A 72,089-nucleotide genomic window follows, 5' to 3' on the forward strand; every position below is an offset into this window, starting at 1 on the left:
CTCACTTTTATTCTCTTATCTTTAGCTCCTCGGAAGAAGCACTGTTGGTGAGAGAATAGAAAGCGTTTGGTATCAATTTGCCCAGTGTCTGGGCCTCCATTCCACAGTTTTTGAGTACTGTCTGCAAATTGAAAGCATGAATAAACATCACCTCCTCAAGAGTTTCATTTGCACCTGGAATAGCAACATGTGAAGTTGTGTATTGGTACTGCTGTGTTTTGTCTACAAAGTCTGACACCAAATCACATTCCAACCAGTGTCTTTAATGCAATAAAAGTTGAATATTGAATCTTCATATTTGTCCCAGTTGCCTTTTCCGTTGCCTTACATAAAAACAGATTAGTGGTCCCATTACCATCATTATCAGCATCATTCAGCATAACAGCAGCTATAAAGTCATGCCGTGTTGTTCTGCCACTCGCCATTTAGAACCAAATTGTGGGTTGTAAAACGGACTGGTCTTACAGCATGTTAAATTGACCATGTAATGATCCCATTAGATGACCAATGCAACCTGCCTATGTGCACTATAACTAGAAAGAAGACGGAGGAGAAACATGTTTTTGATGTTCAGAATTATTACTCTGGATTCTATTGAGTATCGTAGGTATAGCCTTCTACCATTCAGATATATCTTTGTTTAGCGTCACCATCTAAATACAAATAATGTACCTATTCCCTCGAATTATTATAGCCCAACTCCTTTGTTTTGATGTCTGGCACTGATAAAGAGACTTATTTAGAGGCGAGGGGCAGGCAGGCATACAGGCTACAAACAAACGGTTTACAGGTTATAGGCTATAGCAGTGGTTCTCAAACCTTTTCATGCCAAGGACCCCCACATTTGTATGTGGCCGCGGACCCCAACCTGAAAATATGTTGTGCCAGGGAGCCCCAGAAGCAAAGATTTGTGTTAAAAAATGTCACCTAAAAAAAATCCCACATATTTTCAAGATTTTTTTTAAAATAGCAGATCTACAAGCTCATAGTGCAGCACTCTGTGCCTAGCAATTTGCTGGGGACCCCCTGGTATCCCCCAAAGGACCCCTGGGGGTCCCCGGACCCCACTTTGAGAACCAATGGGCGCGCCGGTGTTTCGCGCACCGGTGCAGCGCAACCAGGGCACACTGCTGCCGTGTGGAACGCAATTAGCGCGCAGAAGACAAATAGGGCTGTTTTGGGAACCGTGTTGTTTACTTTGACACATCTGAGAGTCGGAGAATATTATTGTGATTCATTCCCCCCACCACCATGGTGGTGGGGGGAATGAATGCACTGTCTGCAATAATGACAGACTTGACAGTGCATGGTGTAAAGTAACTAAGTACATTTACTCAAGTACTGTACTTAAGTGTTGAGGTATTTTTGCTTGACTGGAATTTTTCCAATCTTCACTGCCTACTTTTACTCCATCTACAATTATTTGAAAACTTTAGTTACTAGTTACTTTCCAGATTTGTATACATCATAGCCTGCAGTAGTAACCACTTCAGCCGGCCCTATACATTTCGGCCATTTGAAAATAGCCGATCTACAAGCTCACAATGCATAACACTGCCAGGCATTGTGAGCTTGTAGATCTGCTATTTTCAAAATATGTTTTTTGAAAACTTGTGAAATGGGACATTCTGCACAATGAGTAGCCTACTTTTACTTTTTGGTAGCCTACTTTCTACATTTTGATGGCAATAATTGTAGCCTATACTTTTATTCAAGTAGCCTACATTTTGAATTCCGGACTTTTACTTGTAAACAGAGTATTTCTAAATTGCATTGCAAGTAAAAACTGCAAGTAGGCTACTTTTTCCACCACTGATTAATGAGCGAGTCGTTGTCCTGAAATAGCTCTGCATGCAGAAAAGCAACCACCGAGTCCAATTAGCCACCATGTGAAGCCACGATAACGCGCCTGTCATGCTTATCCAACTTTCCCAGTTTTTTTTTCTCCGACAATACCAGATCTCCCTCTCATAAAATAACACATTCCTTTGAGATTTGTTGCTCAGGTCTTTATTTTGTTTACAAGAGTTAAATGACTTCAACGCTTATTTTGTTTGATCTCAGAGGAGTCAAACTGACCACAGTTTCACTCACTTTTCTTGCGGTGAATACCTCGACCATTAACCATCACCATAGTCACCCCGATTAGAGTAAAGAAATCCTTTGACTCATAGATACACAGTAAAATGATCATAGGCAATGGAAAAATGATTCGAATACACAAGACGACAATGGAAACAAGCCATAGTGCTTTCTTGGGTTTAATCCTTTTGTGTAAAACTGTACTTTATGTGCTTTTTTCCCCAAACTGTTAATAAAGTATTCAATCAATCAATCAATCAATCAATCAATCAATCAATCAATCAATCAATCAATCAATCAATCAATCAGTCAATCAATCCATCAATCAATCAATTCCTATGAGTTGCTCATCTTCTCTCCAAAGTGATGAAAAGTGCCATGCATGCAGCTATGTGACTGATTATTATTATTAATATTTGTATTATTATTTTACATTGAGATTTACAGTTTGGGTGGTCTGTGTGGCTTGGAATTGTACCTTTCAAAGAGGGCAAAACAGTGACGAACATGAAAAGACAGGATGGTACTTAGAGGGGAGTACTGTAATAAATTGCTTAACAATAGTTTATGGTCAGATAGACAAATAATTCAAGTGAAATACAGTTCAGTGGCTCTTGAAGAGTGGGGGGTTCCTTTTCACAGTAAATAGCCGGAAAAAAAGAATAATTCTGCCAATTAGCAGGCTACATGAATACAAAGAGCGTTCACACGATTCACCCTGTATACTGAAATCTAGGCCTAAGCACTACATCATACTGAGCCACTTGAGCCAGTGTATATAGTGTATAGGGGTCTGTTGGCATGAAAAGCGCTGAGAGCTTCTGTCCTCTTGCGTTTCTTCTTCACCAGCTCATCACCTGCTGTCTTTAATGCACGCATGCTGTTTTCCCTTTCTGTCCCCTTTCTCTGCCTCTCCCCCGTGCCCTCTTTTGAAGTACCCGGGGCTCCTGTGGTTTTCAAAGGGTCGGTAAAGGGCAGCCTACTGTCCTATCGAAGGCATGCCGGGGGATAAGCATACGTCACCACCTGTCCCCACGTCTCTCTGTCAACAGACACTGCTGGGTGTCACTGTACTCACGCCTCCAACATCTCGCCCCCCGCTGCTTATACTGCGCTCTCTCACATTCGAGACAAAGATTACATGAGCGAGCGAGCGAACACACACACACACACACACACACACACACACACACACACACACACACACACACACACACACACACACACACACACACACACACACACACACACACACACACACACACACACACACACACACACAGACCCTTACTGTCCGCTGACTGCCCCACTGGAGTCAAATCAAGGACCCCCAATGGTGAAAGTCCTCCCCCCTATCCCTCCACCCCCACTCCTAACTTCCCCATAACAAAGTGATCTGGCTGGCCCGCTGCCAACCCTCTGGGAGTTGTAAGGCTGAGAGAGAAAGTCCTCTGTCCTGGGGAGAGAGAGTCAATTATTACAGGGCCGAGGTCACGCAGAGAGCGAGTGATTGAGCCAAACTTCTTCAATGTGAGAAATTAGCCTTTCAAACGGTCATCCAGAGACCAAAACGCCTCACGGGAGTTGTGAACACGGGTGCGTTTGTCTCTGTTCGTTCTCATTGCAGAGAAAATCCCACGCCTTTCAGAAGCTACGTGGACCCATCTGATCTCCAATTCATTCATCCGTACCCTCCATCCCGCCTGTCTTGTCCAACGTACAGCACCCCCCCCAAAGACACAGGGCTGTGACCTGTGCCATGGTCCGGAAGGGAGGCCAGCGACGATCCAAGATTAGACACCAGGCCCGAGTCTGAATCGGACACAGCCAGCTCCTCGAACTTCTGTATGACTGTCCTCACAGAGCGGAAGGGGACATCCCTACGCCATCTTCCCCTGCCAGCCCCACAGGGGCCCCGGTAGGCCGACGTCCTACTGATGAAGACGTGCGGAGGAGGGGGTAGGCCGCAACGCAGTCTCAACCTCCCCTGACCAAGACACAGAGCGGGGAGCACGCCGGCGGGGCTGAAGCGGGTCGGCAGAGTGACAAGGTGCTCCTGGCTGAGCGGGTTGGAGAAGCTAAGCACCCCACCTCCCATGTTGAGGAAGACACCCAATGTTTTGACCTGAGGAGGCACAGCGCGAAGCACCTCCCGGCTGCCATCGTACACCGCCCAGAAGGACAAGTCCCGCCTCTCCAGCCACCAGCCACCAGAACCGTCCAATGACATCACACCTGAGGTGGGAAACAGTTACAGTATTCTGTATTGCTATAATGATGCACTTAAGGATAAACTATCCTTTTTAAAGTCCATTTGATTTTCAACATAACTGGGGTCACAGTCATTGTTGATATAGATCAAAGGTGGAACACCACTTCTTTTTGATCAACCAGGTGATCAGATTGGGCTTGATCAATTGGGTTGATCAAAAACAACCATTAACCATTCATTGCTTGATGTGCATAAGACTTTTGTCATTCAAGATCAAGGCACATCTTGGTGCTGAGACAAACTGTAAGGACAGTTTTACTGCTCCAAACTTTATTTGCAACATTTTGAGGCTCATGGATCTTCTTCAGGTTAAAAGAAAAAACGGTTTTATTATTAACTTATTGTCCTATTCTATACTATAATAAGTCATAAAAGCAATGGTGGTTTTCACTGTCTGATAAAGGTTGCCCACCCTAAACAATCCATTGCAGCTTCATTTAAAACAGTTTATTTTTAAACAAATCTGCCAGGTTGGTCCCATTAGAAATACATAGACCTTTGTTTTTATCCTAAGGGAAATTCAGTTGCCAAGCAGTAAGGATGAAACATATGTGCAGGTAAGGGTAGAGAATAAGAAGAGAATAAGTGATAACACTAATTAAAATAGGATAATAATATACCAAACTATAAGAACTTGTTGTTGGTGCACTGGGGGGTCTAGGGTGGACATCTAATAGGTTATATGTATCAGACACCATGATGGCAGGTTATCACATACTGTAGGTGTTGGTCTTTTATGATAAAGCGTCACAGTGTCTTAACCTTCCTACTTTTTTATGCCCTATTTTATGTTTGTGTTGCACAAGAGTAGTGAAAATAGCTCACAACACGTCGCATCATGATGTGTTGTGAGCTTGTAGATCTGTTATTTTAGCTTTAAAAAAAATAATTACACTATTGGCCTATAATGACTAAGCCAAAATAGGGACACCAGGTTGAAAGTGATTAATAAGACATCTCAGAGCTACAGACGGCTCTGGCAGAGGTCCGTCCTTGGCCAGTAAGCGATGCATGTCATTCCACACCATCTCCAGGGTACAAAGTGGCACATTTTTTACTTTGACACGAATGAACAAATTGTTTATGACTGGGACACATGCACTCATACAGACTGCAGATGTTAGGTCGGTTTAGCCAAGGCTATTAATTTAATAAGTCGTGGACCAGCCAAGAGTTGAAATCAATTTTCCAAATGCCAGTGAAAGGCATGGGCTGTGCTGGAGAGCATCAATCAATTATAGTTCTGAATGTCTAATAATAAAGCTGCAATGCCGAACTGAATAAAACCAATCTGTATAGTAGAGTATGTCAATACAATATATCTTGCACATCTGCAGTGGTTGGAGGTGTTCTCCCTACTCTTCCATTAAAAATGTAGAGCCTGGTGTTGGGTAGGACACCTACTGGTTGACAAACAGCACTGCCTGAAGCTAAGAAGGCCATTATCTCCCTGGGCCACGCATTAATTCCCTGTTGGATGGCCGGTAGATGTTTGGTTTCCCACACAGGAGAATCCTGTTAAGGGCCGTTCACACTGAGTACTATAACTATAACTATTAAAATATAGCTTTAAAAAATCGGTCTATGTCAAGTGGATGGCAGAGTTCACACCAGCTATAAAAAAGATACAATGGTGAACAATAGTTATAGTTATCGTTATAGTTATAGTGCTCAGTGTGAACGGCCATTTACAGTTGCAATGACCTCCTTCCATCGGGAAAGGACATAACATTTACAGATTGCAGCTTTAATTGGTATATACTCAGTGATATCTAAAAAACAATAACAAATGCTATATAACAGAACAGCGCGCACATGTGTGTGTGTGTGTGTGTGTGTGCGTGCGTGCGTGCGTGCGTGCGTGCGTGCGTGCGTGCCTGCGAGCGTGTGTGCGTGTGTGTGTCACATTGTGTGGGTGTCTGGGTGACAGCAAGAGTGTAGGTTAGCAGCGTGCATGTGGGGGATTTTGTGCATCTGCATGTGGATGTCATGTACACTCTCATCCTTGTGTTATTGCATGAGACAAGCCTTGTGGGCAGTTGCTTTTTTCCCCTGCAAATCCGCTGCAAATCAGTTCTGAAAACCCCCTCAAAACCCAACTGTGACAACAGCTGAAGAAATAACAAGGACAGTGGGCATGGAAGCCACTATATCAACAAACAAAGCCTCACCAATTTTGTAGAGATTGCTGTTGCAGACATCCACCTCCCAGTAGTACTGTCCCCGGGTGATGACAACATTAGCACTCGCATGAGGGAGCGTGGACGTGACCCACGGGTCAGAGGCGCTCGGTGACCTCCTGACCTCGCGGCCGCCATGATGACTAGTGGGTGGCGTTGGTGGAGTCCGTCCTTGGAAGGCGACAGTCAGGAAAGAGTTGGACAGATGGAGCGACGCAGGGAGACTGGAGGGCTCCAAAGCAAAAGACAGCCCTAAAAGACCCAGCAGAAGGGAGTAGAAGAGGAAAGGGGAAAGCTTGTTTTAATGAATTAAAACGTTTTTATAAGGTAGCTGCAACAGATAAGGGACAACTTCAGATATTTACATCTAGTCTACTATCTAGACAACTATCAGTTGCTTAAAAAAAAGAAAGAAAATACTTTTAATGAGAGAGGTTTTTCTTAAGTGCTGAAAAAGCAGCTGTCTGGGTATGATCATGACATCACTAGTGAAGGAAGTTACTAGTTATTGAATGTACTTCGTATAATATTGGCCTATAAACATACATTGTAAATGTCTAGCACTCAAAAGCAGCTATACTTGCAATGCTCTGGAAGCCTCTGTTAAGGGTGAAATTAGATCTTTATTGATGATTATAAGTATCCTTGTATTTCTTTATATGGAGCTTGGGTGAGTTTACTGGGGTGGACTTCTTCCACTCCTGACTTCACACAACCTTATTTAATGGATCATGTCTGAATGTTGGGGCGTTGCAGATTTTGCTGTTCAAACACCCGTTTTCCAGAATGTGTTTTCCAAACATATTTGTTGTTAATGAGAATGCCACAGATTATTTGAATTTCCAGTGCTTAAATGTATTTATTGCCCTATCTTTAACAGAAGGCATTTTCAATGAGGCTATCCAAAGTTTTAATAGGTAGCCTACATCTGCAATGCTGTAAATTGCTTTCATCGTAAACAAAGTATCACTGCATTATATAGATATAAATGACATATTACATAATATGTAAGTATGATTTCAGACCTAGTACAGAGCGCTCCATCTCGTCCTCTTGCAGGTCTATTCCGCCCTCTACTGGTGCTGTTAAGGAAGTGGTTTGATTGGATCCTGGGTGAAACATGGAGACTCAAAGTGGCCTCAATCCTGGTTATGCCATTATATATCCCTATCCTGGTTATGTAATATATAATCCAAATCTACAAAGTCATAATGCGTCACATCACAACGTATTCCGAGCTTGTAGATCAGCTATTTTATATAGGAGTATATATATGCGAATTTTCTGAAGCTACCTTCGCATCACCACACTCACCATGCAGAGAGCACATGACTCCCCCTGTTCTGCTGCAGCTTGAGTTCTTCTAAACACAGAGGGGAGTAGGGAGGGTGTCAGTGTGAAATTGCATTTCTTGTCCAAGAATCAGCTGGCATTAAAATAAAATAAAATAAAATAAAATAAAATAAAATAAAATAAAATAAAATAAAATAAAATAAAATAAAATAAAATAAAATAAAATAAAATAAAATAAAATAAAACAAAACAAAACAAAACAAAACAAAACAAAACAAAACAAAACAAAATAGTGTCTCTCACTTGCAAAGGTAAGAGGGCAGTTTCGGACACTCCCTCGACGTTGATGTTCCCCTCTTGGGCGCTGCTGCTCCCAGGTGTCAGGGTGGGGTCAAGGGGTAGACAGCTGATGGCAGATGCCCACCCCGAGCATGGCAGCTCCACCTGGTGGCGACAGCCAGGGCACAGCACGGAGCACACGGGAGGGAGGCTGGTGGTGGTGGCACGATGGCGCTGCAGGCCGGCAGGGGCACTGACATGAAAATGTCCTAGCACCGCGTGGACCTCTCCACGCGATACACAGCGACCACACAAGGTGTGGGAACACGGCAGGAGCAGGGCGACATCGTACTCACCACCGCAAGACGGACAGAGAGAGGATGGCCTCAAGTCTCTATTTTCCCTTTCCTCTTCATCCTCCTCCTCTTCTCTCCCAGGCTTTTGCCCTTCAGCGCCCTCGTCTGGTGTTGTATTTAGCTCCCTCTGTGTTCTCTGGGTACAAAGGGGGTTTGTTGACATTATTGTCAAAGTGTTAAAAAAAATCCTTTAAAACATGTTGTCACTGCTTCTTGTTTTCCTTTTTATTATCTGTGTCGGTGTCAAAAATGCCACCTGTTTCTCGGGACATCCATAATCCGCTCTTTCTTGACCTGTCCAAATCAGCATCTCCCAAAAAAAACAGCCATGTCAAACAGAAAACAGATAATAACAGATTGAATGCAACAGGTCTATTATTGCACCCTGCTACACTCGTCGTCATCACAGAACCTGGCTATACTCCATGAAGAGCAACCATATCTTCATTCCATTCCAGGGGGAAAGTGCATTAGCAGATGCAGATGGAATAGCTTGACGGATCACATATGGAGAAATATTCCTGTCGTTGCCTTGTCAGTGAAACTCTCCTGTCCCCTCAGCGGAATGATGTCTGTGTGATGCAAGGTGGGATGGACAGAGGAAAGATAAAAGAGTGTTAATGGCACAATAGAGAGAGAGAGAGAGAGAGAGAGAGAGAGAGAGAGAGAGAGAGAGAGAGAGAGAGGGAGGGCGGGGGAGAGAGAGTGAGACACACACACACAAGACAATCCTTTTATTAGGCGCCCATTGCTTGGCGTTGCCATGGTAATAGGTCCTCCCAGAAAGATGCTTGAGAGAAGGCCAACCCACTGCAAGAGAGCCACGCACGCACGCACGCACACTGTCACACACACAGTGTTCAGCGGTGTGTCCCAGCGGTGGATTAGGCTACTATTTCATTGCTCCATGATGTGAATGAGAAAGACCCCCGTCGTCACCATGGTTACACTTCCTGGTGTCCCCCTCAGCTGATGCAGGGTCATTGTCCTCTTTCTTGTCTTGTTCAGCAGGCTGAGGGCAGCTGGGGTCAGCAGGACTAGGGCTGTATGGTAGATCTATGTGTAAGGTAATCCTCTACAACCAGGAGAGGGTTGAGCCGATCAGACAGGGGTGAGGGTTGAGCTGTTCACAGATGTGTTAATGGCTTCTTAAATATACTCGTTGATTCTGAATAAATGCCATTCAGAAGACTCACTGTAATGTATCTGGATCTTTGGGAATCATCTCAAATGAAGGATTCCCCATTGTAAAGGGGATGCTGAATTCCAATTGAAAAAATAAAAATAAAAATAATAATACAAAAACAAATGTATAAAATATCGATATTTTCTTCAGCTGATCGATACCGGACGATTACAGACTCAGTAATCGAACTATCGATACTGAGTAACGATCTGCACATCACTACTCTGCACATGCTCATCTACCCATCCGGTTTAGAATGGATACGAAAACGCTGGCCCCTTGGTGTCTGCATTCTGTTTACCGGATACAGTAAGCCTAGGCCTGATCTGAGCACGGAGCAGTAAATAGATACCAGGCTTTCTTACAGTTAATGCTCAACTTTAATGCTAAAAAAAACAATGTTATGCAACATTTCAGGTAGTCTTTTTTTCTTTTTTTTTACACCTGAATATTTAGTGTAGATAATTAGTGCAGATAAGTGTCATTCCAGTTTTATTTATTCAGGAGGGTAACAGGACAGGTGGGCACCAAACCATCTGGGCACTAGGGACATGTGGGCACACACACACACACACACACACACACACACACACACACACACACACACACACACACACACACACACACACACACACACACACACACACACACACACACACACACACACACACACACACACAGTGTGTGTGTGTGCGTGCGTGCGTGCGTGCGTCAAACACACACACACACACACACACACACACACACACACACTGTGTGCGTGCGTGCGTGCGTGCGTGCGTGCGTCAAATCTGACCTCTGGGGGAAGGCTCAGCTCAACAATGTTATAACAAAAAGAACCTCTAGTCCAGGGGTACACAACCTTTTTCAACAATGAATGACACATAAGGATTGATCCATGCTTGTCACTCACAACCAGCTCTAGTCCATAGCGTAAGAAGGAGAACTCCTTCTAACGCTATAGACCAGAGTTAACTCACAACCAACCCCCATGTTGTATTTATTTTTGTTTGACTGCTGACAGTCAAGTTTTTAATAATTAAAAGCTAAAGAAAGAGGAAAGTAAAATTAGTCAAACAAAAACATAGCAAACATAATTTCTAGTGGTATTGTTTTCCAAGGCTTCAATGGGACGTAGTAAAGGACAAAAACGAGACTTTGTACATAAAAGTGTCACATTTATTTGCAAAAGGCTTTAGATGTTGTGGACAAACAAAATTGCTGATGAAAAGATCTTCATGCAATCTTTTTTTGTAACGTTTTTACAAGGCACATCAAAGCCTGCTCTTAAAAGTACACAAGTAAGACGCGCGAACGCGGGAAGCGAACGCAGCTCGAAAATATTGTGTATTTACAGACTTGTAATCCGTGTTATTTCACCGTGATGGGGAGAGAACATTGACTGTGTGTGTGTGTGTGTGTGTGTGTGTGTGTGTGTGTGTGTGTGTGTGTGTGTGTGTGTGTGTGTGTTGTGCATTGTAATCAGAGCATTGTCTAAATTCCTGCACTCTGGCGCACTCGGGTGGCTGCTTACAGGCAGTGCACGCATGTGAGTCACATGGGTGCATGCAGCCAATGAGAGCGTTGAACACACACGGACAGAGACACACACAAGCCGAGCACGGTTTCATAGTAAGCTCCACTTGCGCGGAGGGGCGCCTTCGGCGCGCCTCCTTCCGCTGCGTTCGCAATAAACAAATGAATGTAACACATATCAATAAACAAGAGATGATGAGCAAATTCGTTTTAAAAACGTAGAAAATATATAATACAGTATAAAAGTCTTCAACTCAAACAATCTTTTCATAGTTTTACATTGCCATTCTGTGCTGTATCTGATGCACGACCCAATAGATATTTCCCACGACCCAGGTTAAATACTTATCTTTAGTTACATACTGACTGATCATTTTTATAGACTGACCACATAGTATTCACAAATAATATTTATTAGTGTTTGATCCATATTGTGACGCATCTTTATCAAAGCATCAAAAATACTCCATTTGCCCAAACTGATAACGGCCTTATAATGGCTACATAAATTAATTTCTAATGAAGCATTGAAGGCTATTATGTTTTTTATATTCTTTAAAAAAACAAAACAGTTGAGGGCATTTGTTATAATTATTTATGGCACCACTGTTGTTGACCTTTTAATGCACTCTTGAATTAAATAAATAAATATTCAGAAGAAAACAGAACTGCTTGTTAATGTGTCATAATTAAATTAATAAGGACAGATATAATCGTGGCAGCAAACATGTTGACCGTGCTACATATTTTCTAGAATTTTAGGATTTGAGTATTTTAATTTTCTTCATGAAAGTGTTTATTGCGTTTACCAGTTATACAAATTAAGTATGTTACGTGCTTTTTAGGTGGGAAAGGGCAGAAAAGGATTCAGTAGGCAAACGTTAACTACTTGAACCCATGGGAGAAGCATTAGGTAAGTTGAAGTTATATCTATAGCTCTAGCAACAAAGACTGAACAGGGGGCCCAGGGGCGTCAATTGGGTATATGGCAAGGTATGGCAGGTGCCATACCGTGGCCTTTTCTTTTCTTTTTTTTATAAAAAAAAAGAATATTAGCCTTATGCAAGTGTAAGACCATTGTGCTTGTATTGTGTTATAGGTATAATGCATTGTTTTCTATGCATTTCGGGGGTTTTGGTTTAACCCCCCAAAAAATCTTTCGACCTATCCTGGGCGCACGGCGAACTGGGAGTTGGCAACCCTAACCTTGCCATACCTTAGCTTTTTCTGAACTGACGCCACTGAGGGGGCCTGAAACACAAGTGGTCAGTGGTCAGACCACACAGACAGTCTGAAGCAACCAAGAGAGCAGCCACTAGTTTTAAAGAAAGAACAGTTTTGGTACAAATTATATAAATCCATCTAATAACTAATGAGATATTAAGTAAATTGTTTACCGTAATCTGGTCATTCCTAAGGACATGCTGTAACACGCAAAAGCACCAAATAGTCAATTATATAATTCTTTCACCACAGTTTCACTAAATGTTCTCCGCAGTTATTTTGTTGATGTAGTTTTCCATATTGACCACTAGATGCCACCGGTTATACATTGATTGATTGATTGAAGACTTTATTAGCAGTTTGCAAAAAAAAGAGCATAGGAAAGTACAGTTCAATACAAGGTCTGCTAAGAGGATTTTAAACCCAAGAAAGCATATGGCTTGTTTCCATTGAGGTCCTTTGTACTGAATTCATATAAGAAATACACAAATGTATATTTTGTTGAACAGCTGAAAATAATTGACCTAATGCAGAATAAGTGCACTTTTGTGTGAAGGGTCATTGTTTAATTTGATTATTGATGAATAAGTGTAAATCACACACAGGTTAGTGCATAACGTATACATTAAGATTCTAAAAGAAAGAGCTACTGTACATGTTTCAGTAAACACAAGATATCTTGAACTACCCTGCACTAGCCTCGGGAACCCATGCGTTTTTCCAACAACCAAGCTTCTGACTGGAAACATAGATCTGTCAATAAAACACTGTAAGTGGGGTCAAGTTATAGTAATTATATTATTAACTGCTGCAAAGAACCTTTAGTTGAAAGTTAAAATCCCTTAAGTAGTTGGGAAAGAACATCTGACAAGCGGAGGGATATATAGCGATATTCTAGGAAGAGGTTCCGGATATTTCTACGGCTTCAACTGCAGCTCCGTGTGGTCGAATTATGTAAACAGGTCATGTCACACATTCATGGTCCACATGTACCAAGAAGACAATGAACGTTTTATGTCTTCTCCACAAGCATGCAGAGGTCACAATTGAATGGGGTGCACCGTTTAAAAAACATATAAGACAACAAGAGTCATCTATCAACATATTTATTAAGTCCACAGATAGCCAAGGAGAAAATACAAGTATAGAAATGTTGGAAACTGGTACATTTTGTAGAACTAGGTGAAATCTCTTAAGTGTTCAATTGATCCCACTCAAGCTGCACCCTGATAAGAGTTGCAAGTGTATTCTGAGCAGCTATTTAAGTACAATCGGAGCAACTTGATGTAGATGTATGAATGGTTATGAATGACGGAAACTGTCTTGTCATTTTGTCAGCTCTTTGTTATACTGAATTTCTCTTTTAATATCTTCAGCCAACACTGGCGTAGTATTCAAAGTTTGGGAATGGTAAAAACAAATGAGAAGATAAAAGTATTCAACAAAAGCATATCGATTCAATTAAAATCAGACTCCATTTTCCAATTGCTGCCAGATTTCACCAGTACCAGGACAAATATTTGATACAAAAGCCAATTCAATATATGACACATCATTTTATGATCCTAGAGCCATTGGTAGGAGTTTAAACATTGCCAGTCAATGTCGTACAACATCATTGACATTGGGTGGCTGTTGTCTTGACGTGCATGGCAGAAGGGAGATTGAAAGCAGACTTCTGCAAGCAGCAGGACTTGATAGACATCTGGGTGTGTTAGAAAGTCAGTTTTAATGGCAACCATGTCAGCCCAATAGGCTGGCTCCCCGTCCAAAACCAATTACTTTATGTGGATATCCAAGCTGATGTTTTGTTGGTCATTACAAAATTATAGAGGGCATTATCCGTTATTTTCTATATTTCTTAGCAACATGGTGCCCACAGTGAAACCTGGTTAGACTATTACCAACAACTCCTTCCAAATAATGTGTCGTATATCATATTGGCTGCTGCTCCGTTATGGCTTTAACTTGGAACGAAACCAGAGACGCTTGCACCAGGCATGGTGCATTTAGACATCAATGGCAGCCAGGTGGTCTTCCACCTCAGCTGGGCTTAATTGTCTGAAGCCGGCCTCATTACAGATTCCCACCTACAGGTGCAGTGGTCGTGCTAACTAGAGCCAGACCAGTATATCGGTTTGGCTGTTATGTCGGTCATCATTTGACTTGGCAATTATGCTGCTGCCATGTCCTGATTATTAACAGTTTTCATTATAGACAAAAATCTTTTTTCCTAAAATGGTGAAATAATCATTTGGTACATATGCTTTGCGTATTTAAACATCACCAGGTTCCAACACTGCCGCAGCAGAGAAGGCAGGAGAGGCTGCAGACAGCGTCCCAGCAGGTGCAGTGGTCGTGCTAACTAGAGCCAGACCAATATATCGGTTTGGCTGTTACGTCGCTCATCATTAGATTTTTTTAACAACATCGGTATTGGCAATAATATCCAGCTAATGTGTTTTTTAAGCACCATTAACCGGTTACGTGGCGCGGCTTCGACGCCCCGCTGTTCCGATAGCCGAAATCCGGGCTCAAAAAGGGTGGAAAAAGAGAAGATCCACAAGCCTGTAAAAGCTGTCCCCGGTCCATGGACCCCCAGGGGCCCCCGGTCCACCTCAGTGCCCGGGACGGTGTCTCCCGAGGCGGGTAGAGCGGGAGAGTGTGAACCCGGCACTGTGCCGGGAGTGCATGGGCTCCCTGGCCCTTCCCCTGTGTGAAGGGGGAAAGCCAGGGAGAAGGGCTGACTGGTGCCATCGGATAGGTAGGGACCATGCCCAGGAAGAGGCCTCTTCCTGGGGTAGCAATGGGTTCAGCGAGGCCCAAAATCATGGTTCTTTTCTAAGTGTCCAGGGCCCTCGAGAAGGTGGGCCCCTGCCTTCCTGCCTCCGGGGATTTTCTTGCAGGTGCCTGGAAGGCCGACCTGTGCCATCGCCCAGGACAGAGGCCTCTTCCTGGGGTAGCGATGGGTTCAGCGAGGCCCAAAATCATGATTCTTTGAACATTTTCAAAAATCGCGCTATGTGTCTGCATGGCCTCCAGAGGTCCGCGGGGACCCCCTGGAGGACCGTTGGATCCGGGCCGGGGGTGCGCACGCGACGGTGCCCCCCCCGGGCCCCTGGGTGGCTGCCCGGCTGAAAAACCCTGGAGGTTTCGGAAAAAGCCGGGATTTCTTCTAAGTCCAGAGCTCCCAAGAGGCCCTGGGCCCCCTGTCCTCTCCCCTGCGTGAAATTTCGCATGGGGGGAAAGTGGCCACTTGTGCCATAGGCTATATAGGGACCATGCCCAGGAAGAGGCACCTTCCTGGGGTGGCGGCGGGGCGGCGAGAGGCCCCAAATCCTGGAGGTTTCGGAAAAAGCCGGGATTTCCAGAGGTCCCACAAGGCCCTGGGCTCCCGTCCTCTCCCCTGTGTGAAATGTCGTTTGGGGGGAGAGGTGGCCACTTGTGCCATAGGATAGCTAGTGACCATGCCTGGGACCGGGGCATGGTCGGAGATCCTTCGGGATGGGAAAGATCCTTGTCCTGGATCTCCGCGTCGTACCTCCCTGTCACCTGCCCGCACCCCAGGAGGCGTCTGGCTCGTGCCTGCCTCCCTCCCTCCATTGAAAAAGTCTCCCAGGTGAGCCGCCGACTCGCTCCAGAACGTATCTATGGAGCTTGGCCGTCACGATGCCCAGCGCGAGGCTCCGTCTCGGGTGGAGGCGCGGGCCCCCTTGTCCTGGATCTCCGCATCGTACCTCCCTGTCCCCTCCCCGTGGCCCAGGAGGCGTCTGGCTCGTCCCTGCCTCCCTCCTGTGTAAAAGTCTACCGGGCGAGGCACCGACTCGCTCCAGAACGTACCTATGGAGCTTGGCCGTCGCGAAGCCTGGGGCGAGGCTCCGTCTCGGGAGTATCGGCAACTTTTCCCATCCCGGATATATGGAACAGGCGTGCGGACGCTGGGGACGGAACACAGGCCTGCCGGCGGACCGCTAGTCGCTGCACTGTGACCCGACCGGCAGACCGGCCGGGTTAAGCCTCTGGAGCCAGGGACCGCCGGGGGTCCCCGGTCCACCTCCGCGCCCAGGGACGGCTGTCGGACTGGTGGGCTTTCGGAGCAGCGGGCCGTCGGAGCTGCACCATGTAGCCCCATTAACCTGGCACCTCTATTTTGACCATTTCCTTAGGCAAAGAAGTACACACGTTTTCAAATAATAAAAATTCAAAATGGATTGCCTATTTTTGATTTTATAATTTTAAACATTGGTAATCTGTGGAATAGGACTCCAAATGGGATCGGCATTGGAACAAAATATCTGGCATTGGTCAGGCTTTATTAATGTCAAAAAGGTCTCATTCTGAACTTCTTGTACTTGCAGGTACATCTGCTGTTTTTGCTGTTTTCAACGAAAGCAGCAAAAACAATTTTGAGGGCTTCCCTGCCTTAGGTATGCATGGGTGGCAGAGCTCAATCTACAGATAGATTTCCGTCAAAAGTATTTGTCACGTAACTTTTCTTTTTTATTCTTTTTTTTTTTTTACTGCAAATGGCTGTCATGTGGTGAATTGTGATATATGTCTTTGTAAGAGACAACAATAACAATGGCGTTGTGCTAGTGGCGTACGCTATCAGGAAACGGTCACAGTGCTACACAGTGCAGAGTGGTGCAGGGCGCATCGCGTCTGTTTAAAAAAGATCGATAGTTGACTGGCTAGTTTCTTATGTCCATGAAATAAATTCTGAGTGGTGAACAGCTGACCACATTATTTTTTTGTTTTGAGTGTAGGACATTTGACTCCAACTCCCAGTGTCATGTCTCTTGTGTCCCCGCACTCTCTGCCCTAGGATGGGTTTCCTGTCTCTACACTATCCTAATGAAATCAAGCACCAAATGGCTAAAACAGCCAATTTAAATGGGATTGTATTAAATTGCTAAAAATTGACTTCAATTTAACAGGCAGACAGCCTGTAAATAGTCACATTAATAGAAGTGCAAAGAGAACAATGTAGTGCCTCAAAGAAACTAGACTACCAGGTAAACATTTAGCCTAGCGTCTAAATAACACGTTTAACATTTGTGGTCACCTTTCTATAGAGGGTTCACTGGAAAGGAAGCTTATTTTACAACTTGTTTTATGAAAGCTTTTTCAAATATGATTTACTTATTTCTGCTTTTTGCTTTCTATACTCTGCAGAGATGGGCACATCCCCGCCGTCAACCAGCACCCCCCAGCCACTAAGTCAGTGGGCAAATCTCCAGCCCTTCCACCAGTCCACATTGTTCCCCTACCCCCTTCCCTCCACCCCTGTGACCCCCCAGCAACAGTCATCCGCCACTGTAGAAGATCCCATGGCAGCATCCTTGGATACTGTAGCAGAGGGATCTGCTACAGTATTCAAGGATGTTGCCATGATACTCCCATTGTGCTCAGGGACTACTAAGAAAAGGTATGATTTGCCCAACTGTATTTTGATTTGAAAGACTTAGGTTCATATTTAGTTTTTACCCAGCACTATTTCATTATTACCTTCCAACATATTGTCTGTCAGTAGAATTATTTTATCTGCGTAATACATGCTAATACTGGATTTACGCAGGAAATACGACTCTTTGTAATAATAAAAAACGGATTGCTATAGCACTTAAAAATCTGTCACTTTACACTATGGGATTGGGTAGTGAGACGAGATTAAAAGAAACACAAGGATAGATGTGGGGGTGGGGGCTTAGAGAAGGATCTTGAGGTAGACTTGGAACATTGAGACTTTGGAGTGGAGAAGGCAGAGAATGTACTAGTGGTGGTCTCATTTGACACAATGCCTTGTCTTGTGTCAAATTAATTTATCATGTAATGTTATCATATTTGTCCACACAGATGCAAGATCTCGGTGGAGGATCTCCAGCGCCGGGTTGCTCCACCGGAGCAAATGTCTTTCACATCCCTGGTCGCCTACTTGAGGGGTGACAACAACAAGCGTGCAGAGCTCAAAGACCAGCTCTCCGCTGTTGGCGTTGAGCCTGCTCCGCTAACTGTTGTCACCTCTCTCTTCTCCCGCCTTTGCGAAGGCAAGTTATGTATTTTTACCCCATAGTTTTCATAAATCACTGACCCCTTATTGATGTGACAACTTAAATACTTACTTACTTTTTTTTCGGCTCTGTTACACAGTCAGGTTGACTAGAATGCGCTCCAAGTCATACCAGAGGCAGAGGATGCCACCCTGACTCAGGTTGACTGAGTTCAGGTATGTTTCACGCTCTGTGTTTTCCATATACATTGCTAGTGTACATACAATGTATATTGTATGTGCACTAGCAAAAAAGTATTACCGGCCCTCATGAACCCAATGCAACCCACCATCTCTTGTAATCACATCGTGTAGTGTGATTTTCGTCAATAACTGAACAGGGCAAGGAGTGCAGGCTTAAATGGTGGATGGCATTTCAAGTTTTAAAGAAAACATAAATCAACACCCTCCTATCACTATGACAAAATATAATTCACTATGGAAGTCAAAAGAGAAATATGAAAGTGTCCCTTCTGTATTGTCATGAGTTTGTTTAATCTGTGTATGGCGCAAAAACTACAGAGTATACATTGTGCACAAATAACTGAATTCCTTTCCCCAAGTTTATCAACATACCTGTAGTATGTGGAGTACAATGCTTCTCACAGCCATTATATATTCATTACAGATCCAACCTGAGGAGAGCCATGGATGCCCTGAAAAATAGAACTGCCAACGCAGACCTGGCCTCTCATGGCTTTGTCAGCCAGATGCTGGACCTCATCCTGGCGATGTTAGAAAAATGTATAGACAATCAGATGAATAGTCTTAGAAGAGACTTCCGGGACTTGTGGGTGTGATGTCTTGGGGGACAAGGATGTTTGGCCACCACCTAGCGATACGGCTCCTTAGAAGAGACTTCCGGGTCTTGTGGGTGTGATGTCTTGGGGGACAAGGATGTTTTGCCGCCGCCTAGCCATCCGGCTCCGTAGCGGAGACTTCCGGGACTTGTGGGTGTGATGGTCTCGGGGGACACCGTAAAGGACACATAGGCTCCACAACTAGCTGTGAGATCTCCAGTTGACTTCTCTTTACATTTGTTTGCTCTTTCACAACGGCATTGTATCTGACCTGCTCCCCTTTTGTTAACAGTTGAGTATTTCCCAAAGCCTTTGCTTTCTAATTCCATCAGTTGTCTTTAAAGTACTGTCGATCTCTGAGATCACTCTTCCCATGGGCCTTTGCCCTATCTGTGCACTTAAGCAGGACTTCTGTGTTTGAATCTCCCAGCTGAAAACAGGTGTACATGTAGGCAAGCAGATCACTGTTGATTCTATTAAAACGACCCTCCTGGGGGATTTCTGATAACATGTCCAGAGTGATGGTCTCGGGGGACGCGGATGTTTGGCCACCGCCTAGCGATCCGGCTCCTTAGAAGAGACTTCCGGGACTTGTGTGTGTGATGTCTTGGGGGACAAGGATGTTTGGCCACCACCTAGCGATCCGGCTCCTTAGAAGAGACTTCCGGGACTTGTGGGTGTGATGTCTTGGGGGACAAGGATGTTTGGCCGCCGCCTAGCCATCCGGCTCCTTAGAAGAGACTTCCGGGACTTGTGGGTGTGATGTCTTGGGGGACAAGGATGTTTGGCCACCACCTAGCGATCCGGCTCCTTAGAAGAGACTTCCGGGACTTGTGGGTGTGATGTCTTGGGGGACAAGGATGTTTGGCCGCCGCCTAGCCATCCGGCTCCGTAGCAGAGACTTCCGGGACTTGTGGGTGTGATGGTCTCGGGGGATGCCGTAAAGGACACATAGGCATAGACCTTTCCCATGTCTATTCCAAAATGACTGTCCTATTCAACGTACCATATGTCATCTTGGCATGACCCTTTCCCATGTCAATGCCAATTTGACAATCCTTTTGAAATGTACAATGACATTGGATTGCATATAGTGATGCAAGTCCCTCAGTGTTTGACAAAAGGGACACCATTCTAAGCCAATGCACTTTTTTAAAGCAGTGTTATTGTGGTTTCAGGGGAAGGCCAAGAAGCCATCGAAAACGGCAAAAAGAAAGAATCCAGATGAAGCCCCCTGCCCCTTCCCCGAGTGTCGTAAAGTTGTGGCCGACATGAAGCTACACCTGAAAACAACCCACCTAATGAAGAACCCTGAAGAAAGAGTAATTTTCCTTAAGTTGGCCAGGGGGAGGATCCGCATTGACCTGGTTCCTTGCCCCACGTGCCAAAAAAAAACAGCCAAAGTGGAAAGGCACATGGAAATACATATAAAGGGGGAGAAGGACCCTGAAGAGCGGGCCCGCACTCGCAGGCTCCTCTTGCACCTCGCCACCTGGGAGGAGGTGAAGAGATTAATTGGAGCGCTGCGGGCCTCTGCCCCAGCAGATGCAGTGGTCTCCAAGTTTGATCTAACTGAAGGAACCCCGCCGGTTCCCCAGGTAGCCCCGGTTCCTGGTCCCTCTGGGGGACCTCCCATCTCCCCCAGAGGACCGAACCCCTCCCCAAATACTCCATGTAGCTCTGCCGAATGCCTGCGCAGGCGGAAGAGATCCAAGGCGACCCGTCTGGAAATGGAGGAAACAATTGAAAAGCTGGAGCGGGACAAAGAGCATTGGAAGGCAAAATATCGTGCCATGCGGCGTTCTTTAGAGGTCTGTATTCATCTGTGTGTGTGCGTGCGTGTGTCCATCTAGCTGTCTGGTTGTCTGACTGCCTTTGTTTAATCTCGCCAGGTGGAGCCTCGCAAGGAGGGCCGCGATGGTGAGAGGGAGGCCAAAATGAAGCCGCGTGTCGGAAAGGTCTGTAATCTGTCTGTCTGTCTATCTGTCTATCTGTCTGATTGTCTTACTTTCCAACTGACTGTTTCCCATGTTGTTTATGCATGTCTGTTTTTCCTAATTGTACAGGAACCACGAGCGACAACCGCTAGGGGTGGGGAGCCGCCCAGGAAGCGGCATGCTGGAGAGGTCTGTATTCATCTGTGTGCGTGCGTGCGTGTTTCCATCTGAATGTCTGGTTGTCTGACTGCCTTTGTTTAATCTCGCCAGGTGGAGCCTCGCAAGGAGGGCCGCGATGGTGCGAGGGAGGCCAACGTGAAGCAGCGTGTTGGAAAGGTCTGTATTCTGTCTGTCTGTCTGTCTGTCTGTCTGTCTGTCTGTCTATCTGTCTGATTGTCTTACTTTCCAACTGACTGTTTCCCATGTTGTTTATGCATGTCTGTTTTTCCTAATTGTACAGGAACCACGAGCGACAACCTCTGGGGGTGGGGAGCCGCCCAAGAAGCGGCATGCTGGAGAGGTCTGTATTCATCTGTGTGCGTGCGTGCGTGTTTCCATCTGACTGTCTAGTTATCTGACTGCCTTTGTTTAATCTCGCCAGGTGGAGCCTCGCAAGGAGGGCCGCGATGGTGCGAGGGAGGCCAACGTGAAGCAGCGTGTTGGAAAGGTCTGTAATCTGTCTGTCTGTCTGTCTATCTGTCTGATTGTCTTACTTTCCAACTGACTGTTTCCCATGTTGTTTATGCATGTCTGTTTTTCCTAATTGTACAGGAACCACGAGCGACAACCTCTGGGGGTGGGGAGCCGCCCAAGAAGCGGCATGCTGGAGAGGTCTGTATTCATCTGTGTGCGTGCGTGCGTGTTTCCATCTGACTGTCTGGTTGTCTGACTGCCTTTGTTTAATCTCGCCAGGTGGGAGCCTCGCAAGGAGGGCGGCGATGGTGCGAGGGAGGCCAACGTGAAGCAGCGTGTTGGAAAGGTCTGTAATCTGTCTGTCTGTCTGTCTGTCTATCTGTCTGATTGTCTTACTTTCCAACTGACTGTTTCCCATGTTGTTTATGCATGTCTGTTTTTCCTAATTGTACAGGAACCACGAGCGACGACCTCTGGGGGTGGGGAGTCGCCCAAGAAGCGGCATGCTGCAAAGGTCTGTATTCATCTGTGTGCGTGTGTGAGTGTGTCCCTCTTGCTGTCTGGTTGTCTGACTGCCTTTGTTTAATCTCGCCAGGTAAAGAGTGGCGATGGGAGGAAGAAGGCCAAGAGAGGGCCTACCTTAGAGGTCTGTATTCATCTGTGTGTGTGTGCGTTAATGTGTCCATCTGATTGTCTGGTTGTCTGACTGCCTTTGTTTAATCTCGCCAGGTGGAGAGACTTTTTTTTTATTTTCAGAAGAGGTAGCGGCGCTGTCGCAGAGCCTGGCGGCTCTGTTACACAGTCAGGTTGACTACAATGCGCTCCAAGTCATACCAGAGGCAGAGGATGCCACCCTGACTCAGGGGAGGTTGACTGAGTTCAGGTATGTTTCACGCTCTGTGTTTTCCATATACATTGCTAGTGTACATACAATGTATATTGTATGTACACTAGCAAAAAAGTATTACCGGCCCTCATGAACCCAATGCAACCCACCATCTCTTGTAATCACATCGTGTAGTGTGATTTTCGTCAATAACTGAACAGGGCAAGGAGTGCAGGCTTAAATGGTGGATGGCATTTCAAGTTTTAAAGAAAACATAAATCAACACCCTCCTATCACTATGACAAAATATAATTCACTATGGAAGTCAAAAGAGAAATATGAAAGTGTCCCTTCTGTATTGTCATGAGTTTGTTTAATCTGTGTATAGCGCAAAGACTACAGAGTATACATTGTGCACAAATAACTGAATTCCTTTCCCCAAGTTTATCAACATACCTGTAGTATGTGGAGTACAATGCTTCTCACAGCCATTATATATTCATTACAGATCCAACCTGAGGAGAGCCATGGATGCCCTGAAAAATAGAACTGCCAACGCAGACCTGGCCTCTCATGGCTTTGTCAGCCAGATGCTGGACCTCATCCTGGCGATGTTAGAAAAATGTATAGACAATCAGATGAATAGTCTTAGAAGAGACTTCCGGGACTTGTGGGTGTGATGTCTTGGGGGACAAGGATGTTTGGCCACCACCTAGCGATACGGCTCCTTAGAAGAGACTTCCGGGTCTTGTGGGTGTGATGTCTTGGGGGACAAGGATGTTTGGCCGCCGCCTAGCCATCCGGCTCCGTAGAGGAGACTTCCGGGACTTGTGGGTGTAATGGTCTCGGGGGACACCGTAAAGGACACATAGGCTCCACAACTAGCTGTGAGATCTCCAGTTGACTATCTGACTGCCTTTGTTTAATCTCGCCAGGTGGAGCCTCGCAAGGAGGGCCGCGATGGTGCGAGGGAGGCCAACGTGAAGCAGCGTGTTGGAAAGGTCTGTAATCTGTCTGTCCGTCTGTCTGTCTGTCTGTCTATCTGTCTGATTGTCTTACTTTCCAACTGACTGTTTCCCATGTTGTTTATGCATGTCTGTTTTTCCTAATTGTACAGGAACCACGAGCGACAACCTCTGGGGGTGGGGAGCCGCCCAAGAAGCGGCATGCAGGAGAGGTCTGTATTCATCTGTGTGCGTGCGTGCGTGTTTCCATCTGACTGTCTGGTTATCTGACTGCCTTTGTTTAATCTCGCCAGGTGGAGCCTCGCAAGGAGGGCCGCGATGGTGCGAGGGAGGCCAACGTGAAGCAGCGTGTTGGAAAGGTCTGTAATCTGTCTGTCTGTCTGTCTATCTGTCTGATTGTCTTACTTTCCAACTGACTGTTTCCCATGTTGTTTATGCATGTCTGTTTTTCCTAATTGTACAGGAACCACGAGCGACGACCTCTGGGGGTGGGGAGCCGCCCAAGAAGCGGCATGCTGCAAAGGTCTGTATTCATCTGTGTGCGTGTGTGAGTGTGTCCCTCTGGCTGTCTGGTTGTCTGACTGCCTTTGTTTAATCTCGCCAGGTAAAGAGTGGCGATGGGAGGAAGAAGGCCAAGAGAGGGCCTACCTTAGAGGTCTGTATTCATCTGTGCGTGCATGTGTCCATCTGATTGTCTGGTTGTCTGACTGCCTTTGTTTAATCTCGCCAGGTGGAGAGACAGGAGGGGAGCCAGGGGATGGCCACCGTAGAGGCCACCGCCACACGCACATTCTCTCCAGTGGCTTCTGCGGTGGCCTCTGCGGTGGCCACTGGAGAAAATGTTTTTGGAGAGGTCTGTATTCATCTATGCGTGTGTGCGTGCGTGTGTCCATCTGATTGTCTGGTTGTCTGACTGCCTTTGTTTAATCTCGCCAGGTGGAGAGTCAGGAGGGGAGCCAGGGGAGCCAGGGGATGGCCACCACAGAGGCCACCGCCACACGCACATTCTCTCCAGTGGCCTCTGCGGTGGCCTCTGCGGTGGCCACTGGAGAAAATGTTTTTGGAGAGGTCTGTATTCATCTATGTGTGTGTGCGTGCGTGTGTCCATCTGATTGTCTGGTTGTCTGACTGCCTTTGTTTAATCTCGCCAGGTGGAGAGTCAGGAGGGGAGCCAGGGGATGGCCAACGCAGAGGCCACCGGAGAACAACGTTTTGGAGAGGTATGTATTCATCTGTGTGCGTGCGTACGTGCGTGTGTCCATCTGACTGTCTGGTTGTCTGACTGCCTTTGTTTAATCCTCCACAGCCATCGCAATTCCTCGAGCTCAGCGGTGAAGATTACGATATAATCCAGCAGGCGCTGATTCCGATGCTGACTAAGTCCGAAGCCACATACTTCCCGGAGAATATGCCTGATAATTCCGACCTCGAGGAGAAAGTTGATGAATATATCCACGAAATCCGAGAAAGCCAGGCAGCAGCAGCGGTCTTAAGTCCACAATTAAGCGAAAGGCTGAGATCTAGATTAGGGCCTTTCTGTGTTAAAAAAAAAAAAATGTGGCTTGGGGCCTTAAAAAAAGATGTTTGCATTGAGTTTTCTATCCTTTACACAATGAATGCCTTTGAAACTGCTATGGTATAATATGGTGTCAAATTAGCATTTTTTATTCTATATAGAGTTAAGTGTTCCATCCCAAAAGGACACTCCATTTGGCAAAGACTCAAGAAAGGGAATATGGTAAATTGCAGGAGTCAATGCTAAAAAGTCAAATAGACAGGACTGCCCACATGAATTATATTCTTCTAAGTGTCTGAAATGTACGGGTCTTGCCCAAGTGGACAAGGACAACCCAAAGAGACAGTTTATTTGGCATAGACCTGGGGGAAAAAAAGGAAAGTCGATTTGGCTTAGACTAGAGCCGGCCTCAAGCTCTAGGTTACAAATGTAACCCTGGTAAATGTGGGGATCATACCAAAGTGGACACGGACGTCCCAAAGAGGCAGTCTATTTGGCATAGACTTGGGGAAAAAAGGAATGTCCATTTGGCTTAGCCATGGGCTGGCCTCTAGCTAAAGGTCAAGAGAGTAACCCTGGTACATGTGGGGGTCATGCCCAAGTGGACACGGACGTCCCAAAGAGGCAGTCTATTTGGCATAGACTTGGGGAAAAAAGGAATGTCCATTTGGCTTAGCCATGGGCTGGCCTCTAGCTTAAGGTCAAGAGAGTAACCCTGGTACATGTGGGGGTCATGCCCAAGTGGACAACGACATTCCAAAGAGTTAGTTGATTTGGCATAGACTTGGGGAAAAAAGTAACGTCCATTTGGCTTAGACATGGGCCGGTGTAGTAGGCATGAGTGTGTAAATTTCAATATCGGTGGTATTATTAATAATCAAATTAATAACCATAAATTTGGAATTATGTGTATTTAAAATTAAGAGTAAAAAAATTAACGAGGCACCATGAAAATCAACTTATGACTAAACACAAGCTTAATTTGTATTTAACCTTAACTTTAAACCAATAAAATAATGAAAGATTATAAAATAAACATTTATTATTTTATTTCAATAAATCTACAAGATCTAAAGGGGAAAACGTTCTTGTCTCGGCAGAGCCTTTTTAAGATGTGTGTCAACATATGTCAATATTCTATAAGGAATAATAATTCAACTTGAGCAATGACCAAACTAGATTTGATATTAAAAATATATGAATTTATTCAATCAAACCTAAGCTAGGCATGCAACATTTAAGAAAAAGGAAAATCTCAACATTAAACGTAATAAAGGTTTTAGCTGGATTCAGATGGAAGCTAAACCTAACTTTAAATCCTGTAAGAAAACAACAGTTAAATGAAATAAGAATGCTATGCCATGAGCAGCTGAATTGATCTTATTCAGGAGTTGTTCCTGTGTTTACCGCACATCACAGTTGTCATGTGATGTGTTTGATGTCCAGTGATGAACGTTGTCTGTTGTGGCAACGTGTAGTTGTAGATCCGTCCTATTGTCTCACTCAGTCCTCTGAGGAGCCAGTTGTGAGAGCTTTGAGGCAGGCTGTACTATCTTTAAGGATGCCTAGGCCAGGCAGGAGAGAAGCAGCGGAGACACAACTTGGTCAGGGTCAGATCATCTGGGGGACCCCAAGCTGTTGCGTCTGGCTAGTGGGAGAATCAGGCCTTCCAGTCACGGAGGTGCGGTGTGAAGAGCTTTGTGGGCATCTTCTTCTTCGCAGTCCCTTGCTTCCTCGCAGAGAGGGGCTTAGGTCACACACAGCGCTTATATACGTTGCGTGTTAACAGTAACATGAAGCTGTTGCAACACATGTGTCCTTCCGAAATACATATGTTGTTGTTTTGAGGCAAAGACTTGGCCAGAGAGATGTCCATCTTGGGAAGACGAAGTCATGCACTCCTGCATTGCTCATGGCTTAAATTACACATATTCTGCATATGTCGTGTTTATTTTATTTACACCGTTATTATAAACCATTGAATCCAGTGCAGTAAACTACGATGAATATGATGCAAATAGTATATGTCATAATTACAATCAAAATCATGATTAATGAATTGGAATGATTACATGAATGAAACATTCAAACATTATGACATGAGTGGTGACATGAATGGTTACTTGTCAATAAGTCAGAGTGTTATCTGTGGGATGATAACAATCCAATAAAGGGAAACAGTATTATAATCCAAGAATCCTTATCCATTCAGGATTCTGAGTCTGTAGGGTCCAGTGAGTCTGCATTGGAGACAAACATCTGAAAATAGAATGTAGCAAATTTTGGGTTGCACTTCAAAGTGAGTCAAACCTTGCGTTTGCGAAATGAGATGCAACTGTCATCTGTATCCATGGTCCAGTTCTGTGGGACATTCCTGAGGGTCAATAGGTCAGTTTGTGCAGCCAAGGCTCCAATGACATTAGATTGAGCCATCAGTATGTGACAGGGAGAAGGGCACAAATGTGTCCATTTGTTCATCCAATATTGTAAGTGTGGAAACTGTATAAACAGTAATTGTGCTTCTATATCGATAGTTACTACACCGGCCTCTAGCTATAAGTCAAGAGAGTAACCCTGGTACATGTGGGGGTCATGCCCAAGTGGACAAAGACGTCCCAAAGAGACAGTCGATTTGGCATAGACTTGGGGAAAAAAGGAAAGTCCATTTGGGTTAGACTTGGGCCGGCCTCTAGCTATTGATTGATTGATGTAGTTTATTTAGTAAGACATGAGAATAGTACATGACAGTACATAACAGTACATGGAAGTACAAATTCACAATACAAGGTCTACTAAACTGGAACTCTCATTAAGCACGCAGCTTGTTTAAGATGAGAACCCGACACCTCCACAGGGACATTTTTTTTTCTTACATTTTTATGGTGGTACTTTGTACTTAGAATATTTTTTGTATTTTTCAAAAAGAACCAGGGGACCCCTTTCGGTGGTCCCTCTCTACCCAGCCCAATGCACCCCGATCCTGGGTACAAGGCTGGGTGGAGGGGACCCCCCTCCGCAGGGACCTGGTGGTACTTTGCACTTAGAAGATTATTTGGATTGCCTCGGGCGGCAGGCATCTTTATATATTATTATATATTATCATATATTAATATTATAAAGACACAAATATATTATCGCGAAAACATATTATTAACGTTCTGTTAAAACAAACAAATTATCCATAATTCACTAAATAATCACCATTAAGCCTCTTCAAGCTTATTTAATAAAACGTTCTGTTAAAACAAACAAATTGTCCATAATTCACTAAATAATCACCATTAAGCCTCTTCAAACTTATTTAATAAAACGTTCTGTTAAAACAAACAAATTGTCCATAATTCACTAAATAATCACCATTAAGCCCTTTTCAAACTTATTTAATATATCATTGATATAAATAGGTTACCACTGGAAAAAGACGTTCCACATAACATTGTTATTTAATATGAAGAACAGTTAGTGTGATTTGTAACAGTGTTCAATAAAGTTTAGAAAAGAAAAAAAGCCACAAGCCAATCACAATGTGCCACGTCATCGTTCAGACGTACAGCCAATCATAGTGTGTGACGTCGGTCGCAGGCGCAGGTAGTGCAGGCCGAGCACATCGTGTACTCACACCGGCCCTATTATCAAACAGTAATTTATAGAGCATCTAGGAGTAAATCAATTTAACCATGGAGTGAAGAAGACTGGTCTAAGTACTGATTGTCATGTATACTCAGGATTATAAATACATTTCGGAATTATGAAAGTATTAATGTATATTTTCTTTTGATCTGTCTTGTAGTTCTGAGCCCAGAGGACGTGGTACACAGGTACAAGGCCGTCCTGAAGGTTTTTAAAAAGAACCGCAGTATGACCACCACGTGCGAAATTCTGAAGGTGGACCGCAACACCATTGCAGGGACTGCCGTCATTACAGATGTGTTCATTGCCGGAGAGACCGCAGAATTTGGGGAGCTGCCCATTATATCTGAAAAGCAGAGTTTGGCGAGCTATGCCATACTCTGCAAGGCATTTTTGGATGCCAACAAACCCCTGCAGGAAAAAATTGATAAGATGAAGAAGGCCACAGAGCTGCTCCCCATCAAATACAAGATGAAGAAGTGAGGGGTCAGCAGCTCTGTGGCCTTCTTCAAGTGTGGCCTGGTAAACCATCCAGTTGTGTGAATTCACATTATCAAGTGTCTTCTGCAGACCAGTCTGGCCCCAAGTGCTGGGTGGGTGTTTTGCAGAAACCAAAAAGCAGAACAGCCAATCAGTGTCTGCGCTCAGGGCCCTCATTGACAGACACATCTTGGCTGTTCTACTTTTTGGTTTCTGCAAAAGCAATGCTTGGGCCAGACCAGTCTGCAGAACACACATGATAATGTGAACTCCGGCGACCGGGATGTTTTACCAGGCTACAAAGTGCAGTAATGTCATACTAATTTCCTGTTTTTTGTATTTTTGTATATATTTAGTTTAATGTATTACTGCACTGTCTGTTTATTTGGAGTTCAACCAAAATTGTTAAACCTTGCCTCTAGGAGGATGTTTGCACTTTTATTTTGATAAGATGTTTGTTTTTATATGCAACTGTTTTGCACAAATATTTGCACTGTTTTATATGCAAAGAGAGTTATAGAGGATTAAAATGGATCCCTTGGACAGTTTTTGCGTATTTGTCACAGGGTGGTGTGTAATGATAATGCATTTTATCTTTATGTATTTGATGGCTGGTAATGTTGGGGATGCTGGTGTTTTGGGTGGGTCCTGTGAACTCTGGGTGGTGTTTCCTCTTATCTCCTGACAGCTACTTACAGATGCAGTGTAGGTGTAGGTGTACAGTGTGCTGTCCAGGGGGAGAAGCAGACTTGCGGACACCGTGTTGGAGCGGAGAGCCAAGACTTGGCATGCACTGAACGCAAATGGAGGATGCCCTCCTACCACCCTGGTCATTTTTGGGACATTTTGCGTCCAAGTGTCTGGGTCGTCACCACTCCCTGGTATAATTTTACACACCCATGGCATACTGATGCCATTTGGTTCCAGTATGGAAAATATGGTGCAAGTTTTCTGTTGTATGGGACAGGACACTGTTATACCGAGATGCTTTCTTTAACCGTACAGCTTCCTTTCGAGTAAAAGCTTATGTATCTGACTGGGTAAATCATCATGTTTTAATTGTAAGAACATTGTAGTGGCAGGTAAACAAACACGGCTTTCTATTACAGTTCAGTTCCACCTCATTTACTGGGTAACTCGCAAGGTTGTACTTGATAATGTATTGGAATGTATGTGTTACACATTTCTAATTACTGGGTAAATACCTGGAAATTGCAGGGGAAATATTGAAGACCTTGCCAGGTAACACAGGAGACTACTGTACCTGATGGGCAATAGTGGATGTTTAGAATCTACAATTACAGGGACAGTACAGGGTAATATCATGGAAACAATCCACGCTTCCTTTCACAGTACAGTTCCATCTTACTTTCCGGGTAACTTGCAAGGTATTACTTGATAATGGTTTGGTATGTACACGGAACAAGTTTCTAATTACTGGGTAATAGCAGGTAATTACTGGCTAAATAGCTGGGAGGGTAATCTGCAATTACTGAGAAAGTACAGGGTGATATCATGGAAACAAACACCGCTTCCTTTTACAGTACAGTTCCACGTTTCTTACGCGGTAACTCGTGAGGTTTTACTCGATAACGTTATGGAAATGTATGTGGTCCAACTTTCTAATTACCGGGTAATTATCAGAGTTATTGCCAGGTAACATGTTCAAACCTGCACACCCTGATGGGTAATTATGAAGGATTATAATCTACAATTACCAGGTAAGCACATCGTAATATCATGGCAACAAACCACACTTCCTTTTACAGTACAGTTGACCCTTACTTACATGGTAACTCTTAAGGTTTTACCTGATGTTTGACTAATTACCAGGTATATATTTGCTAGTTATTGGGTAAATATTGAGTAATTACCAGGTAAATACCTGGTAGTCGTCATTGAAATATCTTGTAAATACCAGTTAAGTAGGTGGTATTTACCAGGTAAGTACCAGGTAATTACATGGCCATTGTTACCCTAACACGGTCACATTTAAGCAAATTGACAGGGTAATAGACAGTGGAGGTTATATCATTTCTGGGTAACTACCAGGTAATTATCAAGTAAATACCTGGTAGTTGCTAGGTAATTACCTGGTAATCACACAATAAATACTTAGAATTACCTGGTAATTGTCATGAAAATGCTTGGTAATTATCTAGTAACTACTGAGTAATTTACCTGGTAGTTACCATGTAATTAAACAATAAATACTTACTATTACCTATTAATTACCTAGTAGTTGTCAGGACAATAATTGGCAATTACCTAGTAACTACTGAGTAATTTACCTGGTAGTTACCATGTAATTAAACAATAAATACTTACTATTACCTAATAATTACGTGGTAGTTGTCAGGAAAAAACCTGGTAATTACTTGGTAACTAATGGGTATTTCACCTGGAAATTACCATGAGATTACCTGGTAATCACACAATAAATACTTATTATTACCTGGTAACTACCTGGTAGTTGTCATGACAATAACTTGATAATTATCTAGTAACTACTGAGTAGTTTACCTGGTAGTTACCATGTCATTAAAAATTATTAACTTATTATTAACAAATAATTACCTGGTAGTTGTCAGGAAAATACTTTGCAATTACCTAGTAACTACTGAGTAATTTTGTTGGTAGTTACCATGTAATTACCTGGTAATCACAATAAATACTTATTATTACCTGGTAACTACCTGGTAGTTGTCAGGAAAATACTTGGTAATTATCTAGTAACTACTGAGTAATTTACCTGGTACTTATTATGTAATGTCCTGGTAATTACCTGTTAATTACTTATTATTACCTGGTAGTTACCTAGCAATTACCTGGTTATTACCTGGTAATTACCGTACTGTAAAAGGAAGGGTTACCGATTAATTTGGGGGGTTGTGGCCTGAAAAGGTTGAGAACCACTGAGCTACAGTAGTATCGTAGGGGGCGGCCATAGCTGAGTGGTTAGTGAGCCCGCCTAGGGAGCCAGAGGCCCTGGTTGCCCCAGGTTCGATTCCAGGCCAGGCTAGCATATGTGTCGATGAAATGAAATTTGTCCCTGAGCAAGACTCTTAACCCCTAATTGCTCAAAGGTTCTCATTGGAAACAAGACCGCAAGGACTTTCATGAACGACCTGTTAAAAGGAATTATCCTTATCAGTTCAATTTTAAAACCATTAATATGGAGTCCTAGGTCCGTGCCCTGCCTGCGGTCTAGGTGTTGGAAGTGTCCCTGAACAAGACAGACAACCCCTAACTGCTCCCCGAGCGCACACCGCTAGTTAGGATGGGTAAATATTGAAAAAATATTGTGTGTTCTCAGGGTCTGGCAGCCGTTATGTGCTAGAAGTGCTGCATAATCTCTACCAGCAAAACATGACTGTGGGTTTATGCAAAGTACAGTACTCAAGTAAATGTGCTTCATTACTAAATGTGCTTCATTACTGTCCACCACTGGTAGAGTTGTTCCGATACCAGTATCGGTAAAGCTGCTGGATAAAGCTGCTGGATAAAGCTGCTGGATAAAGCTGATGGATGTTTTTTTTATTCCTAGTTCTGAGAGTGTACAAATGGGCCCATTTGAACACTCAAGATGGTATCAGCACATCTCTAACCACTGTTTCTAACAAGCCAAGGTGCTGGTGGTGGCTGCAGTGAATGCCGGAATCAGTGGAGATACGCGCTCAGGTGGAGACATTGACCTGGTCGTCATGCCGATGGCGGGCCTCCCCGTACGCGCCTGGAGACCCTACAGATTATGTCTGATGAAGTAGATGTAAGAAAAGCTCACAGCTAGATCGGCTATTTTAGCTATGTGACACTGTCGGTGGTTAATTGATTTGTATAAGCTACATATGCCTCTCAACCTGTGGTGGGTCAGGACCCCACAGGGGGGTCCCCACATGATTTTGATGCCCATATATGGAAATCTCCATATGTCAGTGATGTTCCTTTTATACCCATATAGAGTCCATAGAGTAGGGCTGTCTCAATTATGAAATTTGACATGGTCGATTCATTGTCGCTGAAATAATTGCGATTATGCAAAATAATTGTGATTGTCTCAAATAATTGCGATTAGGCGATTATGTAATGATTGTGACAGGCCTAATATAGAGATCCCTTTTATGCCCAGATTTTATCGGTATATAAATATATTGGCATGCCCATCTGGGCATATTGGTTGGATAGGTAGTTCTGGACAACCAGATCTCCATACATGCCTATATATGGGTGTATCGGGTATGTCTGAGTCATAGTGACATGTCATGCCAGTATATCGGATCTCAGCGTCTCGTCTGTGTCACACTCTGAAAATAGAAGACCTATAGCTATTCAGATCTGCTATTAGGTTACGTCTCCATTGGCATTCTGTGTGACAAAAGAAGGTGTTTTTGTTGTTGACTGCTGTTGGTCAAAGTCTGTTGAATCAGAACTTGAAATAAACCATTAATGTGTTCTATTTTCTCTTCTACTGTATCTAGACATTGCCTCGAGGGGACCTTCGCACCCTAGTCAACGTGCCCAGTCAACCAGGGTACTGGATGCATTACCATAAGGCTTATAGTGTGGCACTCGGTGCCGAAGCTTGTACATCTGCTATTTTTGTTCTGTCTGAATATTAAAGTGATTCACATTTGAATTAAAGCATTGAACACTGTTTTAGAGTGCAGTTCTATCACTCTCAACGTGTTACCATAACCGAAAAGTAACTAAACAGGGTTAAATGTATCTAAATGATGTTTCCATAACATTTGATTACTGAACTAAATAGGATTATATTTGTCTCTGCTGTGTCACTTCTAAAAACCAAAAAATACCTTTCTATAAATGGTCACTGTGGCCTACTTGTGGGGTCAGAAATATCCTTAAGCCCTGTCAGTGTCTCCCTTTAACTGTCCTACATGGAGGCAGAGAGCGTAAGTCAATTACACTGAGGCGTTCCCCCTGCACTCTGTAGATCTGGAGGGAGTCCCTGACCCCCTGTGTCACAGTCAAGTACATGTTTTTGGCAGTGTTCTTTGCTCTCTTCTTATTTCTATTCTTCCCTTTCCTGAAAACTAAAAAAAAATCACACCCTGTGTGAAGTGGGCGGTGTCTTGCTAGCTAATCACAATACTGAATGGAGTCAACCAATCGTGTACAAAAGATAAATACATTTATTGAAACACTCTTTTTTTTTTTTTTTTTTTAGCTTGACAACATGTTTATTGAATCTGTTTACAGTACAGTAGAGCGGCAAGAAGGGACTTCTGTTTTGTTTGTTTTTATCTTAGCGCATTGTGACCAACTCCTCAGATGAGGTGGGGTGAATGGCAATGGTGTTGTCAAAATCTGCTTTGGTGGCTCCCATCTTTATGGCTACAGCGAAGCCCTGGAGCATCTCACCACAGCCTAGGCACTGCACTGCAGCCTAGGCACTGCACCACCGTCTCCTCCTTGCCCACACACACCAGCTTCATGACGCACTTGGACTTCCTGGTTGTGAGGGAATGATACATTGGGGTGAAGGAAGTGGTGTAAGCCTTTACGTTCTCCTTCCCTCTGGCTTTAATGGCCTCCGCTTCCGTTAGACCAACCGTGCCGATGGGTGGGTGGGTAAAGACAACAGTGGGAATGTTGGAATAGTCCACTTTGAATTTGTGCTTTCCCTCAAACAGCCTGTGTGCCAGCTTTCTACCTGCAGCAATGGCAACAGGTGTGAGGAGGGCCTTGCCACAAACATCCCCAACAGCATAGATACCCGGACGGCTGGTATTTTGGAACTCGTCCACCACAATATTGCCACTTTGGTCTGTATCAATGCCCATCTGTTTGAGGCCGAGTCCAGTAGTGTTGGGTACTCTACCGATGGCCCAGAGGAGACAGTCCACTCCTTGGATAGTACAGATTTTCTCCTCTGGATCTTTGGTGACAAGTGTCACCTCAAGGCCCTGGTCTGTTTTACTCACAGACTTCACCTGACTATTCTTCATTAGTTCTATGCCAGAGTTTTGCAGTTCATTTGTGCAGTTTGAACTTATTAGCGTGTCAAAGTTCCGTAAGACCCCTGACTGTCGAATTATGAGAGATGTTTTGGATCCCAGGGTAGACAGAATGCCAGCCATCTCCACTGCAATATATCCTGCTCCTACAACAACACTGCGCTTTGGAAGGCTTTCAAGTTCAAAAAAGCCATCACTGGTGATGCCTAGACTTGCTCCTGGGATGTCACTATCACTCATTTCAGAAGGGCGCCCTCCAGTGGCAATCAGGATGTGAGGCGCTGTATACTTCTTCCCATTGACCTCCACTGTAGGCTCAGGGTCATCTGTGAACCTGGCAGGACCTTGAATATGTTCAATTTTAGCCTGGTCAAGGTTACTGCGATAAATAGTATTCAGGCGACTGATGTAGGCATCCCTTTTAGCCTTGAGAGTTTCCCAGTTGAAGTGACCATGTGCATCTTCAAAGCCATAGTCAGAGTGATCATGCAGGTATTCAGCATGAACCGCTGCATTCCACATAACCTTCTTTGGGACACAGCCAACATTAACGCAGGTACCTCCAAGTCTGTGACTCTCTATCACCGCGGCGTTGGCCCCGAGCTCTGCCGCTCTCCGTGCGCCTGCCAGACCCCCAGAACCCCCGCCGATCACCAGCAGATCGAAGCGCGTTGTTGTCGACTGTGATGCGGAGGCCATGACGACGATGCTCCGACGAGGACGATGTCTCGGCAATGCATGGCACACTGAAACTGCACAAGAGAGTGGCAGTCTGCGAACTCTAACTAACATGTTTATTTATGGCTTGTTCAAAGTCATTTTAAATAGAGAGACATAGTGTAGTGTAGGCTGTACTGTGTCCAAGTCCGTTATTTGTTCTCTCCCTGGGCTTAGCCTGCGTGGATAGTTATATTTAACTCTATCAGTAAATATAGTGTATACCAGTCCGCTTATTACTCCCTACGTGAAACACTGATAATCGGCTGATTGTTTAGAACCGGACTCAAGAGCCACTATGAGGGCCTAGCTGGGTTGTAAGGCCAGCTAGTCGTCCTGAATATGCAATCTGTGATTAACTGGGTTGTAAGGCCAGCTAATCTCCTGGTACTCTGGAGAGAGTAATTAATGCCTCTCGGAATCGCTCTAGAACATGCCCTTCTGATAGGTTTCGAGCCTCTCTTATAATGCTGTCTTGCGGTCCTGACATCACTATGATGATGTCAGATAGTGTCAGACGTCTCCATATATGGAGCTGCCGATGTTAGTTATGGCCAAATATGGGATCAAGACGTCAGCCCTGGACGTGATGGTTATGTCTATACATGGAGTTTCTGGGAAGGGTTCGCTGATGTCAGACTCCGTACATATGGCACGTTTGGGTCTCTATGACGACTTTGCAGGTCTATTGTCTCCATCTATAGGGATATCCATATATAGGCTATTGTTTCTAAGTATGCCCTGAATGTTCGTAACACTACGCTTAGCCTGCGTGGATAGAGTTTAACTTCACTCGACGTGGGTCGTCGTTCTGTGTCAACATTACATAGCAATGGTTCGTGTAGTAAACACAGGCTCTCTATTGAAACACTCTTTATGATGGACGAAACCATAACTTGGAAAAAACCAATTTATGTTTTCTTTCCAAGTTATGGTTTCTTATATAGGGCTATGCACATGTGTCATGTGACACTGGCCAATCACAGTCCTGAATAGATTGTGATTGGCCAATCACGGTGCAGGATAATTGTACAAATTTTGTACACAGGATAATTGTACAAATTTCCAAACCTCACTTATAGGGGCGGTTTCACCGCCCAAAAATGATGAGCTTGTACAAAAAAACAATTTCGCCCACTGTTTTAAACCTGTAAAAGTGACGTGACAATAAAGTTTAAGGCTCTGTCAGAGTACTGAGGTCAGTAGTAGCCTGACGATGTCCATCGGAACATAATTGCCCCTTCGGTTATGCAAATGCCTGTTGTATCTGTTTTTAGAGTACCTAGAGCAGTACCCTTTGCTTGGATATAATAATATAATAAACTTTATTTATATAGCACTTTTATATTTTTGAAATATAAAGGCAATTCAATGATGGAAATTTAAAAACAAAGGAACAAAACAAAGGAACAATACAAAAATAATAAGACCAAAAATAAGAATGAAAGCAGAAAACTAACCGACCATTCCTTCTATCTAAAAGCCAATCTATAGTAATGAGTTTTTAAAAGACTAAAAATGGACACTGAAGTGGCCTGTCTAATTTGCAGCGGAAGTTGGTTCCACAGAAATGGAGCCCTAGCAGCGAATGCCCTGTCACCTTCCGTCACAAGCCTTGTCTGGGGGCGGTCAAGTAAAAGTTTGTCTGCTGATCTAAGATTACGGGTGGGTTTGGGACGTGCTGGGCCCCTAATTCAGCCTGGGAATCTCAGATAGAGAGGCCCGTGAGTTGGCAGCGCACCGGATTTTTTACTTAATTTTGGCCGTGTTTTACTTAATTTCGGCCATTTTTTTTAAACGGCCGGCCTGGTCGGCCTGGAATGGAAAGGCCTTTCTGGAATTGTCCCACATTTCCCAGTGGCCAGCACGTGTGTGGTTTGTGGGGAGACAGGAGGTCAAAAATATAAATAGGAGCAAGTTCGTTCAGTGCTTTGTAAACAAACAAAATGTTTTTTTAAAGTCAATTCTGAATGCCACTGGTAGCCAGTGCAGTGAGGCAAGGACATGAGTATTGTGGTCATATCTCCTGGTTCTTGTAAGGACTCTAGCTGCTGTGTTTTTAATGAGTTGAAGGCGATTGATTTTTTGGAGAGTCCAGAAAGAGTTACAGTAGTCCAAGTGGTTTGTGACAAAAGCATGAATGGATGTCAGAACTGTGACATTAGGTATGGGTAAAATGCATTACACCTACATTAGGTGTCAGGGCCCTTGATGAATTTAAACTTATTATCAATCAATCTGTGTGTAGCATAATGAGGGTCAAAGTGCACTGAGTATACTAACAGTAACAGTATTAACTTTGCTATGAAGTATCAATTTTGCTATGAAGTGACGTTGGAGTACTCATCATAATCACTCAATCATGAAAATGTAGCAGAATAATGAAACTCTGAGGTTTTATTATAAATGGCCAAACATTTAAACACATCAGTAAAATGATAAGTCTATTGATATGTGTTGATATGTGCTTTGCATAGTATGTGGACAATATGGACTTTTTTGGTGACATCAGTATCCGCAAGCCAGCAAGCTTCAACACTTTCTTTATTGACCACACAGGTCCAGCATGCAGCATTATTAGACAAATGGAAGCACCTGCCAATGAATTAACCCTGGCACTGCTCCATAGCAATCTTGCGAGTATACACAAAAAAAGGTAATACAATATTTCATTTGGGAGTAGTGAAACATTTATCTTATCACTCTTCATTGTGCCATGCAATTATTTAAGTTCAGTTTGATTGGTCAACCCACTGAGGATAGAAGTGGATAAGGTCAAGGACGGACAGAACGGCACGTTTCCTGATTTTAAAGTAGGATTAAACTCAGGACTCAATCACGAAAGAAAAACAAAGTGCCTGGAGAGGCCAGCCAAACTCAAAATGAAGGAGAAGCTAGGCCAATACATAGGACCGTCGTCCTAGCCACTCTCCCTGACTATACACCTAAACTAAGATCGAGCCTAACAGGACTACCAGTTGTCTCCAAGCCCAACAAAGTGATCTGTGCCATGCTGCATGGTCAGGGTGTGTGTGTAACTCACTGTTGAAGTAAGCAGGTTTTATAGGGGTGTTGGGCGGGGCTGCAGCTGCAATCAGGAATGAGCAGCAGGTGTGCAGCCTGATTTTAACCCTTGGTGAACTGAACCTGAATTGGCTCTGAGCTTGGACTGCTTCTCACCAAAAATGATTGCTATTTTTGGCTAATGTTCCCCCCAGAATATGGATGCTGAGGTTCAAGTGGTTAAAGACACAGCCACATATTACAGATGATGTCATTGGCCTCATAGAGCACTTGAGTTGTTTTTATGTTTTCAATTCCTCACATTGAACTTGAAACTAGTTATTAAAAACTCGTTGAGTGAAGTAGCTGGGAGGGAATTTGTCAAAAATCATGATTGTGCACTTGGTGAAAAGTTTTACATTTTTGGCATGGCGTTAGGTATGGGCATATGGTTTTCAAAAACCATCGCAAACGAGTTCTGTTACTGTTGGGTATGCTAAATAACATACACTATAATTTTCTAACTTCTGCTAATGCATCATTTTCAAGATGGCGTCCACGATGGCTGCCAGGAGCTTAAAATGCCTATAGTTATACTGTAGCTGCTTCAAACATGCTGAACCATAGCAAGATAGGCTGTAACATAAACAATAGCTATCATGCCTAGTGGAGACATTTAGGCTCTTACAAGTTACCAAATATCATAATGTTTTATATAAGTACAATAAGTGATTTAATATGTGTGTCTGTTGCAAGACCCGAAACACCCAGTGACTCCTGGTAACAACACTGATGATGTGTACAAGTGCATCAGTTGATGTTTTATTGACTAGCAAAGGAATAATATTACAATCGATGAAAATACAGCCCAAAACACAGCCCAATACACCAATGTCCCCGAGAGCAGACTGATAAAACTAAGGGTTGTTTCAGATGGGGAGCGGCTGACACGCGTATGTAATTCATATTCAATGAGAGGCGGGTGATTATTTGGGTCGCGCGGAGAAGTTGAAGGGCGGTGAGGCGAGCGGGCACGGTCCCATGAAATTCTCGAGCTTGTTTGTGCTCACTCGCTGAGAGCTGTATTGCGGTGAGCTTTTCCCCCCCCACGCTACACACAGGAGGACAAAACAATCGGCGCAATCCCCGCTGATCCGAGCGAGAGCGCCCGCGTCCACCGCTCCCCGTCTGTAACGACCATATATTGTAAACAATTGTTGTGCTGAATGCCTTGTGTCTCATTTCAGATTCTGACAAAGTATACGGTGAAGAACCATGGTCTACAATAATTAGTGCTCAGGAATGTACCAATACGGTTCTTGCTGCCTATGCTAGGTGTGTCAAAGGCAGGATACTGTAGAATCTATTTAGGAATTGTTTGGATATAGCAGAGAATCAGCAGTTTAGCCAAATAGAAACAGAGGTCAGGGGACAACATCCTTTTTTTTTTAAACAAACAGTAGTGATACTAGGCCTACTAGTAATTTCATACATATGCAACATATATAATTCTTGAATGAAAGTGTCATATGATCTTTAGAATATTGAGATTTGGTGTGACTTCTAGGGACCAGAAGTCCCTAAAAACTGTGATCTCGACAACATCATACTGGAGATCTGCAACCAGGCTCTGATAGATAACATCAAGCCCGACATATGGTCCCTCTCTAACATTATCCCGGTTCCAAAATCTGGAGATCTGTCTAAGCCAGACAATTATCGTAGCATTAGCCTGACCTGTGTCATAGCAAAGATGTACAACCGCATGATACGAAACCGGATTAGGGACGCCATTGACTCACACCTGAGGGACAACCAAAATGGCTTCAGAAAGGGAAGGACCACCGTAGGCCAGATCCTGGCCTTAAGGAGGATCATCGAGGAGGTGAAGAAGAACAACTTGACAGCAGTGCTGTGTTTTATTGACTTCAGATAGGCTTTTGATTCAATAGACAGAGGCATAATGCTGAAAATCCTCAAGGCTTACGGGGTCCCCCCGAATCTACTCCGGGCCATAGAGGCCATGTACAAGGGCACAAGAGCCAAGGTGGTAACCCCAGATGGCATCAGCGAGGAGTTCCAAATCCTAGCAGGGGTGCAGCAGGGAGACACTCTTGCCCCCTTCCTCTTTGTCATAGCTCTGGACTACGCGCTCAGGAAAGCCATCAACGGGCGGGAGCAGGAGCTTGGCTTCACAATTACACCAAGGAAGTCTAGAAGAAACCCTGCTATAGCCCTGGCAGACCTAGACTACGCAGATGACATCTGCCTGGTGTCTGACCGCGTGGAGCAGACACAGGAACTCCTGAACAGAGTGGAGGTGGAATGTGCTAAGGTTGGCCTCAGACTGAATGCAAAGAAGAAGAGAAGAAGAGGTAATCACCTATAACATCAACATGGACCATCCGCCGATTACAACATCAGATGGCAAAGCTCTGCGAGAGGTCAATGACTTCAAATACCTGGGTTCCTGGGTGAACTCCACAGAACAGGACGTTAAGGTCAGGAAGGCACTAGCGTGGAGGGCCCTGAACGGTATGTCAAGAGTATGGTGCTTGAATCTCCCTCGACACATAAAGCTAAGCCTATTCCACGCCACTGTGGAGTCTGTCCTCCTGTATGGCTGCGAAAGCTGGACCCTGACACCCACCCTGCAGAAGTCCCTGGATGGGTGCTACACCAGAATGCTACGAACTGTTCTGAATGTGGACCAGAACATCCACATTACCAACAAGGACCTGTACGGGCAACTGCCGAGGCTCAGCAAGAAGGTAGCAGTCAGGAGGATGAGACTGGCCGGCCACTGCCACAGACATCGGGAGCTCCCGGCCAGCAGGCTGGTCCTGTGGGAACCAACGCGCGGGCATCGATCGCCAGGACGTTCCGCGCTAACGTAGTGGACGTCCTGAAGAAGGATGTGGGAGCTGAAACCTCTTCGGAGCTGGCCGGGTGTATGGAGAATCGGAAGGATTGGAGACTCCGATGGAAGCTCGTCTGAGGACGACTGTGAGAGAGAGTAGACATTTTTCCCATATCGTCATGTGGACGTGCATGCGGGAAGGGGAAAATCCTACCACATCTAGTTGCAAGTTCAAAATAAACAATATATTTGTAATGAAGTGAAAGGATTATTCCTGTGACTTAAACACATCAGTGTCTAGTTGTCTATTTATTTGAGTGGTTGGTCATGACTTTAACAATAATGTTAGGTCCACACAAGTGTTTTGACATTATAGTTGATAGTCATGATGGCCGGAACTTAACCCTAACAAATATTTTTCTCCACAGTGTGAATGTTTTTGGATTGTATGTCAATAGTAACCAATTAAGAACAAACTAACTTGTTAACAATTGTATTTCTGCACTCTGTATGGGCCCATGAAAGACTGTGGAAAGGCCCTTTCAGCCCTTATCAGCCTACAGTACATATAATTTCAGTCTGTCTGTCTGTCTTGCTTGGTTCTCCTCAGTGCTTGCGCAATTGCTCTGCACTGGCACATGGCCATTGATCATTAGCATATGCCCACCGTGAGGAAGCTTGTTTTTCACTGTTACCAAATTCAAGCTGTTTATTAGCCTTTATGGAAACACATTTGTTGTCATGGTCCCCCAGGCTATAGGATTGGGATGTGCTGCGGCGAACCATATGGAGCCACCGTCATTTTTAACTGCCGCCCTGAAACTGTCACTCAATTATAACACGCACGACCATGTACACACTCCTCCATTGGATCAACCATTGGGAACGCTCACTAACCCGAGGCCGTCACAGGGAAGAAAAAAAAATCATAGGGGGGCCCACAGTGAATCTTTGTCCCCAGGGCCCAGAATTTGGTGCTACGCCCCTGCTCACCCCGCTCACTCACCCCGCAGCAATCAACGTGCAGCCTGGCCGTTCTTTTTTTATGAATGGAAGGGAAGTGAGTAGTGTGTGGGTGAAGGAGGTAGTGGTGTTGGACTCACAGAGCTGTGCTGCGCAACTGTTTTGTTTACGTTAGCCTTCAGTTAGTTTTAGTTTTGCGTTTTCACCTGGAGGATCTGCTGCAAGGCCATTCACAGATCTCCACACGCATGGCTAACAAGGCTAACTGCAACGTCGCTATCTTTACCCTGACTGTTGCTCTGTTTATGTTTGCCACGGAACGGTGAAACGAAAAGGCACCGTTGAATGCCGGACAGGATTCCCTGGAGTGGAGTTACAGGTCAGTCAGAAAACAGTATCTAAAGAAGAGGAATTATTATTTGATTTTGTTGAGGGAATCAGACCCTGGGTCAGTAATCACCCAGACTCCCCACCGGAACCCCTTCGAGATGTGCTATAGTCTCTCCGGTTACCGGAATTTTAACCTTACTCCTACTTATCGCTTTATCTAGAATGGATAAACTCTGTCTCTTGAGTTCAACCTAGAGGATCTATACTTGGTAGATTACAAGTGGTTTCCGACAATGACCAGACTCAGACTTGGACTAAACATTGCTCAGAACTCAGGCACAAATCTAGAATAAGATTTAATAAACACTCAGTGATCGGAGACCAATACTATTGCCTAGGCGTCTTTCACCAGCAGCTACGGGACACTCTGCTGTTGTATCTGCGTGTGCTTTGACATCAACTGTACAGACCTAATTTCACTCTTGGCTCTGTGTTATCACTAAGCGGCTAGTGCCAAGTGATCTCTCGTGAGCGGCGCTCTGTATCCTGCTTGTATAGGAAATAAATGAGAGCCACTCGTTGAGAGATTGACTTAGCGCCAACCGTCTTACTCAGTAATGAACAACAGATAGATATCTCCACTGGGGAAATATCGTGAGAATGAAACCTAAAGCCGTGGACAGGGCCTGTCCCAACCTGTGCCAGTTAGAGAGGAACTCTCAAACACAGGCTGGCTCCTATTCTTAATGTAATAATTGTGTTACCAATCTTACCACAGAAATACAGGAAAAGGACAGAAACCCAGGATATCTTTCTCAGCTAATGAGGCAGTGGGGAGGCAGTCGTCGGACAAGAATGAAGTTCAATAAAAAGTATTTATTAAGAAGTGAGTTACAAATATAGAGAGTAAAGTATTGAAGAGAGAAAAGGCCACGAGGTGGCTGCTAGCTGTATATGAGCAAACAGATGTCTCTAAATGCAAAAGTCCAGGAAGAGAGTGTTCGCCCATCCTAGGGCGGCAGGGTTATAGAAAAAGCAGTCCGTCGCGTCATATTACAAGACATGTAGTTGCACCTCCCACCCACCAAAGTCAACTCCCATCCCTCAGAGCACGTACACATGTTCCCACAGTGACGCATCACAGCTGCAGCCGGTGCGTGACCTTGAGCGTCTAGTATCTTATCAGCTTTTACCTAGACAGTGCATGAGAAACATTTCTAGCAGAAAACACATTTATAGCTGAGTCATATTGTGCTAGCATTTCTCTGAAGGGCTAATAACTGGGCCCTTGTCTCCTTTGAGCGGGATGGTGTCGACCCTGTGGGTCTCTGTAGTATCCTAGATCAGGACTCGGTGCATATGTGTGGGGGTGCGGCATCGCACCCCACTGGACTGGCTTTTCCCCCTGTAAAAGGAAGATGGCCCAGCAGCACGGGGCTTCTTCTCCCTTCTCTTCTTGTTGTGAGATGAGGAGGAAGTGGAAGGTTTAGGGGCCACTTTGCGATCGAGGCGCTCGCTCTCAACAGATTTAATACCTTAAACTAAATAAAGATATTTAGTTATCTTCTTGAGAATGTGTAAACAGAGCTGTGTCACATTGCAAGTATGCGATTTAATATATTATGTAAAAACACTATGTAAGTGCTTTTGCTGTTAATAATACTTACTTATTGTTCGAAAGTCTGCCCTTCCCCCACACACTTCACTGCCAGGTGATCCCAATTAAGGCCTGGTCCCCCACACACTTTAGCTGCCAGGTGATCCCACTCAAGGTCTAACGAGGCAAAGGCTTATAAAACTGCTGGCTTTTTTATTAACCAACCCTTTCCAATCCTGCTCAGTTGGAGTGAGCAAGACATGTGCTGAACGACACAAAGTAAGAATGGCCATTTACAATGACATGTCATCATATCATGTTGAACTTTGAACTACACTGACAGAAGTACCTTCTATTTTCAGAAATGCTAATTTGGACTTGGGGTTGAGCTGGCCTGCTCAGGCTTCTTTAGCTTCAGGCGCACCACCCGTGTTGGTGTTATTTACGCTGTCAGTATAACCAAGCAGTACTGATTCATTTCCTCCTACCTATTCACCATAAAAGAGACAATACAAGTTTGTAGATCAGCTATTTTTTTTTAATAGTCACTTTACTGTCATCTGGGGACCCCCCAAAAAGCATTTGGGGACCCCCCTGGCTGGTTTAAATAATAATAAAAAAATGTGGAAGCAAGCCCAAATACACAACTACACTTTAGAAACAGGCCCAAGAAAGCCCAATATTTACAAGCAATAAACAAAAAAAGAAGCCCAAAGTCGCTTATAATAATCAGACATGGCAACACTGTGTATGCTAATGATTTGCTGCGGTTCAATGGTGAAAAAGACAACCTACAAGCTCACAGTATGTCACAAATGCGACGCGTTGTGAGCTTTTAGATCGGCGATTTCTAGCAACACCCACAGGCATTCAAAAACATCAGAACGACCTATGGAATGCAGTCGGGTCTCACTCACCCTCAGAAAGTTGTGTTGAGCCTATTAGCCTATTAATGTTGATGAGGACAGGAGACGATTGATTTTGAATAGTCGGTAGGCTCACCTCCTTACAATTAATAATCAGTCGGATTATTATCCATATTATCCTGTTTCATTATCCCGACACAGCTGGAATGCACAGTGCGCGTTTGATGCACTGTTTACATTATACCATTATCGTTCTTCAGTGTGGACGCACATAATAGTTATCGTGCTCGCTTTTAACTTATCTTATGCAAGTCAATTCTAGCGGTCTCGCCATTGTGGTTGAAACTTTCTCTCCATCTTTTTCGTCTCATACTGCTTTTCACTCTGGCAACTTCTTTTTTCTGTATTTGTTTTTACCTGGTGTTTGACCAAATACTGGTGGTTTTAAAAACATTTTGAAAATGAATGAAAAGGTCCAAGGATGACAGGAAAAGGCTCTTCTGTGAGCCTGCCCTGCTCGAGTACATGAACGTGCTCGTATCGCGGGAGCGCCAGAGCAGACCGCTCTGTCTTTGATCCAAATATATTATGTAACTATGTTTTAAGGGTAATTACCGAGACGATTTCACAGAAATGTTAACAGAACACAGTAGTATAGGGAAATGATGTGCAATTGTTAGATGTTAATGTTATAATTTTATTTTCAAGGCATTATTTTCACTGGCCCCACCGGGCAAGTGCTTGGTGCGTTCTGCTGGCCCTGACAGTTTCAAAAGTACATCCGGGCCACCGGCTGACTTTAGCTCCATCACAGCAGCGCAAAACTTTTATAAGTCATATCATGTCTTGTTTAGCTACATCACATCTATAGTGCATCTGATGAGGTAAACAACAACAGCTCACTTAAGCTACATCACATCTGAAAAAATAACACATTTATACACGATTTGTGAGAGTGAAAGAGAGAGGACAACAACAAGTGCATGAGGACCCTCCGCGCTTTTTTCGCGCGCACGCGATTCTTCGCGTTCTTGGCGGATTGAGTTTGTTTTTTTCCCAGCTTTTGGTTTCTTTATTTCGGTTTTAGGGTTAGGGTTAGGGTTAGGTTAGAGTTATGTTATTTAATTCTTATTTTTGCCAGATTTTACAGATGTATTATCAAAAGAAAAAAAAATCTTTTTTTTGATGGGGGGGCGGTAGGGGGTGCGATACCTGGGGGGATGGGGGGCGGCCGCACCCCCAGCACCCCTACTTCCCGCGGTACTGTCTACTAGGAGGCGAGCCACAATGTTGTTTTTCTTTTTATGTTCAGGAGAGCTGCTTCCTTGTTGTTGTTGCTGTTCTTCTTCTTGCGTGTTTTGAGTGCATACCGCCACCTACCTTCCCGGAGGATGTATAACATGCTATTTTACCAGCGCTTTGCTAAACATGTCAGATATAGATTATGATGTTGTCTGTGTTCAGATGGCGAACGTCTGTGGTTGTTCCAACAATTTGGGTGTAATAAGTCAAATAAGTTTGATCAGAATTCTGTGTGCAGCTTTTGCTTCCTGTTTGTGATGTTCTCCTGTGGTCTTCCAGGAGTACCTTGGCGAGCAGGTCCAAATCCTGCACGGTAAGGTGGCGTGTCTGGAGGACGAACCCCAGAGTGTGACCAAGGAGGAGAGGGGAGAGAACATGAGCCCCATCATGGAGGTGAGTTGTTCCGACGATTTGGGTGTAATAAGTCAAATAAGTTTGATCAGAATTCTTTCGTGGGCCAGTCCAACTCGTTCGGCGGGCCGGATTTGGCCCGCGGGTCGCCAATTGAATAGCCCTGGGGTAAAGCGACAGCAAAAGGAGTCAGGGAATGATACGCTGCAAATGTTCGCCAGGCCTGGGAATCACACTTGTTTAGACCTACCTGCTGTGGTTCAAAAACTACAGCAGGGTGAAACATGGCAAGACTGACCTTGTAGTACACTGTGATGTAAGGCGTTATGAGCTTGTAGTTCTGATATTTTGCCTGGCTAATTTAGTCAGCCAGGCTGTCGGTCCTAACATTTGGTCTTAAAAAGCTATCTTCACCCTCATCTTTTATAGCGTGTTTCGAGCATAGACTGTATAAAAAGAATAGACAGCGTTACGCCTAGACTCTACAGACCGTAAACGAAGCCGATTGTTCAGCAATTTCATATCCGCCATCTTTCAATATCGCGTCATATCGCGTCATATCCTGCAGAATGACACCAGACCATTATTGGTTGGGTAGCTTGTCAATCAAAAGCGGGGGCGGGGAATGAATTAGTTATCAAATCATCCCGCCCTCCTAGAGCATGACCTACTTTATTGTCAATTTTTTAATAAATGGGACCATAATTTACCAAAACGCATATCATGATGATTGAAAGGAGACTTTAAACTAGCGACTGGAAGCATAGTATTTATGACAATTTTTATTAGGCAAGAAAATCTAGTCTTAAGTTTGTCAAAAACCCAACCACTTGCGTTAAGATAAATTCTTTCTGACACCAGCAGGGGTAAAACGGAGAAACTACAGGCCATTCATATGAACTGTCTCTTCCGTATTGGAGTCGATGTAAAAATCTCAAGCTGGCCCCTTGGTTTCGAGCGTGGTGGTAGCCCGAGCTACCAGCACGTCACGCTACATGGCGAGTGGCGACCCAGTGTGATATATGCTCATCTACTTTGAATACTGTACTGTATATCTAGAAGTGTATATACTGTACATGCAAGTTAGACTGCCTTAATACAAACATTTTATTTGTCTATGTTTAAAAGGGTAAAAAAAAGTTTCAGGATTTTCTGCTCTTTATCAACTCTTGGGCATGATAAATCCTAGCATTTTCAGGGAGTCAGGGAGTTTGCTATTTTCAAATGGCAGAGGTATATAGGTTTAAACTTACGCTGTTTTTGATAACTCATTTGCTGGGGACCCCTCAAGGACCCGGACCCCAATTTGAGAACCATTTGCCTTACTATAATTAGATTAATAGATATCCTGTTGAACTTTGAACTACACTGACAGAAGTACCTTCTATTTTCAGAAATGCAGATTTGCAGATTTCTTCAGGCACCACAATTGTAGGTGTTATTTACGATGTAAGTATATATAACCAAGCAAGTACTGACCCTGATTCCTTTCCTCATCACCCCAGTGATGCTTAAGACAAGGTTAGCTATAATGTATCAGAGTGCAGTACACCTCCTAAATGATAGGGCCGCGTAGTTGAAAGCATACAGAGAACATATAGAGAAAATGGCCACCGATCGTATCAAAATGCTTTTTATTGAACAGTACAGAGATACGGGTACTTCTGAGAGGCCGTACATAATTGTGTCGTGGCCATGGGGTGAGCACTGTAGATTTTAAATCTGAACGTTTATGTAGATGTACGGGCCAAAAAGGGAGAAAGTGCAAACACTATGTTGAAGTTCATCCATGACTACATACATGTCATGTATCAGGGCTATGGGTAGCCGCAAGCAACTCTAAATTCTATTTTTAATTTCTTGAATCTAGAGTTGCAACACCAACCATTGACAGCCCATACATCAAAACAGAAAAGTCCTATCTGATTGTATTAAACAAAGCTGTACGGAAAGCTTGAATTATCCTCTTTCTATCTGTAAAGTTTTTGTTTAAAATCCACCGTAGACATGTTATGAGAAAAATCTGAAAAATTATCACCTGCATGGAATTTATTAAATGTTCGAGTTTGGAAGCGCTCGTTGAAAATCACTCAACGGTCCTGCGTACCACCTGTTTCGAAATTTCACATAATGCAGGAGGCAGCAGGGCGTTGCGTTATTGAAAAGGCTATGGGGGCCCCCAACCCTTGCAAGCACTTGGAATTGTAGGCATTACATTTAGTTGACTCTGTGTCACAGATAAATATTGTATTGCAAATTTTGTTTTCACAATGTTTTCCTCTTTCTTACATAATATTTGACAATTTGGTATTAACAAGGTTTTAAAAGTCACTAAATTGTAACTTTAGAAATAGCGCAGATACCCTGTCTACACTTATACTGTATGTTAGTTTGTTTACTGTTGAGTGAAACCTTATAGAAAAAGGTTGATGCACAACTCAAAAGGTTGGTGACCGGTGTGTAGGACAAAAAGTGCATATAATCAAAAGGGGATCTCTGATAATGACCTCAAAGAAAAGGACCCGCTCACTGTCAGGAACTTCCAAAAATATGTTGCTCTTTATTTAATGTTTCGGTCGTTAGACCAGGTAATTTTTTTGTAAGTTCCTGACAGTGTGCGGATGCTTTTCTTTGCTGTCATTATCAGAAATCCCCTTTTACTGCCTCCCCCTGGTTAGCCGGGGCGCCTGATGGAGGGGAAGGGAACTGGAACCGAGGGATACATTTTTTTTTAAAGAAATCCCCTTTTTAATTTACTGTTGAGTGAGAAAACAATGTCTTACATTAACCTAATCATCTGGGGACCCCCCACAAACTCTAATCACGATCTTTGTCCTGACTCCTTTGCCTCTGCAGGGCGGCGTAATTCTTGGGTCCGACACTTTAGTAGTTAAAGAAACGTTGGATGAGAAGGGCAAGATACGGAGGTTTCCAGCAGGCTACCACAGTTGGTTTAACTTCATAAGCTTAGGTACGTGCTCTTGTCTATTGTATATATAATCTGTTGGACATGACTACCGCTTTCATGTGAATAAATGTTGACAGAACTAATTTGAAGGTAAAATCCAAACAATATGCACATTTTACCTGTACATTTTTTGCACCACCTACTGGGACTGGTGAGTAGGAGCAGGCAACCAGTGAATGAGACAGGAAAACATGAAAAAGTATTTTATTAGGCTACGTTTCAGACCAACTGACCATCAGGTAGCTGATGAGATACCTGATTAAAACCCATTAAGACCTGAGGCCGACTGCAAATGTCTTCTAAATCCTAACAGTTTTCTGAAAAACTTATGTTGCTATAGCAGTGGTTCTCAAACTCTTTCATGCCAAAATTATATGTATTTAGCCGTGGACCCCCATCTCAAAATATATTTTTCCAGGCAACCCCAGAAGCAAATATTTGAGTTGAAAATGTTGACTTTAAAAGAATATATTCAAATATTTGCACAAATTGTCCCGATTTTTCAAAAATAGCAGATCTACAAGCTCGTAGTGCGGCACGAAGTGACACGCTATGTAAATCTGCTATTTTTGAATAGCCAGAAGTATAAAACAATGCTTTTTAGCTCAAATCTAAAATGACACGGATGCTTTCCCGGTTTTAATGGGTTACGGTTAGTTGGATCGAAACGTTGTAGCCTAATAAAAATGTTTCCTGCTGTACATGTTTGACACTGCTGCAAATAAGAGAAGCTATTGTACCCGTCTTAAGACAAGACCCTAGCTATCTTTTTTTCTTTTACATCCAGTATTGTATTGTACTATTCTTACTTTTTATTGTATCATTGTTAGTCCCAAGTCCCACCAACATTGCAAACGAGACAAATACGTGTGTGTGTGTGTGTGTGTGTGTGTGTGTGTGTGTGTGTGTGTGTGTGTGTGTGTGTGTGTGTGTGTGTGTGTGTGTGTGTGTGTGTGTGTGTGTGTGTGTGTGTGTAGCGTTGCAATTAATGGGAGTTTGCCTCAAGGGCATGACATAGTGTTTGGTGTCTCAGACGATGTGGACAGATATCTCCACAACCAAAGGGGAACCGATTATGTTGAATTTGCCTGCCAACAGCTGCTATACAAAAGGTAAGTATGTTGGTGATTTAGCTCTATTGCGATCCGGGGATTATGTGGTAATTGTGACAGGCCTGAGCATCAGAGCATTGGTAGGCCTGTCACAATTATTACATAATCGTCTAATCTCAATTATTTGAGATAATCGCAATTATTTTGCTTAATCGTCATACTCCAATGACTAATTTTTGACTATGAATCCTAAAAGGCAAACAAAATGTAAGTTTTTATTCATAATATGTTCCAATGTTCTATGCCAAAAACACAATTAAATCGTTAATCGCAATTATTTGAGTGACAATTAATCGTCATTAAACTTGTAATCGTGACAGCCCTAAGCATTGGAACGATCCACAATCAGACAGCTGACTATGGGTAGTACTGGTAGAGCTGTAAAAATCTTCTCTTATGGGGGGCCTTGGCTTATCTTTTCAAATGGGGGTCTGCAGGCTTATAAGTGTGAATTTGGGGGTCCTTGACATGAAAAAGTTTGAAAACCACTGGTGTAGGACACACACACACACACACACACACACACACACACACACACACACACATACACACACACACACACTCAAGCACCCTAATGCTTGAGACACAAATTTAGAAAGAAAGCAAATGTCTATTTTAAAAAGGGTGATATTTATTTTATATTACCAGCCAGAGATAAGATGAGAATCAATCTGTTATAGGCTTATACAGTAAATAACACTCACAGCGTTTGATTAAAAAAAATATATATATGCCCATAGCCGCGCTATGAGCTTGTAGATCTGCTATTTTTTGGAAAAATTGTGGGTCTTTGAATATGTATATTTTGTAACTCAAATCTTTGCTTCTGGGGATTCTACGAATGTATTCTAAATCCTAACAGTTTTTTGAGGACCAGCGTGAGGACCAGGTTGCTATAATATCAGTGGTTCTCAAAAATGTTATGTATTTGGCCGTGGACCCCCATCTCAAAATATTTTGTTCCGGGGACCCCAGAAGTTGTAACGGAGTTAAAAATGTTCGCTTTAAAATATATATTTTTTCACGATTTTTAAAAAATAGATCTACAAGCTCATAGCTTGTAGATCTGCTATTTTTGAATACCCAAAAATCTTAAAATGAAACGGATGCGTTCCCGGTCTTAATGGATTAATAGAAGTTTTGCCACCCGCTGGCCTGCACTCCCATTAGCCAATTTCAATATAGGAAGACATTGTTGCGACATTTATTTGGGTCTTAAATTACATTTGTTGAGGTCTTAAAAGGGTCTTAAAAAGTCTTAAATTTTACTTTCAAAATGTTGCAGGGACCCTCTGCTCAACTCCAGTAAGACTTTCCACTACACCAAAAACAGGTATTTGGTTGGTGGAGTGATGACTCCTCTTCCTCCTCCTCCTCCTCCTGCTGCCCCCGGTCCTGGGCCCCGGCAACAATAATCAATAAATAGATATCCAAGAAATAACAAATAGAAACTATAGATATGTTCAATTGGTCATAATTAAAATATCCTAAATATATTACATATAAGGGGTGGACTGGTATAGAGTTTTTCCAGAAAGGTAAGTCCACGTTCCCCAAGTCCCCCCTGCAACCTACAAAAACATTTACAGTCAAATTCACCATGTGGATTTCACTCCGGTATTTCGCATACTTACCCAAAATTTTGGAACCACAGTACTCAACGATGGATTCTGGACCGGAGACCCAATCCAGTACGGTTGGGGTTTCCCACCCTCCGCCCTCTTCGAAAGCGGATTCGGACTCCCTGAACCTGCAGGAATCCATCCTGAGAGACCTCCTCCTAACCCTCCAACAAATTGCCACAACAGAGGCTATCCTCATGGGGAGGAATTCACATCCTCAACACCAAGAACACATCCAAACCCTAAAGGATTATTTTTCTCCTCCCAACCCGGGACCTCGCACACACCACCGCCTAACCCAAGCAGCCGAGGAGTGGCTTTTAGAGGGTCATTACCACCACAATCCGTTTCCCTAAACCCCCCCAAAACCGTCCCCCCGCCCACCCGCCCCCCTCCCCACCCGCCCCCCTCCCCCGCCCTGACCTGCGTGTTGTCGTCCCGGGACATCCACCAGATGGAGGATACATGGCGTCCACAACTATGTACACCAGCATTGGTCAGTCCACACACACACACACACACACACACACACAATGGAAAATATAATTTGCATTTACAAACTGAATAAAAACTGGATTCAGAAGAAAATGGACCCAGTCAGAATTGTACATTGTACATTAGTAAACAATATGGATGATAATGATTATTGGATACTAAAAACCTGCTTCTCGATATTCGATTAACCTACATAGCAAGATTAAATTGGTTATTGGTTCTAAATATTGTTTTCGATATTTCTTTGGTTAATTGCCCACCATGCATGTGTGTTGTTGCACCTCTAAGACAATGGCTCCCAAATCCTGTACTGTGTGTCTGAAAATATATTGTGTGTTCTCAGGGTGTGGAATGGAGTTTGCCCTGGACGTGCTGCACAGGCGCTGGAGGCCAAACATGACGGTGGGTTTATGCCAAGTACAGTACTCAAGTAAATGTGCTTCATTACTGTCCACCACTGATGAAGTGGTTCCGATACCAGATACCTAGTTCAGTGGTTCTCAAACGTTTTAATTTCAAGTACCACCATACTTGAGTGTGTACACTCTCAAGATGGTATCGCTACATCTATGTTCTCTTAACGACTGTTCCTAACGTTCCCAGTTTGATGAAGCCAAGGCTCCGGTGGTGGACGCCGTCAAGGCAGGGATCGCTGGGTCTAATACCTCAGGTGGCGATGTGCGACTTCACACCCATACAGTGAAAGGCCAGTTTTCAGCGGAAGAGGTTCCCACCGGATGGCCTATGAAAAAAGAGTATGTAAAAAAGAAAATAAGCTCACAGCTTGTAGATCGGCTATTTTAGCCATGTGATAGTCGATGGATAATGATTTGTATAAGCTACATGCAGTGACTCTCAACCTGTGGTGGGTCAGGAGCCCCAGGAGGGTCCCCACATTATTTTGGGTGGGTCCCCAGATGACAATATAAGGACCTTATTTAATACCTCAAAAAAGTAAGAAAGAAACAGACCATTACTGCATCAGAAGTAATCAACATAGGCTACTATACAAACTGGTGAAACATTGGCCAAATTGTAAATGATATAAGAGGCAAGACGCCTCGCGGAAGTGTGTCAAACTAAATTGAATGACTACAATTCCAAATGCTTGTCAGGGTGTGGGGGGGGGGGGTTCACATTTTGAATATGATTAATTTGGGAGGTTGTGTTTGGGAAGGGAACTGGAACACAAAATCGAGGGATACATTTTTTTTTTTAATCCCCTTTTTAATTTACTGTTGAGTGAGAAAACAATGTCTTAAAAACATTTACAGTCAAATTCACCATGTGGATTTCACTCCGGTATTTCGCATACTTACCCAAAATTTTGGAACCACAGTACTCAACGATGGATTCTGGACCGGAGACCCAATCCAGTACGGTTGGGGTTTCCCACCCTCCGCCCTCTTCGAAAGCGGATTCGGACTCCCTGAACCTGCAGGAATCCATCCTGAGAGACCTCCTCCTAACCCTCCAACAAATTGCCACAACAGAGGCTATCCTCACGGGGAGGAATTCACATCCTCAACACCAAGAACACATCCAAACCCTAAAGGATTATTTTTCTCCTCCCAACCCGGGACCTCGCACACACCACCGCCTAACCCAAGCAGCCGAGGAGTGGCTTTTAGAGGGTCATTACCACCACAATCCGTTTCCCTAAACCCCCCCAAAACCGCCCCCCCCGCCCACCCGCCCCCCTCCCCCGCCCTGACCTGCGTGTTGTCGTCCCGGGACATCCACCAGATGGAGGATACATGGCGTCCACAACTATGTACACCAGCATTGGTCAGTCCACACACACACACACACACACACACACACACAATGGAAAATATAATTTGCATTTACAAACTGAATAAAAACTGGATTCAGAAGAAAATGGACCCAGTCAGAATTGTACATTGTACATTAGTAAACAATATGGATGATAATGATTATTGGATACTAAAAACCTGCTTCTCGATATTCGATTAACCTACATAGCAAGATTAAATCGGTTATTGGTTCTAAATATTGTTTTCGATATTTCTTTGGTTAATTGCCCACCATTCATGTGTGTTGTTGCACCTCTAAGACAATGGCTCCCAAATCCTGTACTGTGTGTCTGAAAATATATTGTGTGTTCTCAGGGTGTGGAATGGAGTTTGCCCTGGACGTGCTGCACAGGCGCTGGAGGCCAAACATGACGGTGGGTTTATGCCAAGTACAGTACTCAAGTAAATGTGCTTCATTACTGTCCACCACTGATGAAGTGGTTCCGATACCAGATACCTAGTTCAGTGGTTCTCAAACGTTTTAATTTCAAGTACCACCATACTTGAGTGTGTACACTCTCAAGATGGTATCGCTACATCTATGTTCTCTTAACGACTGTTCCTAACGTTCCCAGTTTGATGAAGCCAAGGCTCCGGTGGTGGATGCCGTCAAGGCAGGGATCGCTGGGTCTAATACCTCAGGTGGCGATGTGCGACTTCACACCCATACAGTGAAAGGCCAGTTTTCAGCGGAAGAGGTTCCCACCGGATGGCCTATGAAAAAAGAGTATGTAAAAAAGAAAATAAGCTCACAGCTTGTAGATCGGCTATTTTAGCCATGTGATAGTCGATGGATAATGATTTGTATAAGCTACGGTTACACATCGCCATTCCGCCACATCGCTATTTAGAAGATTGACTTCCATTCTTCTGAATGGAGGTGTTTCCCATTTGTTTTAAAGACATCGCTATTCCGACAGTGACGCATTGCTATTTATACACACCACTATTCCGAATATATAATCACAATGAATGTGAATTAATGTAGGCATACTTAACCATCTCATGCGCATTAATGAGACACTCGCATCTGATCTATTGTCAAATTAGCCCAACATCAAAGCACCTGTGTGTATTAATGCTTCATTAATCCTCCTTTATTATAATACATTTAAAGTTTACACCTGCCTCAACCATAGGCATATGTCATTTTTGTGAACAGCACTGCTTTCTTTTTGTCGTCTCCAATTAATTCTGGGCCTTTAGTTTGGAGACAATGGAGAGATTCAGTTTTAACCCAGAATGTACCCAAATCTCAAGCGCAATAGTTCAGGGTTCTCTCTAAATCCTAAGTGTATATATCCATATGTTACTTTTGTGATTAATTATGATAGCCTACACATGAGCCAAGATTTCAGAGTCCATTATCGCGGTGTGGGATGGGGCGCGCTGTGCAAGTTGACACGCAACAAAAAGAAAAGAAAAAGCATTATACCGTTTCTCTCCCTCTCCTCTCTCCTGCCCTCCCGTCTCTTTCCTCCTGGTTGGAATCATCTGAGCTTAATATGTTAAATGTGTTGCTTATTTGCTGCCTCCAATGAATGAAAAATCATTGCAGAACAACACGCGCATGGGAGGGTGATCCGTTGTCATTTCATTGTAGATTTAATAAGCAGCCTATTAGCCTACTATTGACTGTACTACAATATGGCTTGGTAACATGAACATGAACTTGGATGCATCACAGCGCCACGCCTTTTTGAACTAGGAGATTACATATTTTCGAAGAAACTGTAGCATTTAAGGAACTAGGAAAAATAAATTAAGCATCTGTGCGGAACTTGGAGCTCTCCAAATTGCCACATTCAGAAGGATTTTTCTCACCTAATTCACAACAACTGTCTGTGATTCTAATGTCTCTGTCACCACCAGAAGTATGATGAAATTAAACCTTCACCTTAATCTGTCCACTTACTATATTAGTCCACTTCATATGCCCATAAATGAAGTCTTCAAGAGGCGTCCATGAGATGAGATTAAGCACAGCTGTCCACCGACAGCCTGGTTTGGTTTGATATTAGACCAGACTGGACAGTGGACAGGACACTGTGTCTCAAACCAAACGAGGCTGTGCGTAAATGTGCAGTGCAATAAACAAATTGATGCTATTATTATTATTATTATTATTATTATTATTACCCTATTATTATTATATTATAATTTAGCGCATTGGTGTGAATGCGCTCCCACGGACGGCCTGGGTCTGTCTGTCTGTCTGTCTGTCTGTCTGTCTATCTATCAGTCATGAATTCATTTTCTCTCTATCAACCACCGATATCAAGCGAAAATAAAACTTCGCATTTGGAAGCTTTTCTGGCAGAGAGCTGCTTGAGTGCGTGCGCTCACCACCTGGGAGTGACGGAGTGTCTGTCTGTCTGTCTGTCTGTCTGTCTATACATCTATTTAAATATCTATCTAACTATCTATCAGCAATAAGGCCTAGCTGCCCCCCCATAAACAATATCAGTCCAGTAATGACAGCCCCGAATTTAATCTCACAACGCGGTGAGCAGCGACACATTGTTGTGAGCTTGTAGATCTGTAACGCGGACTGACACCTTTTGATTAATGATGCTTGCATGCATGTAGGAGGTGGGTTAATAATGAATAGAATACAATCGGGTTCATTCATAGCGCATGAACCAGCACAGCATGCGCCCTATCCAAAATAACAGATCTGCAGGCAGTCGACACACCATGTCGCAGTGCGTTGATAGCTTATATGTCTGTCTTTTTGGGTAGGCGTCGCACGTTACGCGCCGTAGCCTACTAATAGACAGACAGATAGTGTGTGTGTGTGTGTGTGTGTGTGTGTGTGTGTGTGTGTGTGTGTGTGTGTGTGTGTGTGTGTGTGTGTGTGTGTGTGTGTGTGTGTGATGCGACGCGTTGTAAGCTTGTATATCTGCTATTTTCACATAGCCTAGGTATAAAATAGGGCTAAAGTGGTTAATGTATGTTTCATAATATCATAATATATATCTGACAAGTAACTTCAAATAATTGTAGAGTAAAAGTACAATATTTGCCTCTGAGATGTAGTGGAGTAGAAGTAAAAGTATTGGAAATACTCAAGTAAAGCACAAATACCTCAAAAGCGTACTTAAGTAAATGAGTTAAATTCCAGCTGTCTTTATTGTTATTATTTGTACATTGTGAGCATTGTGAGCTTGTAGCTCTTTTTATTTTCTTTTTCTTCTTTTTTCCTCAAAATATTGTATATAGAAGAACCTGTTGTTGTTGTTTTTTTGTGTGGAACAGGAACAGTAAAGTCCTCTAGACTATTGATACCGAACATTATTGTAACAGAGTATTTCTTCATTCATTCATTGAATATTTTCTAAAGCAAAACTTTTCCCCCACTCTGCAAATCGTTCTGAAGCTGAAGGTATAGGGTTAATTTGGATATGTGGGCACCTTTTGAATGGGTTGAACCCACTAATGTTGGGAGTCCTTTTGTACTGAAGAGATGAGCGGAATATTGTGTATGTAGCGCCCCAAAGATGCGCACAGACCCTGTAGGTTTAGCTGCTTCTACGATGACGTAGAGCGTGGCTGGCACACGGCAGGAAAAGTGCCTTTTTATTAAAGCTCCTCTTCTGCACGCCTCTTGCTCTTGTTCCTCGGTGGACAGCGAATCCCCGCATATTGTTACCATTATCATATTGTGAGATATCCAATCCAAATGTATCTATTAGGAAGACGCATTTTCTTTGAGGATTTGCATTGTGCTACCAATGGCACATTCTCATGCACGTTAATCGTTTATTTCTTGCTGCGCTGTTATAATAACTGCAGTATTTACGCACAGCCTCGTTTGGTTTGATATTAGTCCAGACTGGACAGCTGTGCGATCTTATGGACGCTCAAGTGTCTTCTTTGAATAGACTATCATATAAACGCAAATGACACAAGGAATTAACCGTCTCCCTTCTGCAGATTGTAGGACAAATCACAGACATTTGTTGAGAATTAGAGAGAGGGAGCCTTTGGATTTTGTGCCGCGCTGCGCCCTGCAGCCCCAGCAAAAAAAAAAGAAAAAAGGGGGTCTCCAATTCAAATACTATCATTTTTGGGGGGTCAGGGCCTGAAAAGGTTGAAAACCACTGGTTAACCGTGGTGAAGTGTTGGATATTGTCTCCATAGACTACAGGCTGCGCTCACAGAGATCCCGACCGTTACGCAAGAGAAGGAAAGGACAACATAATAATAATAATAATAATAATAATAATAATAATAATAATAATGGTAATAATAATAATAATAATAATAATAATAATAATAATAATAATAATAATAATATATATTAAGGGTAATAATAATAATAATTGTCATAAGGGTAATAATAATAATAATATATATTAATAATAAAATAGCATGACATAATAATAACAATAACAATGATAATGATGATAATAATAATAATACTAATAATAATAAGGGTAATAATAAAATAGCATGATGGGGGGGGTCCGTGTTTCTAAGTGTGGGGGGGGTCCGTGTTTCTAAGTGGGGATGTTTCTAAGTGGGGGTGGGTCCGTGTTTCTAAGTGGGGATGTTTCTAAGTGGGGGTGTTTCTAAGTGGGGGTGTTTCTAAGTGGGGACCTGTCCCCATAAGCTACATGCAGTGACTCTCAACCTGTGGTGGGTCAGGAGCCCCAGGAGGGTCCCCACATTATTTTGGGTGGGTCCCCAGATGACAATATAAGGACCTTATTTAATACCTCAAAAAAGTAAGAAAGAAACAGACCATTACTGCATCAGAAGTAATCAACATAGGCTACTATACAAACTGGTGAAACATTGGCCAAATTGTAAATGATATAAGAGGCAAGACGCCTCGCGGAAGTGTGTCAAACTAAATTGAATGACTACAATTCCAAATGCTTGTCAGGGTGTGGGGGGGGGGGGGGGGTTCACATTTTGAATATGATTAATTTGGGAGGTTGTGTTTGGGAAGGGAACTGGAACACAAAATCGAGGGATACATTTTTTTTTTTTAATCCCCTTTTTAATTTACTGTTGAGTGAGAAAACAATGTCTTAAAAACATTTACAGTCAAATTCACCATGTGGATTTCACTCCGGTATTTCGCATACTTACCCAAAATTTTGGAACCACAGTACTCAACGATGGATTCTGGACCGGAGACCCAATCCAGTACGGTTGGGGTTTCCCACCCTCCGCCCTCTTCGAAAGCGGATTCGGACTCCCTGAACCTGCAGGAATCCATCCTGAGAGACCTCCTCCTAACCCTCCAACAAATTGCCACAACAGAGGCTATCCTCACGGGGAGGAATTCACATCCTCAACACCAAGAACACATCCAAACCCTAAAGGATTATTTTTCTCCTCCCAACCCGGGACCTCGCACACACCACCGCCTAACCCAAGCAGCCGAGGAGTGGCTTTTAGAGGGTCATTACCACCACAATCCGTTTCCCTAAACCCCCCCAAAACCGCCCCCCCGCCCACCCGCCCCCCTCCCCCGCCCTGACCTGCGTGTTGTCGTCCCGGGACATCCACCAGATGGAGGATACATGGCGTCCACAACTATGTACACCAGCATTGGTCAGTCCACACACACACACACACACACACACAATGGAAAATATAATTTGCATTTACAAACTGAATAAAAACTGGATTCAGAAGAAAATGGACCCAGTCAGAATTGTACATTGTACATTAGTAAACAATATGGATGATAATGATTATTGGATACTAAAAACCTGCTTCTCGATATTCGATTAACCTACATAGCAAGATTAAATCGGTTATTGGTTCTAAATATTGTTTTCGATATTTCTTTGGTTAATTGCCCACCATGCATGTGTGTTGTTGCACCTCTAAGACAATGGCTCCCAAATCCTGTACTGTGTGTCTGAAAATATATTGTGTGTTCTCAGGGTGTGGAATGGAGTTTGCCCTGGACGTGCTGCACAGGCGCTGGAGGCCAAACATGACGGTGGGTTTATGCCAAGTACAGTACTCAAGTAAATGTGCTTCATTACTGTCCACCACTGATGAAGTGGTTCCGATACCAGATACCTAGTTCAGTGGTTCTCAAACGTTTTAATTTCAAGTACCACCATACTTGAGTGTGTACACTCTCAAGATGGTATCGCTACATCTATGTTCTCTTAACGACTGTTCCTAACGTTCCCAGTTTGATGAAGCCAAGGCTCCGGTGGTGGACGCCGTCAAGGCAGGGATCGCTGGGTCTAATACCTCAGGTGGCGATGTGCGACTTCACACCCATACAGTGAAAGGCCAGTTTTCAGCGGAAGAGGTTCCCACCGGATGGCCTATGAAAAAAGAGTATGTAAAAAAGAAAATAAGCTCACAGCTTGTAGATCGGCTATTTTAGCCATGTGATAGTCGATGGATAATGATTTGTATAAGCTACATGCAGTGACTCTCAACCTGTGGTGGGTCAGGAGCCCCAGGAGGGTCCCCACATTATTTTGGGTGGGTCCCCAGATGACAATATAAGGACCTTATTTAATACCTCAAAAAAGTAAGAAAGAAACAGACCATTACTGCATCAGAAGTAATCAACATAGGCTACTATACAAACTGGTGAAACATTGGCCAAATTGTAAATGATATAAGAGGCAAGACGCCTCGCGGAAGTGTGTCAAACTAAATTGAATGACTACAATTCCAAATGCTTGTCAGGGTGTGGGGGGGGGGGGTTCACATTTTGAATATGATTAATTTGGGAGGTTGTGTTTGGGAAGGGAACTGGAACACAAAATCGAGGGATACATTTTTTTTTTTTAATCCCCTTTTTAATTTACTGTTGAGTGAGAAAACAATGTCGCACATTAACCTAATCATCTGGGGACCCCCAACTCTAATCATGATCTTTGTCCTGACTCCTTTGCCTCTGCAGGGCGGCGTAATTCTTGGGTCCGACACTTTAGTAATTGATTCAAAGATGGATCAAAAGGGCAAGCTACATAGGTTTCCAGCAGGCTACCACAGTTGGAAGAAGTTAAAAAAACTTCAGAAGCTTAGGTACGTGCTCTTGTCTATTGTATATATAATCTGTTGGACATGACTACCGCTTTTGTGTGAATAAATGTTGACAGAACTAATTTGAAGGTAAAATCCAAACAATATGCACATTGTACCTGTACATTTTTTGTCACCACCTACTGGGACTGGTGAGTAGGAGCAGGCAACCAGTGAATGAGACAGGAAAACATGAAAAAGTATTTTATTAGGCTACGTTTCAGACCAACTGACCATCAGGTAGCTGATGAGATACCTGATTAACCCATTAAGACCTGAGGCCGACTGCAAATGTCTTCTAAATCCTAACAGTTTTCTGAAAAACTTATGTTGCTATAGCAGTGGTTCCCAAACTCTTTCATGCCAAAATTATATGTATTTAGCCGTGGACCCCCATCTCAAAATATATATTTTCCAGGCAACCCCAGAAGCAAATATTTGAGTTGAAAATGTTGACTTTAAAAGAATATATTCAAATATTTGCACAAATTGTCCCGGTTTTTAAAAAATAGCAGATCTACAAGCTCGTAGTGCGGCACGAAGTGACACGCTATGTAAATCTGCTATTTTTGAATAGCCATAAGTATAAAACAATGCTTTTTAGCTCAAATCTAAAATGACACGGATGCTTCCCCGGTTTTAATGGGTTACGGTTAGTTGGATCGAAACGTTGTAGCCTAATAAAAATATTTCCTGCTGTACATGTTTGACACTGCTGCAAATAAGATAAGCTATTGTACCCGTCTTAAGACAAGACCCTAGCTATCTTTTTTTCTTTTACATCCAGTATTGTATTGTATTGTACTATTCTTACTTTTTATTGTATCATTGTTAGTCCCAAGTCCCACCAACATTGCAAACGAGACAAATACGTGTGTGCGTGTGTGTGTGTGTGTGTGTGTGTGTGTGTGTGTGTGTGTGTGTGTGTGTGTGTGTGTGTGTGTGTGTGTGTGTGTGTGTGGAGCGTTGCAATTAATGAGAGTTTGCCTCAAGGGCATGACATATTGTTTGATGTCTCAGACGACGTGGACAAATATCACCACCACCGAAGGGGAACAGATTATGTGGAATTTGCCTGCCAACAGCTGCAATACACAAACAGGTATGTTGGTGATTGAAGCTCTATTGCGATCCGGGGATTATGTGGTAATTGTGACAGGCCTGAGCATCAGAGCATTGGTAGGCCTGTCACAATTATTACATAATCGTCTAATCTCAATTATTTGAGATAATCGCAATTATTTTGCGTAATCGTCATAATCCAATGACTCATTTCTGACCTAAAAGGCAAACAAAAATTAAGTTTTTATTCATATGTTCCAATGTTCTATGCCAAAAACAATTGGTTCTCAAACGTTTTAAATTCAAGGACCCCCATAATATTGAGAGTATACAAATGGACCCATTTGTACACTCTCAAAATGGTATCGGTACATCTCTCTAACCACTGTTCCTAACACTCCCAGATGGCTGAAGCCCGGCAGCTGGTTGTTGACGCCGTCCGACAAGGCATCGCAGCAGGCAAGGCTCATTGCGACCCGGTCCCACCCCCGCCTCGTGATGGATGCCTGCACTTTCCTCGAAAATGATGAGGTAGGGCTGACATTAGTTTGTTGGTGATTAGCTCGATTGCGATCCGGTGATTATGTGGTAATTGTGACAGAGAGCATTGGAACGACTGAATTTGGGGGTCCTTGACATGAACATGTTTGAGAAGCACTGGTATAATTTGCCTCTGTCGGGTGGAAACGAGCTTGCAGAGCTACTTTTGGATGCTTTTGAGTGATGCTTTAGTATAATCAAGTAGGCCGTTAATTTACGGGAAAAAAACACTACGTTAAAAAATATGGAGATAAGACTTCATTTATCATATTTTATTTACAGTAATATTTTGAATACTTCAGTTGATGTTGCACGACTGTTTTATATTCTTACTGTACTATTTACATTATTAGTTTACTAACTTGGAGCTTCACTTTAACAATTATTAATGGATTTTGTTTTATTCCTAGTTCAGTGGTTCTCAAACGTTTTCAATTCAAGGACCCATAATCTTGAGTATACAAATGGACCCATTTGTACACTCTCAAAATGGTATCGGTACATCTCTCTAACCACTGTTCCTAACGCTCCCAGATGGCTTAAGCCCGGCAGCTGGTCATTGACGCCGTCCGACAAGGCATCGCAGCAGGCGACCCATTTTCGGACGGCCCAGTGAAGACCGTCATGATCGAAGACCGTTTTTCCACCTGCAGCTAACCCACTGAGACCAACTCGGGTTGAGAAAGTGACACTCCAGAGAGGGAGATATTTTCAGATCATTCCGCACGCCTCGCGCAGGAATCTGACTGGTACACGTACAACGAAACTCCGAGAGGTGAACAGACCGTGTCCCATGATGAACACGCGTGCATGTCTGGGGAATGGCATAGCTCTGAATCACTTGAACCTGGGCCCAAACCTGGTTACCATGTGGGGACCAGCCCCACCAGCCCTACCGCCACCCCCCGCCCCACCCATGTATCCACTCAACCCCATCCTTTGGCCTCAGCCCATCCCAGCGCCCCCACCGCGCCCACTGTGCGGACCGCCCCCAGTGCCCATTGTGCCTGTTCCCGCCCCGCCCCGCCTGGCCCGATTTGGACCGTGTCTAATTATTATTTAATTAAGACTAAGTTCAGCCCAAGGATGGAATCCGAATAAATAACCATTTACCATAAAAAAAAGAGACACTCCAGCCCCTCGTTGCCTCCAATAGAAGGTATGGAAAAAATTAGCTCACAGCTTGTAGATCGGCTATTTTAGCTACTGTATGCGACACCGTCGGTGGTTAATTGATTTGCATAATACACACAGTGGCTCCTAACCTGTGGTGGGTCAGGATCCCCAGGGGGGTCCCCACATGACAATTTAAGGACATTTTTTAAATGCCTCAAAAAAATAAAAAGAAGGAAAAAGACCATTACTGCAGCAAAAGTAATAAACATAGTGCTACTAATTGTCAAATCGGTTATTGGTTCTAAATATCGGTTTCAATTTATTTTCGTTAATATCCCACCATGTATCTGTATTGTTTGCACCTCTAAGACAAAAACCCAAAATCCCAAACCCTGTACTGTGTGTGTCTGAAAGATTATTGTGTGTTCTGCTGTTCTCAGGGTCTGGCGGACATGCTGCAAAGAGATGTCTGGAAAATAATTGGCACCAAACATGATGGTGGGTTTATGCCAAGTACAGTACTCTAGTAAATGTGCTTCATTACTGTCCACCACTGGTAGAGTTGTTCTGATACAGTATCGGAAAAACTGCAGACGGCAAGTGTGTCAGTCTATGCCAATCCGATACCACGTCATTTATCATATTTTATTTACAGTAATATTTCGAATGCTTCAGTTGATGTTGCATGACTGTTTTATAGTCTTATATCTTTTCAGCCAAACTCGGTCAACGTTTCAAGGTGAGGGAGTACACCGCGGTCCAAGGCCTGTTGGCCGGTCGGCTGATGGTGCACACCGGTCAACAGACAACCCCTCTACACACCTGATTCATTCCACTTCCCACTCATGATTAGCCTCAGTATATGTTCCCAACCCCATGCAACATAATCTGTTAATCAGTTCAGTTTGCTGTCTATTGTGTTCAACAACTCTGTGAGATTACTCTGCATTCTTTGTCATCTTGGTATCCAAACCCCTGCTCGCCCGTTTTACCAAGATTCTAGCCTCGCCCCAAATTTAATAAACTTGAAATGTGTTCTTCTTTGGCTCTCTGCCTCTGTGTGCCTGCTTTTGAGTCCTATCTGTACCTTGCTTGACAGTGTAGACAGTTTTTAGTTTTGGGGGGAGCTTTTATTTAGACAAGATGGTGCAGAGACACAGGAAATCGAGCGTGGGCAGAGAGGGGGAAAGACATGCAACAATGGGTCTCCAGAATTGGACCGGGGACGTTGCCGGTCACCGAGCTCCACGAGAGGATCACCCCGGATTCGCGCCGACACGTGATCCAAGTGAGTCAAGATTGAATGCTTGTTAGTCTTGACACAGTTTGCTCTGTGTTGTTTCCACTCATAGTGATCTTTCTTGTATCTGTCTACTCTTGTAGGTCAGAGACCACAAGACAACCGCGTCTGGCCTGGCCGATGTGGCTGTCACGTCCAGAGGTGGAGTGGCTCCAGGAGATGGTGCGCAATGGGTCAAGCTGGGCCTGACGGGCAAAACCTCCGCCACCCTCATAAGGAGTGCTCCCGTTAGCTAGGTAAATCTTTCAAACCAAGTATATTTCCACTACAAAGACAACTCATTAAGTTAAGTAGTTTCACTTACATCTCTTGTCTTCCATTCACAGGGAGCGAGGACCCTGACCAGCCCGCAGCGGCGAAAGGTGGCCGCAGTGATGAAGCACTCCGTGAAAACTGCAGATTAATTTTACAAGTCGCACCAGAAGCCAAAGGAGGCTTCTAAACCCGGTTGTAATCGGCGGTTGGGATCCATATGTCCACCACGAGGTGGACATGAGGGTGTGGTACATGCCCGGAATAGCAGAGCAAGCCCTGATCTACGACTCGACGGACTGGATGAACCATAATGCCGTAGTGAACACGGACGTGGACGCTCTGGGGATAGTGGGACACAGACACGTCCAACTCAGATTCCAACTGTTTTAATTTTTCAATAAAGTAAAACAAAGAAAAAAAGGGGAATTATCAAGTATTTTACTTCAAACAATTCACAGAAACATTAAGTAAGTAAACCCATTAGGTAATATGTCATATAAACATTTTCACTATTATTGCACACGGTTGTGCGAATACAAAAAAACGCTCAAGTTGTTAATAGATTGGTTGATATAAATTATATCCCTTTTGCCATGTTAAATTATTGCCATTGTACAGTAGGTCTGTTTTGTTCTTTAATGTGAGCATTTAAAATCCATATCATCCATGAAGACAACTACATGACAGCAGACAGTTTGTTTTAATTGACGTCTAGGCTCTACTGTAAGTTTTTTCTTTGTTATCAATTGTTTTTATTATTATATCGACAATACAATCATGTTTGAATGGGTACATTTTTCAACAAAAACAAGATACAAACACATACACAACTTAAAAACAACACAGAAGGTTAATTAAAATAATAATAAAAATAATAATAATAAACATAAACCCACCCACCCCTCCCCGGACCAACAATGTCTCGAAATGCAAGGGCCAAACACCATGCCTATACCTGTGCAAGGTCACAACACTGTGTACAACACTTAAACCAAGTCTTTAAGCTTATCTGCAAAGTTAGACCACATATCAATGTTCCTCTCACTTGCTCCATGTAACCTCGCAGTTGACAGTTCTAAATAAACATGCTCTACTGTAAGTTAACCAGATGAGATTATTAGTCACCTGCTCCCACGGAGCGGCGGTCGAAAGAGAGAACGACCTTCCAAAGTGTCTACATTGTGTAAATCACAAGCACGTGGCTTTCTTATCGTAAATAGACGTTTTGACAAATTCTTGCGTTTAATCCAGGTCCGTTGTATTACTTGTCAAATGGCTTTAATAGATTTCCTCCTACAACTATGAGGCTTTCAAAATAAGTGTTTTATTTTATACAATTGGAAAGTGTAATGTCATTAGACAACATAGGTTTTATTTTGAAATTTGCCCAGTGGAAGTAGATGAAATGGAGCGAGGGGTCTCCGACTGACTAATCGAAAAGTAGATTTTCAGGTGGCAGTTCCAGGGATACCTTGGCTCCAGGGCCCCTGTGCACGGGTACAAGGTGCACAAGCCATAATCCGGCCCTGGCTGATATTCTATCTGGCCTAATACCGTACCGTTCACTGTGTGTCACAGATACGATGCAGGCAGCTCTTCATAAATCTCTTTTTATTTACTTCACCGTGCAATGCAATATCTTTTGGGTTCCATACAGATCGGAAACCTTAAAACAATCCATCACAAAACCGAAACAGATACAAATACCCACACACCCACACAGTGCCATTTTGGTCCCACCTTAGCTCCACTATTTTAAGTAGCAAAATGTATTCAGGAATAACCGGGAAAGTAAATCTGTGTAAACCAGCAAGGGATCCCATATGTCAGGAATTTCCTAACAGAGCCTCTCAATGTGTATCTAATTTTCTTGAGCTGTAAGTTATTAAAATGTCTCTTAACCATGAGTATGGGAAGGCGGAATTGGCGATTTCCATCTCATAGGTATTAGGCGTCTTGCCAGCAATGTTACAAAGGCTATTAGGTCTGCTTAAGATCTAGACAGAGGCAGTTGGGAAATGCCAAACATGCTTCTGTAGTTACAAACAGCTTTGAGACAGTTGATTAAGCTTTTGCAGTCTCCTCATTGAGTGTTTCATTTAGAGCGGTAACGTTTTATGGGACGGGACTGTGTATTCCATGTATTTAACAGAGCCTCAGAGGTCTCTGAATTTAAAAAAAAATAGACATTTCTTTTCAGGTTACTTGGCCCACAGGTTAGCCAATGTCCACTGCTAATGAACAATTACACATTACTCTAGGGCCAAGCTCAGTAGATTATTTCCAGAAACAAACAACTCTCATCGCAGGTGCATCCAATCCCCTGCAGACCACACACACACACTTTTTTATTCCTGCCCAAAGCTTGCATCTTTTTGGAAATCTTTTTTTGACACACTCAGTGCGGTTCTAGGATTCTCTGCGACTCCCTGCCCCCTAATAGCCATCTTCGGTGTGTCTCCTGTAGTGGGCAAGCTGACGTGGTTGCTTTTGCTTCCCTCATAACCAGACGCTGTATATTGCTCCACTGGAACATCCCTAACCCTCCCAGTGTGTCATCATGGGTAAAGGACTTGTCTGCGTTTCTCCATTTGGAGAAAATCAAACACACAGTTCGAGGTTCGTCTGGGAACTTTTACAGAACCTGGGACCCATTTATTCAGTACATTAATTCCTTGACCACTGTTTAATTAGGGATTGGCAATCCCCCCAATATTATTTTCTTTGTACTTGTTGTACTCTATTCTATTATCACCATTTTTACTTGTTGTACTCTACTCTATTATCACCATTCTTACTTTTTTGTTATTTTTTAAATATAATTGTCTGCTTTGTTTCTTATTTGCATGAGTTTTCTAATCTAATCTACTACCCCGGGGCAGGGTGGGTGGGATGCTTTGTCTTGGTGTATAGTGGTTGTTTTTTTGTCTCTTATGTTATGTTTTCTTCTGTTTTGTTTGTGGTCATGTACGTATCATATTTTAAAACGAAAAAAGCGAATACAAATATATATTTAAAAAAAGGAAATAGACTGCATTAGTGCTTTCCTAGACCACTGACCACTCGGTTTCCCAGACAACCACTTAACTCTACCTCCCTTCCACCTCTCAGTGGATTTCATTAATACCATCCTCAACCAGGAGTGGTTGTGATATACTGATATATTGTTTAGTCAATCTCATTAATATTGGCTTTAATGATTCCACCTTTTTGGCTGAGGACGCCCCCACCTTGACAAGCACTTAAAATTTAGGAGTTGAGGCATTCAATTTTGATTAAATAAATATTGTGAAAATAGCCGATCTATAAGCAGATCTTGTATATTGGTTATTATTCAAATTGTTGCCTCTTTCTTGTGGTATTTGACAATTTGGCAACAACAGTTGATTACTTTTGATGCAATCATCTTTCTTTCTGTTAAAGGTCTTAAAAGTCCTTAAATTGTCAATTCACTGTCATCCAGGTGTCATATTACGGTTATCTAGAGACCCTCCCCCCCAAAATAAATGGGAACCCACAGGTTGAGAACCACTGTGCTGCTGTTACATGGGCTGCGGGTACATGGACAGTTTCATTCGGAATGAATACACTTCTATTCGGAATGAATGAATGGATGAATTCATTCAGAATAGAAATGCTCATGTAAACACCTCAATTGGAATAGAATATTCCATTCCAGTCTGACCGGAGGGGTGGTATAGACCGTTTGAATCGGGATGTACCAATCGGAATTGACCATGTAAACACTTTATTCCGAACACTCCTCTCTGTTTGGAATACATGCATTCCTTTGCTCATGTCCGTGCTTCGTAGTGCTGTCAGAATTGTCCAAAAATGACCTATGAAATCTCTAATTCGGCCACGGTTGGTGCTGAGAAGCGCTCGCTCCTGCGGGATAAAATGAATGATTCTATTCTACAGTGTCATTTAATAAGCCTTTTTCTAAACGGGTATTTTAGTCCTCAGTTTTTAAAAAGAATCCCTGGCCACATGACAAAGATTTTCTTTTAAATCCCTTTCCATACGTAAACGCAGAAACGCATTGATCAGCTGTAAGTTTCAATTTTAAATCAGATTTTTTTTAATTATTTTTATTTATTTTATATATGAGGGGCCAAATACATATACATTTTAATCACATGTTAAGGCCCAATACTGCAATAGCTGCATTATTTTAATAGCATACGTGAACAAAAATAAATGAAAACAACATTATTAGGGCGCAGGCGCAGCTGCAGCGAAAACAGATGAGTTTTACTTCATCAATTCATTATATGGGCAGCCGGAACGGTCGTCCCAAAACACCCCGCCCCACGCACCTTTTGAGCGGGCCATCCACAGCTGCTCCATGGTCGCTGGATTTTGACCCGGGGCGATTGTGTTTTAGGGCGACAGACTATGGACAGACCCCGCATTCAACCCGTGTGCGCTCCGTGCGCTACTCGGCACAGAAAGAGGGGTTTCGTCACAGTGAATGAGTTACAGCATGTTTCAAAGCTTTTTCATAATAATACAAGAAAAACGTGACACTCGGCATAATGACTAATGAGTAGCTTATACTTTCTACTTAAGTATATTTTGATGCCAATACTTTTGTACTTTTGCCACAAATGAGTGTGCCTTGTTTCATAGACTGTACGTAGTGTTGCTCTCTCTCTCTCTCCATTTATTATTATAATGACCATGAGCGGTCCGGTGTTTATGTATTATTATTTATTATTATAATGACCATGTGCGAATGCGCGATGACGTCATCGTACCTACATGAGAAATGTGACAAATCGTATAGGCAAGCTAGCCTACGTTTTACCGTGTCTGATACCAATACAAAAAAAGAAACTGGTCTGAACTTGTAGATCTGCTACTTTTGCATTAAAACAGCGATAACAAAGGAACACAGGCTTGCACCGCATACAACGCTGCCTAGCCAGGAGTCGGTGCGTTGCTTACCGGCCTGCCTACGACCTACCGCGGAGGCACAAGGGGGCTATTGCCTCCTTCCATGTCCACCAGGGGAAGCTCTGCTCCGGGTAGTGGCCCCTGGTCCATGCCCAGGCGTAGGCGGGAACCACTTTGCGCATGTCAAAAGTTATATTCAGAATGAATGCTTTGGTCATGTAAACGAGGAATACCTTTATTCAGGTTACATGTAAACAGGTGAGTGGATCAGATTCCTCTATTCGGAATGAGTTCATTCGGAATGAATACATGATGGTCCATGTAACTGTGGCCAGTGTGGTTTAGTATTGTGTTGAATTCATGTTAAAGTGTACTCTCAGACCAACTTGTACTCAGTCTGCTCTTTTTTCCCCCTTAACACAAAAGTTCCGATACTTTGCCGAAAATACCCAATCTGCAATTTTTCGGCTTATGTTACACAGAATATGAAGGGTGGAATATGAAAGCTTCCATAATAAAGAACCTGGACCACTATTCTTTAGAACTTAATATACCAGTAATACCACTGTCTCTGAATGTAGAGGACTTGTCCTATCAACTCCACATGGACAAGTGATACAGACAGAGCTTTTATAGTGTCTTGTCTTGAGCTCCTTAGCCAGCTTGGTTCAGCTG

The 72,089-nt window shown here is 43.4% G+C and overlaps 1 pseudogene across 1 annotated transcript; it reads right to left on the reverse strand.

Annotated features, from left to right (window-relative positions):
- Positions 1–34,479: 34,479 nt before the first annotated feature.
- Positions 34,480–36,181, reverse strand: LOC308085754 (glutathione reductase-like; annotated as a pseudogene). Its single transcript has one exon. The product of its transcript is annotated as a glutathione reductase-like (transcript).
- Between the last annotated feature and the right edge of the window lie 35,908 nt (positions 36,182–72,089).

The sequence above is a fragment of the Gymnoscopelus braueri genome (assembly GCF_963280865.1).
Source record: "Gymnoscopelus braueri genome assembly, chromosome: 5".
In the NCBI taxonomy this organism is placed as follows: Eukaryota; Metazoa; Chordata; class Actinopteri; order Myctophiformes; family Myctophidae; genus Gymnoscopelus; species Gymnoscopelus braueri.